Raw genomic sequence first — 71,279 nt, forward strand, 5'->3', positions numbered from 1 at the left:
GTTGCAAACAAAATGCCTCGGCCTCTAATAACCACAATATGAAGTGGACTAAATAAAAACATGTTGTTGGGATAAACACCAACAGTATGTAGAGGCCCACTACAGGTGTTGCCCCCCTCATCAAAACTTTTCAGCAACCGTGAGTCATACCTCGTCCTGAGTGAATCATTAGCTCTGCCCCTGGTTCAAATAAACCCCAAATCCCTGTGCCAACTGTGTATGTGGAAGGAAGGAAATATTGGTGGTGCACAAAAAACCGATACAAAACTACGAGTAAAACTTCGTATGACCGACAACGATAAAGAGTGCGGCAAAACCATAACGTTATTTGTTTACCACCAGCTAGCTACTAAAAGGGAATGAACACTAAGAATACATTTATACCAATAAGAATACCACAAGACAAGCTTTCAAGATATATGATATGTAAGGAATAACGTATAGAACGCCAGTCATTATTGGGAAAATAAGTCCGACAGGGTGAACCGGACCCCGACGCGCAGCGGAGCGTTCTTTACATAATCCCGCTTATTACTTGCTGCTTTCACTTTTGAATGAAGTTCCAGTCCTTGCGTAGTGATATGAAATACTTGAATTAGAAGCACAAACTCCGTTGCCATTGACAGCGGTCATTATTTTTTTCAGTGGTCCTTTCTCAGAAATAATGACCGCTAGAACTTTGAGAAATCCCATTCAAGTCAATGGAGCGTTCTACTTGCCTTGTGAAGAGCCGTGTAACAGCAGACTAACATATTAAAACCTGTTAGGAGACGGGTGGCCTTTTATGACACACTACCCCACTACCAAACATTCTAAATCAATTGTATGCACCATATTGCTATGTAGCATAGTAATATTATACACCATTTGAAAGCTTGGACCCTTGGGAATCCATACATGATAACCTTTTTTCATGTACAATCTGGATAGTGCTTTACATTGTCAGATTAATCATACTATGTCTCAATTAAATTTAGTCAAAAAAGCACCTGACAGACCTTACAATGAGGAACTACCAACCAGTGCAGAGTCTGTATTAATGGACAGCAGTTTCCTAGCCTCACCCCAATCATCAGAAGGAGAGATAACGTAAATAACTGGGTCATGGTCGATTCGGATAAATAAAGGCTGGCGCCCAAATACAAGCCGGTGTACAAGCCAGGGTAATAATTGCCTACCAGTAGGGCTATCAGTCCACAAGCACTATAAGACATTGTTTCGATTTACTTCAATGAAAGAAAATAGCTCTTGGTAGGTTTAATACTCAACTCAAGTAGGCTTGCAACTCAAAGTTGCAAGCCTACTGTTGCCAATGAAAAGTTGTTGTACACCATGGGTCTCCAACATGTCGCTCTCAAACTACCAGTCGCCTGCCGCCCTCTTCTGAGCTTGCCAGTTCCTCAAGCAGTTACTAGGCCTACTACATTTAAACACAATTGTTGCCGTGAGGCATTCCAGCCTACGGCTTTCATAAAAAGTAGGCCTAAATCATACATACATAATTAAAATAACTCAAAATTAGGCTACTTGGCTGCACAATAAGATTTCCATTAAAGCACAGCACACGTTGCGGCTGCCTTGTCTCGCAATAAGCGGGTGGAAATAGTGAACCATCAAATACCCCCCTGATTTCAGTGTCCATCAGTCCCAACATTTAGCAATATCGAACAGTCGAAAAAAAACTAAATTAAAACCAAAACCAAAATCTTCTGCTTTTGATAGCCTGTAGCCGCTCCAAACGAAACGCATGTCTCACAATAAAACACATTAGAAAAAAATATACCCTTAACTTGCTGTTCTCTATGTTGAGTCAGTCAGTGAAATGTTTTGGCTGGGGATGTGGGAGGGGCTTCTTAGATAAGGCCAAAAATGAAATGTAGAATGTATGAAATGTAGACCCTATAGGCCCACAGCTGTCAATCATATTAATACTGTTGTATTACTCTAGTACTAGTGTGCACAATGCTTTCAATGTAATCCCTTACCACAGTATGTTACAGTAAAAACTTCCTCTTATGGTACAAATCTAAAACCATAAAACTCCTGGCTTACATATTGCTTGCATGACAGAGAAACATCCCGAGCAGCTTTTCAGCCATTTCCTTTGATAACTTTTCTTGATGCAGGCACCCTACACTAGTAGACAAATGCAGAAAACATTTCGGCCTAAAAATATACCATGGCTCACTCTCATAGAGCACCTTACCATGCATACAGAATTACAGGTTCAGTCCCTGCCCTGTCACTGTAAGTGCCTCATGCTTGATCATCCTTAAGCACACTATGTGGATATTTGATTTGATTAAGTTTATTTAGTATTTAGTATTTTAGTATTTTTTTTATCTTCTAGTCAGGGGCCGAGCTTGAGGGGGTGCGGGAGGTGCGGCACGCCCCCGGCCCGGGACCCGCAGGGGCCGGGGGGAGGGCCTCCCCCACCTCCGGGTAAGGTGGGGACGGGCCTCTCCCACGCACAAGGCGGAGGAGCTAAGATCATGCAAACGGTTTCTTTTCAATCATTTTCATCAGAGTGGGACGTATTAGGCTTATAGGTTGCCCCAGTCAGGACGAGGTATGACTCACGGTTGCTGAAAAGTTTTGAAATTTACTTTGATGATTTAGTAGGTGTAAAATATTGAATAAAATGTTCTGTTGCATGACTGGCTTTATTTTAACTCTCATATTGAACTTTACGACGTGCAAATTTACAAAATTGGATCAACGATATTGTCTCCTACAGGCGTCAATGAGAGAACACTTACATGATTTTGGTTTCGATTTTCTAATTGGAGTAAGTCTTTGTGACAACACGTCATGATACATTTGATAATGTTTGATCGTTGTTTTGGTATGAAGCATCTTTTACGTAGCCTAATGAATGCGATCTACAGTAGAAAGTGAAAGTAGCCTAACCTAGGCCTATGTGCTCTGTGTCTGAGTCTGTGCACGTCCGCAATTGATTACGTTCCTCAAATGGAGAACACATCAATCCCATGGTATTTTTTGCCCTAAAATGCATGAAACATGCAAGTTCAAAATCCCGCCGGTACGTTACATCTCCGTTTCATGTTTGCCTAGGCTACTAGCCTACAATAGATGAATTGAACGAACTCAACTGACAACAGGTATACTGATTCGGTCATTGAGACTACAGACTACAGAATACAGTACAACAAACGTTCTGTCTTTCTGAAGTTTATTTTTGTATTCCGGGGTACAGTAGCCTAATTGCCTAATGTCTTGACAATAGTTTTTCTTACCGGCTTGCTGTTTAAACTGACTGCGCCGCTCTGAACTTTCCTGTCAGGTTTATGACGTAAACCGCTACATCTCGGCTCTGGCATTGCCTAAACTCATCGTGTGAGAAAACAGATTATCTGTCAATATTGGGCTTTGAAAGTAAGGGATATTTGTTCAGTAATAGTAGGCCTAGGCTACATTTTGTAACATTTATAGAGAAACCGAGGGGAAGTTAAATTAGAAATCGTTGGAAATTGAAAACACATACAAAAAAAGATTCGGAGCTTTTAAAAAGAGATTCGGGGCTTGAGCCCCCAAAGCCACCCCCTCGCTCCGCCAATGCAATCACCCAGCAGTAACTTCTGCATTCAGTGAGATTTGCACCGCCCTAATTTTATTTTTGACTCTTCCTGTCACCGTTGCAACCTCTGAGCGCTCATTCTCCAAGTTAAAGACCATTAAAAACCACTTGAGGAGCACAGTGGGACAGGAGAGACTGAGTGGACTTGCCATGTTGTCCATAGAGAATGAGAGAGCAAAGAAAATGGACATAGGCCTACACAGAGCATCGTGGACGAAGTTCAAGGAGCACAAGGCTCGTCGTATGCCCTTCAAATAGTGCTGCGTATTATTGTTGTTTTATTATTAGGGGTCATGTAGCCTAATGTTTTTGTTGTTCTCTTGGTTACACTTCATGTACGTTCGATGGACTTCAAAATTACATAGTTGCTCTCCGTGGCACTGACACTTGTAAGACCCGCTGTTGCGGGCATGTGTAGCCTATGTAAAATTATCTTATGATGAGTCATGTGCCCCGCCCCCGGCCCGGCTCTGACTTGTTCCGCCACTGCTTCTAGTGTCTATTGTGCAGTGGAGTTTTTTATATTTATATACTTTTTCAGCTGTAAGTGCAGGTGTGTGATGTCTGTATGCTACTGAGACCTTGAACTTCCCCTTGGGGATCAATAAAGTATCTCTATCTATCTATCTATACTATATATTTGCGACCATTTGAAAACTACTGTAGACTACAGTGTCAATATGACCCCCCTGGTTAAATAAAGGAAAAAAAAACATTCATCAAATTTCACTGTTTGAATGTTAGAAAAACAAGGGCTACTTTGGCGTGGGCCTACGCTAAAATATGCATTTAGGCAAATGTTACACACCAACAGGCCAGCCAACTTCTGCACAACAAATTTGTTGTTGTGGGCGACTCAAAGAGCAATAAAGCAACAAAATTATATTCGGTTGTGCCGTCCATCCTTTCATACACAATGCAGAGTGATCGAGGGAGAGATGACCTCTGTTGATATGATCTGACCTCTGTTGATCTGCGGCTCTGTAGGTTGCGGATTCACTCACAGACGCACCCACGCATTGAGCTCTACCAACTATGTAATGTGTCCAAAAGTGGTCCAAAGCAACGAAGAAAGGGATCAGGTCAAATCCAAGGTGCTGCAGAGATCTCCATGTCCTGGAACAGACAGAAAACACACACCTTTATCTCAGGTGCTCAGACTCTCCATTATCGTCAGGGTCATGCAGAATGTGTCTGCGAAATGGGGAAAGAGAGAGGGAGAGGACAGAAAAAAGGGAGGGCATTGTGTATGTGTCGTACTGGGCTTGTTCCTGCATTCTCCGGCCATGCTGCTGCGTCTCCAGGTGCCATGGAACTTTGGAATGAGTCTCAAGGTGCCGGGGAACTTGATGGTGTTCCAGAAGCTGCTGTCGTCACTCAGAGCGTCCGCTGTCATATCACAGATCTCCAGCCACGAGAACTGACGCTTGAACTTATCAAACCACATGAAATGCTTAGAGGAGGAGAGGATAGAAGGCGAGGATAAGAGAGGAGAGGAGGAGAGGGAGAGATTTACATACATTCGCTGGTTTTTGTCTATTATCATAATAGTAATCCCATGTAATCCACCATTTCTTAGTCATACTGTACATATGTTGGTGTGTGCAGGTCAGATTCTCACCAGAACTCTCGCTCAGCAGGGTCGATAGAGTCCCACTCCGAGGAGCTGGCATGAAGGTGGAAACACACACACACACACACACTCACACAACTACTGTGGGACCACCCAACTCTCGCAAAGCGAGATGCATCAAACAAAGTAGTCAACTGCACATAGTAAGACTTGCATAAATGGGTACTAAATATATTTTTTAAGGTAACTAGTGGTTTCTCCACTTCATGGCACACTGTCATAGCCTGGATTCAGCTTTGAGTAGTTCATTCAATTATGAGTAGTTCATTCTCTAAATGTTTCATTATTTCTGTTTCTGTGTAATAAACCCAATAAACCCAAAAACAGTATTCCTGCACACAATACACTTATTATTTCAACTATGCAGCAGCAGGTTTAAACACTTTAGGCTACTATCGTAAGCTGCTCAAATGCTAAGAAGACATTTTAGTTAGGCTACCAAACAGCGAATCCTAACTACTGTACTATTGACTACTATAACGTGGCCGACTGCTTTAAAGCTTCCAGTGTGGATAAACAAATACAAAATCACAATAGATAGGGAAATCACGGTAACCAAAGAACCAAAACCAGAGCGCACAAACGTAATTCGCTTTGAGTTTACATTTTAGATTTACAATTAAAAGGCAAAATGTAGAAATAAAAATATCCCCAAAAGAGAAAATAATAATCCCCAGGAAAACCCCTAAGGAAACCTCCCCGGTAGCCTTTGTAATTTATATATTAAACTTAAAGTCGCACCGCTCATGACTGAACAACAAGAGTGCTTTTAAGAAGCAGAGGAAAACACAGAAGTGGGCCAGCTGCTACAACCTCGCTACTGTCGCGTGTCTCCTGCGAACAATGATAAAACAGTTCTAGTGCAAGGAGATCACGGAGCGAATGGAGTGCACGCCAAAAGACCAAACAACTCGCACCAAACTACTACCACCCACGTTGCGTGTCTCCTGCAAACAATGATAAAATGTCCGCATTGGCTGATTGGAATACAAGACCCGTCAGGGGAGGCGCCCCGGCCGTACCTCGCGGTCGGAAACCACCTCCCCGCCCCAGCAAGTCCACCACCAGGCCGGGGGCATATGGGGCTCCATGGAAAATAACAATACAGGTCTCTTTCGAGGCCCTGTAATTGGAATGAGCGTATCCTAAACCCATGGGCCCCATGGACCCATTGGAGGGCAAGTGTGGTGGGTTTACATTGATTGATTACATTGTGGTGGGTTTACATTGATTTACATGCATTTACATTGAAAAAATTAGAGTGTTCAAAGGCAGTAGCACACCTGAAGACTGCAGGCGCCTGAAGACCAAATAATAGAATAGGACTTCTGTGGGTTTTCGGAACCAGGGCGATGATTAAGAGAGACGGCCAGGGGGAATTCGTATTGCGCCGCTAGAGGTGAAATTCTTGGACCGGCGCAAGACGGACGAAAGCGAAAGCATTTGCCAAGAATGTTTTCATTAATTAAGAACGAAAGTCGGAGGTTCGAAGACGATCACATACCATTGTAGTTCCGACCGTAAACGATGCCAACCCGCAATCCGGCGGCGTAATTCCCATGACCCGCCAGGCAGAGTGCGGGAAACCACGAGTCTTTGGGTTCCGGGGGAGTATGGTTGCAAAGCTGAAACTTAAAGGAATTGACAGAAGGGCACCACCACACTGCAAAAACTGCTTATCTAATAAAATCTAACCAAGATTATTAATCTTATATCAAGATAAAAAAATAAAATAGTTTGTATTGTTTTCAGTATAAAGAGACTTACCTAACGCTTTCTCGTGAAATCATTTGACTTATTTTAAGAAAAGTTTTAATTTAATAGCTTTCATTTAATCTTCATCTAATAGCTTCTCACATCTCAGACGTGACTTGATTTTCCCAAGTACACCGGTTCTGTTATAGGCTGACAGTGACCTTTTGTCTGCCTTTCCATAAAAGATTTAAGTACATTTCATAAGGTTTCAATGGCTGCAGATGCTTAGTTAGGTTTTTACGCTGTGTGCCTCTGAATGGCCGTGCCTTCACAGATATTGGTACATGATTAACATTCCCTGCATATCTCACATTACATTTAAGATCATGTTTTGTTTCCATGGTTATACTAAAGGTAACTGGGTACGATTTATGTGCAGAGTAACCACAAATTTTAAGGAACGGCAAAGCTGAATTTCTTCTACTAGCCTTGCAGAAGTAATGTCGTTTAAACATTAACACACAATAAGGGTTAGACTCCTTTAATTTCCCTGCAAATACATTCAGCCAGTTGTTATTTCGGAAACAAATACCATTATCATTACTTCTATAAACTTTTTCCCACTCATGTCTTTCTAATGTAAATACTGCTTTCTCTTCTAACTTATATGTAAATGGACCTAAAGAGGATTCTTGTTTTAATACAGTATGTAAAGTTGTTTCACTAATTCGACTCGATAGCTTGTCATCTGCATCTACATGTTCCTCTTCTGCCACTTCACTTTCCACCATAAGGTCACACTCATCAGAACTGCCACTGCTACCTACATCAAAATCGTTGGTGCGGTCACAAGTACTGTTATTATCTAAGTTGTCCCCAGCTTTGCCCTTGGCTCCCTCTGAATTACCTGAATCTATACCTATTACATCATCATTTGCAAACTCTTCAATATTACACGGTTGAGACTGCTTTTCATTAGCCAAAGTGTTAATATCACTGTATACCACATTATTGTTATTATCTAAGTTGTCCCCAACTTTGCCATTGTCTAACAAGTTGGCACTCTCTAGACAATCTGGACCTATACCAGTATCAGTTTCAGAACCTACTAAATCATCATGTTTTGCAAACTCTTCAGGATTACATTGTTGAGACTACTTTTGATCAGCTGTGTTAATGTCACTGTACACAAGATTTCTTACATTTTGATGATTCTCTTTTCAGATCACTTGCAGGAGAAGAGGATTTTTTTTAGGTCCAAGGGACAACCATGTGGCCAATTTAGTGACTTGGCAACTAGATCCCAAAACCCTTTCTGGTCTATACTGTTTTCAAAAGCTGTTTAATTGCTGTTTAACACTCTGACACATGTACATAGTCTATTGTCCGTATTTAACGAACACATTTATAACACTTTGATCCACCTTTCAATTTCTGTCTATACACTGGGCTAACTACTGGTATATCAGGCCCACAGCTCAAATTCACATCGCAGCCAAGATCTCTCCCAACACCTCATCCCCTCCAAATGACAACTCCCTGACACGACTCATAAAACCTGTCTGACCAATGTCAATGACATCCATGCCACTGAACACAACACTTCCCCTGCCTTCTTCACTTAGACCACCTCTTCTCCGACGCCGCACACATCTCCCACTACGGACACACTCACTCAAACCTCCACTTGCCCCTTCCCTCACGCCACCACGTCTCCCACTACGGACACCCTCAAACAAACCACCACTTGCCCCTTCCCTCATGCCACCACGTCAGACACGTTTACCACGACACACACACACACACCCACCATCACCAGACACAGCACCTACTGAATCTGGACCTCTGGACCTCAGAAGTGCCTTGGGGAAGCAGAGGACATCAACACCTTCAATGTGGCACCTCACACCTTCACTCAGTCCCTGAAAATTCCACCAGATTACAGTTAGAAACTAGCCTGGCGAGCCAGACCCACATTAAAATGTAGGGTCTGGGCACTCACCGTTCGCAGTGCTCAGTCCGAGGGGCGGGATAATCAGTTGTCTTTCAAATTCCATCTGCACGCAATAGGACAGCGGCAGCACTAATGAGTCCCATGCGTTTCCCACCAGCGGAGCTAGTTGGCTAGTTCAAACGTTTGCCAACATAATAAAAGCTTAACTCGTGTCACACTGTTCGCCAGCAGCAACATCCATCTTATTTGTTTTCAAGTAGCAGGGAATTCAAGCCAAACCGTTGCAATTCTGTCATCAATCATTATGTTAAGCCCACCTAACGACTCTATACAGGATTTCAATGGCCTGATTAAGTTTCGATTTCTGGAGCGTTGCTAGACTAGCCCTGGCAGCAAATGTAATTTTCTGCGTCTAGATTTCTAGGCTAGTTAGAAACTGTACAGCATTTACAAAAAATAATTAAGAACAGCACTTACAAAAGTAAAGCTAATGAAGTTGTTGCACTTACACCACACATCTCCCAGGTCCACAAAGCGTGGCATGCCATTATCATCACTCAGGCGGATGCCATCCCTGCACCAAAGCTGACTGTTGTGAGGATGGAAGTGCTCAGCAATGGAGAGGTAGTCCACCCCAAGGCAAACAGCCACGCGGTGGAACTCCTGCCGCATTAAGGCCTGATAGTCAGGGTCCACACATAGGCGTGGGGGAAAATCGAGCACAAATACCTGCAAAGTAAACAACAAGATAAAAAAACAGACAATTCATAGCAAGACAGCACTAGTTCTGTAACAGATCATAACAATAGTTGTAATAGATCGGTCATAACAATAGATGTAATAGATAGTTAGAGTGTAAAAATAGAGATAAAATTACAGGCATGCAAACTGGTCAGGGGTGAAAAAGGTGTGGCGCGAAGTGGGAAATGGCCGTTTCATAGCGAAACAAGCACGAATGACATTGTTGCCAATAGTGCATACCTTCCATGGAGTATGAAATGGCCCAAAGCCAGAGATTTACAGATTTACAGGATGACGTGAAGAAATATAATATTTTAATTAAATTCAGGCGGGTGGCGGTTGAACCAATCAAATGAAAACATACATTGTTATATACATTGAAATATATACATTGTTTTGTGTTACCTACATCCGAAAAAACGAGCACACTTTGAAATAGTCAAATTTTCATCAGGCAGTAATTTGGCCTAGTTGCTTCTATGCATGCTGCTTTGTTTAGGCCTAGGCTACTATCAGAGATGGCAGCGCAGGCAAAGGTGGTACATGACATATTGAAAAAGGAAGAACTAATAACCAAGGAAAAAAAAGGTCAGAAAAGTGCTGTCTGGAATACATTGCTGCCTGGAATACATCACATGTGTGCTAAACCCCAAACCTCCACGAACACATTGACAAGTTTCGTCCGTCGAGATCCCAACAGAGTACCACAGGATGTCAAATCAAAGTTGACAGATGCATGTGTGGACCTGTGCTCTATTGATATGCGCCCGTTTGTTAGTTTCGGGTAAAGGATTCCACCAAGTGGCCCAGACGCTGATTGACATCGGAGCCAAGTTCGGTTCCGTTGACGCTGGTGCTATCTTACCCCATCGGCAAACTGTGTGCAATCGGGAAAAGAAGCAGGCTTCCATTGATAAGCAGAAACTTTCGGAAGCCATCCAGAAAGCTTTAAGCAGCAACAGTGGTATTGCCATAACCACAGATATGTGGACAGATGAATTTAAAAAGAGGACAGTCCTTATGTGTCAGTACATCAGTCAGTAGAAGCTGGAAAATCATATTTTGGCAACGGTGGAATTTGACCCTACCCTGAAAAAAAACTGCAATAACCTTCATGAGCAGATAACCAGTGGGTTAACGTCCTACGGAATACAGACAGACAAAGTAGTGTTTGTCAGTGACCAGGGCTCGAACATAAAGGCCGCACTCTGGTCCTACCACTGGATTCCGCGCTCCGCACACATCCTTAATACAGTGCTGAGACATACTTTCTGTACAAAGGGTTACTCTGAGTCCGATGGCATTGAAGATGTAGTGGACATGATCAATTACTGCAAAGAGCTCATTGCATACCTGAAGAGAACCGGTGCGATCGCCAGCCTAAAGCACACCGTGAATCAAGAATGTGATGTGCGATGGAACAGTTAAGTTACTATGTTGGAATCGATACAGAAACAATACCAAGACATAAGAGCTGCTAGAGAAGAGACCAAAAACATCGCCTTGATGGCATCCACCAGGATCAACTCACACACTTGACCGACTCAGCCTTTTCACTTGAAGGTGAACATTACCCAACCATTTACCGTGTATTCCGATGTTTCACAGAGCAACCCCTCACGCACACGCGCACACACACACACACACTAAAGGTAACAAAAAGTTTAAATTAAGTAGCCTATCGTAGCATACCAGCATTTTTTCCTCTCCAGTGTGCAATTAGAATGTAGAATATGGCTACAGTGCAAGTTTACCGATGATTCATCTCCCATGTCACGTCTCGTTGCGGCGCCTTGGTAGGCCACTAAGCAAACCTGCAAGCTATGAGCCCAGCTGCCAGTATTGGAGGAGGCCTAAACATCTCGTAGATGAGACTGCCTGGGTTATTTTGTTTCGATATTATATATAAAACAACCAGTCATTGTAGCCTACCATTCAGGGAATAGGCATTTACAGTTTTTTCTGAATGCTTAAACACAACTGTGATTCTTATAGCACAATTTCTAAAACTATTAATACTTATAGCAAAACCACTCACGGAGTTCGCAAAACTAAAAGCTTTCACTGCACAGCACTCTTTTTGCGGAACTGTAAACACAACTCACTGTTTTACACTCAATTTCCAAATGATCAACACACTCCTGGCAAATCATACACATGTATGGCTATTATTTACACTATTTTGCCAACTCTCTGGCACACTTTCTCATGTGAAAACTGTTTTAGATAATTAGTTAACTTTGCAATCAGCCTAAGCTACATAAATAAGCCACAGGTAATGTACAATGGGTACAATGGAGGGAACAGGAAGAGTGAGAAGAGAAAGAAATAGCCCTTTTACAGACAAAAAAAAACAGTCTACATGTGGGGATATTGTCATGTCAGGCCTGGATACGTCATTCCAGAATATATTTTTCCCGGTGCCTTGGACTAGGACATTGCATGTGATGTAGACGGAATTTTGAGAGAGACGACCCGATGTAGACTGATTTGTTTTGTCTCAGTGAAATTGCTATTTTGTGTTTTGACTTGGAAAAACACACTTATGTTTGTTTTGATCTGTGTAAATAAACACCAATACTTGAAGTTTGGATCCCTGTATGTTTACAGAACTATGACAAAAGTATGACCTCAAACTGACATAGTCTACCTCGTGCACAGAGAAAGCAAAAGCCAGATGTGTTTTTTATTCAGACCATCAGTGTGTGGTTGGCACATTGTGTGCTTATTATTGTGATGGCGTGTGTTTACTGTTTGATATGAAAACATAATTTTTACGAAGGTGTGAAGAGTAAGCAAGGTGTGTTAGCTTTTGCAAGAGAACTACAATGTTTTGCTGATTGGGTGTATTTGTGTGTAGAGTTTTGCAAAAAAAGCCATAGTTACAAAAAATGTGCTTAAGCAATCAGAAAAAACTGTAAAAGAGAGAGAGATTATGGAGTGATATGACTCAGAAATAACATCGGGCAATGGCAGTGCGAGATGTTCAGAACATAAGAGCTAAAATTCTACAAGCTAAATAACATCCACAGCAGGAAAAAAAGACGGTAAGAAAAATAGTCAGAAAACTTAGATGTGTAAGGCAAGCAGGCAAGTTTGGGGGTTCTTACTAAAAATGTGAACATGCACGTTGCACTGTTGTGCGGTGGACTTTCGGAATGAAGAGTCTGCGTTTCTTTACAGTTTTTTTTCAAATGCTTACACACTAAATCTTTGCTTGTCACACAATTTTCTAAACATGTCTTCCAAACATCATAACCCCACACCAAATCTGCAAAACCATACACTAATTCTCAGTGTTTGACTCAGTTTTCAATTGACTAAAACACATTTTGCAAAACACCACACACAATTTTCTACTTAACACACAAAAATCGAACAGGAAGTAACTTGATTTCATTTTTCAAACACAACCCATCAAAATGCCACACTAAATCACCAGTGCTTCACTCTCTCTCTTCACTTGAATTTCCCCTGGGGATCAATAAAGTATCTATCTATCTATCTATCTATCTATCTACATGTTTAAACACTCATTACTTTACGGAACACCATCCAGTCATTGCCTTAGTATAGGCCTATGAATAAGATACTCTATATGTAGGTATGGACCCTTTCAATCTGGCACTAGAGGATTTCAGAACCAATGCAGATACTTTGAAAGGAATGTTCTACAAAAAGTCGACTTTATGTACAGTAAAACTTGTCTTTTTTACTATATTTTTGTGTCTTTTGTGTTTTTGTGTCATTTTTCTATAGACCTATGACCCCCCCCACACACACACACACACACACATACAGACAAACACACACACACACATAAACACACACACACTTTTCTTTGGAAAAAGCAAAGTAATTTGATAGTAGTCAGTCATTTCCATAGGCAAAAGCAGCTTTTTCAGAACTCCACATCTGGTGGTCATTGCCTCATCTGGTGGTCTATTTTGCTTTGCTTTGTTCTTGTTGGCTGTAAAATACTGTATTCACAACAGCAAATTATTTGGGAAAAATCCCTATTTTTTGGTTTCAATATTGCTTGCATTTTTACTGTGTATTTCAACTTCTCTCTGTAGATACCGTAACTTCCATTCTTGTATGGAAATACATTTACATTACATTACATTATTACATTACATTACATTTAGCAGACACTTCTTGACCAAAGTGACTTACATATGTCAGCTATATTACAAGGGATTACATTGTCCCCGGAGCAACTTGGGGTTAAGTGCCTTGCTCAAGGGCACAACGGTGGAAGCCGGGAATTGAACCAACAACTTTCAGGCTACTAGCATGCTAGCCCAGCTCCTTAACCACTACACTACCACCGCCCCATACATAAATACATAAATACATAAACCCATAAATACATAAAGCCAGAAGAGCATTAGGTTTTGAGCAAAAGTGTACATGATGTATCCAAAATGTCATATTATGACAAAAGTGTTTGTAATGTGAGGCGAATGTTTGATTTAAAGATGTGTTTATGACATTTTGAATGTTGTGTGTCATTTTGCTGGAGATTTGAGGCATTTTGCATTTTGTGTGAGCAATTGTTGGTTTTGTGTGTGGAGTTTTGAAAAATAGACACAGAGTTTTGAAAACGTGTGTAAACAGTTGTAAAAAACTGTAATATCGAGGCGCCATAGTTTGTTTCGATTCATTATGAAATGAATTGCACTGTCTGCCTGAAAAAGACGCGCTCTCTTCCCATGCAGTCAAAATTAATGGCAGTCTTCAAAACAGCCCTGACATGACAGTGCGTAAACTATAACGTGAATGACTTGTTATTTTATTAAGGCTTTCTTTTTTCTTGAAAAAAATAAAGTACAATAGGCATTAATTAGTAGGCCAGGGGTGGGCAAACTGTGGCCCGTCAAGCACTTTCATCCGGCCCGCCGAGCATTTCATTTGGTTATCAGGCTGCTCACTATTTTTTTCCTGTGATGGAGACGACGTTGGTTAGCTTTACTGCAAACTGCTTTTCACTCTCCTTAGAGAACGTTTACAATGTCAATGTCAAAACATCATGTTAAATAGAGATAACATCATGTTAAACTAAGTTAACTCTTAGTTATCTCCTTTGCAGCAGATCTAACGTGAACATTATGCGATCCATTTAATCGGGAACGCGTCTGCACTCACGAGAGGGAGAGAGAGCCGCAGGTTTCAGCTGGCTTGTCATTGTTGATAATATATATCTCCTTCTTATAAGAAACTTTTAAAAGGAAATCATGAAGGCAACAGTAGTTCCCACTACTGACCATTTAAAAACTGTGAGAGGCCCCAGCCATAGGTACAGCACTAGCCATAGCGGAGCAGGCAGAAGATCATTGAGAAATAAACGTGAATTAAAGCGACTGTCTTAAAGCGACAGTGCACAATTTATACATTTGTTAAACAGCGTAAAATTAGCAGTATTTTTAAGCAAGTAATATTTTAAAAGAAATACTTTTCATACTAAACTATAGGCTATAAAAAATGATTTTTTTTTTTTTTAAGTGTGTGTCGTGGTGGGGAGGGGGGGGAGGTGGTATTTGTTGTGCAGCCCGCCGGCCAATTTTCAAAACCCAGTGTGGCCCTTGAGCCAAAAAGTTTGCCCACCCCTGTAGTAGGCTAAATAGTAGCATGTTGAACTTATGTGCCAAATTGCGTTGTTTATTACGATGATAAAATTGTAGGCTAAAAAACTTTAACAACATACAAAACCGCCAATGCTATGTTGCTACATTAATCTCAACGTCTTTTGCTAACAGAAGTTGAATGTTTCAACTGGCCCACCTGTGACATCTCTAGGCATCTCTCCTCTCCGTGCTCACATCACTATTCCAGATGACATTTCAGACGCCTCTATCTGCGCTCACAAAAGGAGGCTATACCGGGCGCGAGCGTTTTGTTCACGTTGCCTCTGCAGCAACAATTAGCTTCCACTGATGTTTAGTAAACGCATCAGAGCCCGTTTACAGAGAGCCGGATCACTCCCTATTACAGTTTTTTCTGGTTGCTTAAGCACATTTTTTGTAACTATGGCTTTTTTTGCAAAACTCTACACACAAATGGCAAAACCTCTCACCCAATCAGCAAAACATTGTAGTTCTCTTGCAAAAGCTAACACACCTTGCTTAACTCTTCACACCTTCGTAAAAATGGTGTTTTCGTATCTAACAGTAAACACAAGCCATCACAATAGTAAGCACACAATGTGCCAACAACACACTGATGGTATGAATAAAAAACACATCTGGCTTTTGCTTTCTCTGTGCACAAGGTAGACTACAGTGGGCATCGCTTTCAAATGACCACTTCATTCACAAGATTACAGCGGGTGAAGCTGCGCGGAAGCTTTAGTACCACTTTCAGCCACTGTGCGTCGCTCTGCCACTGTACATCGCTCTGCCTGCCGTCCCTTACATAATTGCCGAGAGTAATCCCAGCCTACGAATTCAATAACAAAATAAATCATGCATAATTAAACATTATTTAGGCTACTTGGGTATGGCTTAAGGCTTGACTACACGAAAATCGAAATCGAAATTTGCTGTCTACATTATTGTCAGTGTTGGGGTTAACGCAACTACGCAAATCAAAACAGTGGTGTGATAATTGAGTCAGTAGAGAAATAACTGTTCAGAATTAATCTGTAGCCTTGGGTAGGCTTCTGCAGAAAACAATGTTGTTGCCGATTTAATACTATCTGGCGACGTTTTTTAACAGGCTACTTAATAGAGGCTTATGACCCACGTTTTGGTTTTAAGTAAATTAATTTGCCCTACTTTGACTGCAATGTAGTCAATTGACTGCTTGACATGTCATTTTTATTTTTCTGTACAATAAACAATTACATCTGCTTTATGCCTTGGAATTACATTCATATTTGGCTGACTGCAGGCAGCCACTTCCCTCCCCATATTCCAAGATTAAGATAGTATGAAGTGCTTTTTGTATAGGCTACCATCATAAAAAAATAGTTAAAACGAATAGCTATTTGCAATTTGACAAAACACTGGTCCTCATTTTGCGAATGCGAGGACGATATGAGCCTGTTGCATTTAGTTAGATGTCCGAGTCACGCATAATGTTTGAAAACCACTGGCTCGTAATCACAATAATTTAACACACGACAGTTGGATAACCTACTTCATCATGTCCCCATGCCTACATTTTTGAGAGTAGCATAGAGATCGTTAAAAACAATAAAGTATGGCTCTCCGTTTGGGACATCGAAAACTTATATTTTTAATAGACTACCGTCGAAGATGCTGACTTGCAAAAGCCTCGGGATAACACGTTATCTCCACTATCATCAGTCATGCCCCTTGATCAAAGTGGGGAATGAAATAAAAGTTTGAGAACCACTGGCTTAACAAGTTACCTACAGTCCAGAACACAGAATCTGTTGCAATATTCTGACGATCGGCAATGATATCGGCAAATGTTTGTTTTCCAAAGTAAGAATTTCACTTCACCATGCACCTTCGACAATACCTGGCCTACCTGGTATCATTACAAACATTATTCTGTGTCCTAAAACTGGCATATTTTATGGCATTGTGTCATGTAAGTTCGTTGCAAAATCTAGAGAAATGTGTGAGGTGGTCAGCGGGGGACAATTGAGACACACATTGGATTGTGTTATTACTTGAACATTCCACACTATCCACAGCTGTGGTATGCCTATCAGGGGCAGGAGGATTACTGTCAGCGCAGGCTTTATACAGAATTCTTCAACAGAAGGCCTCGAATGTTGTCTTGTTTGTGGAGTGCTTTGCTTCGCTTCTGTAATTTCGGCTTCATTGAAAATGAGGGCTTCCCTCAATGACCCTCCGAGAATAAATAAAGGTTGAATGAATGAATGAATGCAGGCTTGCCCAAAATAAAGGCGTGTGGTTTGCGCAGCCTACAGTAAATTAAAGGGGCCATATAATGCAAAATGCTTTATTTATTGTACTTTTATTTGGGTCTCTGATGCTTCTACAAACACTCCAGGTTTGAAACAAAACCTTGAGTTAAGTTTTTATGGGTTAGTTGAGAGAGGTTGATGTCAGAAACTATGCGCTTCTGTGAGCTAGTCAGAAATCTCCCTTATTGAGACGTCACAATAAGGGAAATTTGAATGTTATTACTCCCAGAGCCATATAGGGCGCTGACTACCCACCCCCATCTGAAAATTCCCACCCACTATTGGAACGTCCTGTCGAAGATCCTCCATTTTGGTCATAGCCTATTGTTTCCAAAAGTAGGCTAGGCTACACAAAATATCCAAACATCTTTTAGGCACCTGATATCATCCATATTTCAGTGTTTCCCACAGAATTGGATTCAATTTGTGGTGGTAGCTGGGGGGGTGGGGGTGGTGGTACACATTATGAAAATAGGTCAAATGGTTTAGCTGGGTGTAAGGAACTAAAAGTCTCTTCAAGTCCTATGACCGACCAAAGTATGTATACCCTATTAATGACCAAACAAACATTATTTCAATACATTAAAAAGGAAAAAAACAACTTGCACTTCTGAATACTTAAGTATTTTTTTAAAAGCAAGTACTTCTGTTCTGTATTTTAACTTAAGTAAAAATCTGACTTAGCAACTTTCACTTGTATTGGAGTAATATTTGACAAGGTGTATCTATACTTTCTCTTAAGTAAAGGAATTGTGTACTTCGTCCACCTCTGGTGGCACTCACTCAATGCACTCTCAGGCAATGCACACAGGTTGGTACAGAGACAAATACACATACAGTACACTGGCACACACACACACACACACACACAGGAACATACTCACACAGTTATACTATACACCACACACTCAAATTAGGTATTGTAATGGTGCATTCATGATACGTCGGATATTTGGGAATCCCGCCCTCCGACTCAAGAAAAATGGTTTGAACGCAAAGTTGCATCACATTTTATGCTCAGTGACTCGTTTGAAAAACTTGTACCTCGAGCTCCCCGACTTAACGCCAAAATCACACACACACACACACACACACACACACACACACACACACACACACACAAACACACACATAATTGATCTTAGACTTAAGTAGGCTGATCTAGATCTTCAGTGAGGGAACCTTTTAAAAAGTTGTTTCCATAAAACATTGTGGATAGGCAGTTCAGCTGTTTCTGTAGATTAGAAATATGTCTGTCCTCAAGACACACACACACACACACACACTGAGCATACAAAACAATAGATTTCCAATAGCACATTAAGTGGAAGGAATTTTGACATCTGGCAGGTGACTGAAGTACACACCCTTATACTTTTGTCTAAAAAGGAAAATGATGATTTCATGACACTCACACAGATTCAGGTAAAGCGAAAGGACATTTCATTTTAGTTTAATTTCACCTGAAGCTGAGCACTGGCCAACAGTGTTTCCTACAAATAGAAACTTAAACAGTTACAGGAGCTCTCTGTGCCACTGAGAACACTAGACAAAGTTAAACATAAATTGATTTGTTTGATTGATTAAATTGATATTGGGGATACCTTACAAATTGTAGCTGCATTAAATTTTAACCTTTGGCTCCAAATCCGTTTCCCATTCAATCTTTAAACAGAAGTGGAGCACATACTCTCTGCTTGCACGCATAGACAGTAAAGGGGAAAAGTTCTGTGGCCATTCCATGTTCGTCAAATAAGGTTCTTGCATGATTGTTCAAGGAACGAAAACAATTGCTTTAGCTCACAGGCCTTTTGTCCTCCGTAGGCTACTGCTAGCCTGGGTTTTCCCATGCTGCCTTATGCGCACGATTTTATTCACACTGCTAGGCAGCCTGGATTCCATGGAGCAAATTTTCGCCTCAGTTACGGTTCCCACACACAGCTGCGTTCCGTCAACGCATGCCAGTGGGTGTTCCCGACGGTAGCTATGCAAATGACTTGAAGTAAAATCATAATGTGATTGGTTGGTGCCGTCCGTAGATTGGCTTGATTGGCCGGTGCCGTCTGTCGGTGCAGCAACAGCTGAACTCCTCAACGCGAGCGAGGGGAGAAACGCAACGGACCCACAATTCAGTTTGGCAATGGATCACGTGAGCCCAGCTATGTGTGGGAGCCGTTAGGGGACCAATCACAGAACGGAGGGAGGGCAGCAAGACGATGACGACACATCGAAGCCGTTATAAGCTACATACAGACGCATTTGATAGACATTCGTAGCGCCCAATAAACGGCTCTGGGCATTCGTAAACCACGTTTCAAATACGAGAAAATGAATGCCTAGTTCCCAGATCCCATCTCAATGAGATGAGGTCTGACATTAGCCAGGCTAGGCTACTGCCGTATAATAGCACTGAAAATTTTGTGGCCTGAGCAGGACTGTGCATTACCTTTTTTGTCAGATCATGAAGAGATTTCAGGTGTGCAATAACTTTAAAAGGCATCTTCATATGTTAGGGTGGTGTGGGGGCGATTACTATAAAAATGTAAAACCGAATTGTCCACTGAAATCAGAACTTAAACAACCCCTGAATCCATAATGGTGGGTATACATGTAAATTGGGTACAAATTGTAACCCAAATTATTAATTGCACAAAAAGATTGTTTTTCTTTTTGGTCAAAAAAATTAGATTAGATTCCCCATGCAAACTTTGAAATGAGCAAACTGAACAAAAATATTGGTAGTGTTGCATATTGATATTAAAGTATTGAAGAATCAGATGAAAATACAGTTATAAAGACTTATAGGCCTACAAAATATTGATAATTTAAAAGTAAAAATCACATACTGTAAGCCTATTATTTAGGAGGACTACCCTCGCAAAAAAGGGGTGAGGGTCTGTTTGTTTCAAATGAGTAGCCCCATGATTTCGGGTCTTCAGGTAGCCCTCATTCCCAAAAAGGTTGGAGACCCCTGGACTATGCTATTCACATTATAATACTAAAAGATTTGAGGGCTCTGCTGATTAACCATAAAAATTTTTAAAAAATAATACCGTGATAATACTATAGATGCTTTAGCATATGCCATAGCATTGCCGCTGAAATCGTTTAGCTTAGGTGATTGAGTTTTCATTCTTAACATTTTTTCTGACGTTCAAAGTCTCTGTGTTAATTTTTTTTTGACGTGCCAACACCTAAAGCTTTTATTAGTACTGATCAATGACACATCATTTGATGAACTCAAATCTGAGGATGTCACTCAGCAGTCAGCTATGTGGGAGAGCAGGATGAACAACTACAGTATCACACTCAGAAACATTCAAAAAAGGCACAGAAATGAAAATGAAAGCATACAATTTTCACAATGGAAAAATGTAAACCTGCAGCCTATATGTGTTTGGATTTCATCCAAACTGTGCAGAAATTAGGGTTTTTGGCACCTAAAAGTCAAAGATGTCTTAATCCAAAGGTCAACTTAATTACAGCCTCTATAGGTAGAGAAGACTATCCACTGCAGACATTACCACTAAAATAACATTACTTTATAGCTAGTCTCTCTTTAATGACTACAAATAGCTGCTAGAAATAAATATCTCACTGTCGCCTATAGGATAACCATTGGATCAGCACCATCTTATCTGAGCACTATTCAGCTCAATTGCCCATCTCGACTACACTGGTGTGATGAAGAGCATCTGTTGTCTCTACCTTCCCTCAGCATGACGAGATCACAGAATTATCTTTTCCTTCATGATTCCTCAGTGCTGGAATTGCCTACCTAGTGCTGTCTGTTCTTGTGATATCCTTGGTATATTTCAGAAACATTTAACATATCATCTATCAAATCAGTTCGTTTAATTGAGCCTTACTGTAGTAAATTCTTATGTGATTTATGACGATTGATGATGATGATGACGGCGACAATGCTGACTGATGTTAATGATTAGCCAATTTCTAAACTTAAATGTTCTTCTTATAATTGATGTTCTTACAATATCTGTGTATTGTTTTGGCTTACTGGCTTACTACTAACTTATTGTGATGTAAGTCGCTAAATGGATAAACGTGTCTACTAAGTATTAGGCGGGCCTATATATGGGGAAAAAAACACCTAACCTCAACAACTTCCTGACCATGCTGCCAATTCAGTCTACTCAAAGCATAGAGAGTGATGGACATAATTTCATTCTGCTAGTTTTTAACCTATATTTTTTCCCCCACAACTTTTGTCTTGTACTGTCCAGGGAAAACAGATTAAACACCCTAAACTATATATTTTCTAAAAGCATTTAACCTATAGATGACTTATAATACCATTTAAGACATGTATTATCTTCTTCTGAGGTTGAACCCTATGTTGACCCGTCTATATCCATAACCATAGAAAAGAAAAGGAAAAGAAAGCTTCAAAATTCATCCATGCAAATGAATCTACAGTATCAGGGAAACACTTGCCAAGACATTACAAAAGAAATGCTTTGGTGAATGTATTCAAAACATGGAATGTTACATGTCTTGTTGCACAGTTTTGCAAAGAACATGGGTGGGACCTACTTCAATAACATTCACTTTGAAAAGATAATCGACCTTGACTTACGTGTCAGAGTATTCTCTATATAAGCGATGCTGAACTCACCTGCACACAAGTCAGATATCATACAGTGCTGCATAGAGCAAAGAAAGGTAAGTGATTGGGTAGTCACGGCTTACTGATCTGATGTATTAGTGATCTCTTTTTGAAATGACTTGATATACTAATTCTAAAGTACTTAAAAACGAGTAACTGTGATGTTTTCATTCTCTTGAACCTTAATTTAACTGACTGGAAAATATTTCTACTTTTTTCACAGACTGACTTGAATGAAAAAAATGTTTACCAGAGGCAAGTTTACCATTGTTTGCATTTGCACTATCCAGTGATAAATCTGGATGGTCCATTTTCTCTGTTTTTCTCAAAAACAATCTGGGATATGGTCTTTTCTGCTAAATTTCTACTGGTTTGGTTTGGTTGGGGGGGGGAATCTGGGCTGAGCTTGGAGACAAAGTACTCTGGTGGTGTTTCTGTATAGTATTAATATCTCCTTGCATAATTTCAGATTGCATTTATTTACGAATTGGCGAACTGTGTTAAGTTTCCAAAGCAATTAGTTAAATAATTATTCTTATATAATAATTCAAACTTTTCTTGAAATGGGGTTTGCACACCGAATTATACTAGCGATAAACTTTTAGATCTGAGAACAAGACTGAGAGAAGCATAACTGAGAAGATCTTCTGAAAGAGGATTTTCTATTTTGCTAAATAAACTGTTACACATTATGTTTATTATGTTTGATTTGATGCAGAGTTTGATTTTGGATTTTGCCTCTCGAAACTTTAGGCTTTAAATGGCTCCATATCGTCCGCTGTCTTCCCGTCCATACCTGATGCCCCTGGGCGCTCTTCTGGTACTGGCATACCTGAGCCCAGCCCTCTGCACCTGTAGGAAGGGCAGCCCCGATGAGTGCATGGATGCTCCTTTCATTCCAGGCCACGACCTGGTGGGTGAAGGCTTTGACATCGTGAAGATGCAGCGCAAGAGGGCCTACATCATCGACGTGAAGACATACCTGAATGCTGATAACACTTGCCAAGTGTGTGAGAACGACTAGATGGACCATGAACTCCAGAAGCTTCCGTTGTCTGTTGTAGATTGGCACTCAAACTCCAAGTGCAGTCTCTCCCTCAACAGTGCTATGTATGAGTCAGCCACAGAGCTTGTGCACAGCACTGCCTCACAGATCAAAAACGATTGGAAATTGGGGCTCGATTTGGAAAAATTTGGTGTGGGAGCAGGAGTGGAGGTGGGAATGGGAAGGTCCCATGTAGCCAGATTTGCCTTTTCAAAGGCCAAGATGGACCGCTTCACATTCTCCATCCATGACTTCAACTGCACATATTACAGGTGAGTTCTTAACACATCTGCACACAAATTTGTATATACATTACAATAGTGGCTGTATGAAATATGGTGATGGCAAAGTAGCATGGCATACCCTATTATGAAAATGACGTATTTTCCGTCCCATTCCTTCATTGCTCCCACAGCTTCCGAGTCTCTAACACTGCAAGTCTAAGCAGAGAGTTTTCTCAAGATATTAGCCGCCTGCCCAGGGACTACAATAGCAAAAAACAACAGTACAAACAGCTCCTTAACACCTACGGTACTCATTATCTATCACAGGTAGACCTGGGAGGGAGAGTGAGGACAGTAAGTGCTATTCGCACCTGCCTTACCATACTCAATGGCCAAACCACCGGGGAAATAAAAGACTGTTTGTCTGCTCAATTGTCTCTGACCTTTGGTCTGTCCATTATTGACCCTAAAGTAACCCCAAAAGCAGAGGTATGCTCCTCGATGTTGAACAGCAAAGACATGACAGTCACCAGCACCTACAGATACATTAACCAAATCACAGAAATAGTTCCTGGGGATGTGTGGATCGGGAGCCTCAACAATGACACCACAGGGTTTGAATTCTGGTTTGACCAGCTGAAGGAAGATCCAGGTGTGGTGAGCTATTCCCTGAACCCGCTGTCCATGCTGATAACTGATGAGGTCATCAAAGACAATGTGAAGACTGCCATTAAGGAATACCTGAAGGACAATGTCAACCCCCCCAACTCTGACAGCCTTAGCTGCAAGTCAGGCAACTGCTGCCCGAAAGAGACCTATAGAGCCAAAAAACTGCAGATTAACCTGAGAGCCACAGGTCTGAGAGGTGACTGGTATGGTGTCACTGAGGCATTTGCCACTGTTCAGTATGGATCAGGCATAAGGACAACCAATCAAGTCAACTCTGATGATCCTGACTGGGACGAGCTGGATTTTGGAAATGTGCAAACATTCAGTCCGTCTCTGATAATTAATGTGTATGATAAAGACTGGTGGGGAAATGAAAGGCTAGGATACTTCAACTTCAATCTTAAAAAAGGATCAAACACAGAAATACGCTACTTTGGGTCCAGCACTGTCATACTCTCCTACACTCTAACTTGTGATGATCATCTGACTGGAGACCAGTGTGACCAGTACACACCTGATATCACACTATAGCATGGTCACCCTCAACCAACAGGTGACTAAACCAATCTGAAGAGTGTGCTCTGAATCAGTAAAAGGGCTTTTGATTTGATTTTTTTGATCATATTCTCCTCTTCCCCTGGAAACGTACAATTAGTGGTGACGGTTCTAGGAGACTTTCAGGAATCGCATTCATATACATACATGCATACAACCCTAACTTGGCATACTGTAATACAAAGGCTATTTGAACTATATTTCTTTCTTGTCCTGTTTTCCTGATTCCTTTACTCTAGATTAAAATGATAATCACATACTTATATTGTAGCCACTAATAAAGACAATTGGTGTTTATGCAACTTTAAAACTGCTGGTTGTTATTATTCAATATGCACTACTTTATTAAGAGCAGTAAGGGGAATAAGATTAACGTATACAGAGGTACAGATGCTGCTAAGAATTCATAATTAAATTAATCAGAAAATGACAGAAATGTTCACTACTCCTTACTGAGAACTTGAGAGGATAAATTATGAAAACGTTCAGGCCTACCTCATAGGTGGGTTCATTCATTTACGTAAGTCATCTCACTAACTCAAATCCTGTCTGTGTATGTATATTATATCAATTGTTATTTAAATAGAAGCAAACAAGGCAATTCCTTCAAAATGGCTATTGTAGTGACAGTTCATTATCTTTACTGGCATACCTACTTCAACACTATTTTCAACAAAGACATGTTTAAATGATTCAGGTCTTTCTGAGTAACAATAGTATGATTATCTTTTTTGGAAATGGCAATGTACTTTTTATTTATTCTATGTATTTACTTTAATTCCTCAAGGTAAATACAGACTAATGCATCATGATGTCTAACATGTCAAAGCAAACATTAACTAGATGTACCGCATAGCGGTACAAAATATGACCGCCGCTCAGTCCTGGACATCCGTTCCGCGAAAATAAATCACACTTCAATTTGTCTCCATATTTTACTCCATCCCCCACTCTTGAAACTTTTGTGTATGCTTGTTTGGCATGCCTGAGTGTGTGTGTGCGGCTGCACAGAAAGTAGCCTACTGGTGCTGAAAAGGTGAATAGATTGTAGAATAGCCAAAGAAGATGTAGCATTGTTATAAAACCTTTAAAATCTCTAAACAATCACAAGTAGGGCAGTTCATCACAGTTCATCCATTGCAACTGGATTGATGAAAGGTCACTTACACCTGTAGGCTACATTGTATTTGGGAAAAGCAAAAGGTATCAGCATAATGTTATTTATTTATTTTGTTTTTTTTATGTATTTATAAACAAAAAACATCTCTGTCAGTTCCATGCCGCTTTCAACAGCTATCAAAAACAAAGGTCATTTTGGATGGATGGATTTTTTGGAATGTTTCTTCTTCTACATAAGATTTTAGTCATCTTTAGTTCATGTAATAATTTTTTGTCAATGCACAAATTAAGTAACAGTAGTCTGAAACGTTATTGTTAATGCACAAATTAAGTAACAGTAGTCTGAAACGAAATGCTGTTTTACATCTAACCAGTGGTGCAAATAACTGACATGTCCAAATGGGCCTTGATGAAATCGTGCCGCTAGACTGTTCATACACATTTTAACGGGCCAAAGTTGAAGAGCTATTGTCCGTTATTGTTAAGTTAAATATAGGCTGATTCATGTTCCCTTGCATTGTGTAACTGAGGTCCATGGCTAGTCTGGCTTTCATCAGACCAAGCTCAATCTTTTAAGAAATCAAAAAAAAAATAAATCACCCAGCCTAGTCCATAGGCACCCGATATTGTTTAATTTTCGATTGAGATATACACGCTCTGGCTATTCTAAATGCAAAAATGCATCAGGGAGTTATGACAAAAACGGTAACTAACAAACTAGATCCTAATAGAAAGCTGTTAGCTTCCCTAAGCTACAGGTAGGATTATAAGGTAGGGCTATTTACAACATAAATTGTCAATAGGCTATGCTGGCTTTAATAAATAAAATCTGTTTGAAAACCAATGGCTTACGCCCTTACAGTATCAAGCCGGACTTAAACTGTCATATCGTGGGCAAAGTTGTAATAACATTCACGCAGCTCCATGAGTCAAGGAAAGTTGAATGAAGTAGCCACTTCTAAATGGGACCCACTACACAGTAGCTTAAGGTGTGTTGCTAAAGCAGCCATAATGAAGGTGTAATTGTTTGAATACTTCACACACACGTTTTTTAATTTCACAGACTACAACTACCAAGCTGGAATCAAAGCACATCGATTCCCCTCTCACACCCTGCACGCACTTAAAACAAAATAAACAGGCGTCTCAGTCTCACGCATGTATAGGCAAACTGTATCAGACCGGTGTAACGTTGGTAAATCTTCCATTACACAGAATGATTTTTGTAGCACGTGCAATAAATGACAGTTGAAAGATACAAACAGTGCTGCTATCAATTTGCTTGGTATAACGCATTTATAGTTTTCTACAAATGCAATCAATCAAATGGGCCTCCATCACTCAACCAACGCTAACGGTAACATTACCTAGGTCCTTATTGATATTACAAGATTAACGTACCTGCAGTAAAAACCAAGCATGTCCGATAAACATCCTCAGATTTATTTCGCTTCAAGAAGAAATGGGAATTACTGTACACTTCATGTGAACATCGCCCTATCCTTATTAGATGTTCGCCAAGCGTAAATTACAGTCCTTGTAGGAAGCGTCCATTGTTTTTCCAACCCACTTTTAACTTCCAACAAAATTACGTCTCACTGCAACGATGCGCCATCTAGTGGACAAACGACTACTTATCGCCAATACTGAAAATGCAGCCATGATGATAATGATGAATATTTATTTTGGCTTTCTTTTTAATCCTACTGAATTTGTAATTATGGGGACGCCGTTCTAATACCGATAGTATGTGGGTGCCTGTGTGTGTGCATGTGTATATGTGTGCACCGCCATTTACAGGCCAATGAGTGTACAGTCACTAAATGTACACATAACCCCAGGGACGAAATGAAATTTTTCCGTAAAAGTCTAGTGGGGCTACATACCCACCAAATTTCATGTACCCCGGTGGTTCGGTGTCCCGGGTATCAATGACCAAAAATTCAGGAAGTAGATGACGGGAAAAATTCTTGAATTGTGTGCATGTGTGCGTGTACAAGTTTATGTTTATGTGTGTGGGTGTGTGTGTGTGTGTGTATGTGCGTGCTTGTGTGTTTGCCTGCGTATGTGTGTTTGTGCATGTGCATGCATGCTTACATATGTCTACTGTGTGAGTATGTGTCATACGTATGATTACTGTAAATGTATGTGTGTGTATCTGTTAATGCACATGTGTGCACATGGAATGGGTTAACATGACCCCTGGAGGCAAACATACGTAAAAAATTGGTCATCCTAGCCCCTACAGTTCTCAAGATATTCACAGAGAACTGTGTTCGCCCTACCCTCCTTCGGGGGTCCAGTCCAGCGGGGGCTACAGATCAAAACGAAAAAATGACGGTTCCATGCTATCCATGTGGGGGTACATGCCCACCAAGTTTTGTGTACCCGGTCTTTCAGTGTCCCTGGAATCCTTGTTGATGTATCGTCACTAAATGTACACATAAATTATTTTATTGTAAGGCCCCCATGAACGAAAAGTACACAAAACTTGGCATGCATTCGGAGGGTGTCATAATGATCCTACACTTTTAATTTCGTGCAGTTTTGACCTTGTCAGCCAGAGATATTGTGATGAAAACACCTAATTTTTGCTTTTTAATTTTTAACTAGGTGGCGCTATACATGAAATAAGTGGTAATGGGATGGGTTAACATGCCCCCTTAAGACCAACATACATAAAAAGGTGGACCTCCTAGGCCCTACGGTTCTCGAGAGATATTCACAGAAAACTGTCTCCGGCCACCTACAGGCCAGTTGGTGTATAGTAACATAAATGAATTTATTGTGTGGTCCCCCCATGAACGGAATTCCACAAAACTTGGCGTGCATACAGAGGGTGTCATAATGATCCTACACTTCCAATTCCGTGCAGTTTTGACTATGTTAGGTCACAAATACCTTCAATTACAACACCTCATTTTACTTTTTTGTGTTTAACTAGGTGGGCTATACATGAAATGAGTGGTTATGGAATGGGTTGACATGGCCCCTTGAGATCAACATACAAAAAAAAAGATGGTCCTCCTAAACCCTACGGTTTTCGAGATATTCACAGAAAAACTGTGTTCTGCCCTACCCTCCTTTCGGGGGTCCAGTCCAGCGGGGGGGGGCTACAGATCAAAACGAAAAATGATGGTTCCATGCTATCCATGTGGTTTTACATGCCCACCAATTTTTGTGTACCCCGGTCTTTCAGTGTCCCGAATCATTGACGGAAATTTGGGCATCGAAAAAAAAGAAAAAGAAAAAGAAAAAAAAAAGAAAAAAAAATCTGACTAAACCTATATGACCGCCGCTTCGCTGCGCGGCGGTCATAATAACAGACCCGCCAGAATGTGCGTTATGATGCTTTTTTACGAGCAAGATGTTTTTGGTACCCTACGCACACTGCATGTTCTTAAATAACAATGATCATCAGTAATATTCGACCATTAATTTGGGTAAATGGGCAAGTGTGACCACCTTGATTGGCTGATTGGCTGATGATTGTAACGCGGGCATTATTCCAAATACCTCCCTTACGATGATGAGTGACAGGTCTCAGAATGCGTGCGCTACACAAGGACGGAAGATGATGAATAACTGGGGCCGTAGGCTATTCACAAAGGCTTTTATCTTACTACTAGGAGTAGGCTACTCCTAAATCACACTTAAAGATTTTAGATTGGAGTTTTCTCTTAAAAGTTATTCACAAAGCCTTTCAGACAACTCCTAAACTAGGAGTGAGTCTTAGTGGCTATGGATGACGCCATTACTCATGCACGAGCTTGAATGAAGTGACCACCTTGATTGGCTGACGATTGTAACACGGGAATTCCAAACACCTCTCTTCCGATGATGACTGACAGGTGACAGGTCGGAGAATACGTGCGCTACACAAGTAGTGCGAAGGACGGAAGATGATTAATAATTGAATAAAAAGGCCTAGCCTAAATGAATAAAGAGTAAGGCAAAACAAATAGCTTAGTAGCCTAATGAAACATAGGCCTATGGATTGATGCAGTAGCCTACCTTTGAAACATTATTAAACTAATCTGTCACCATATCCCTAGGCTACGTTTGCAAAGAGGAAAACATTTTAATTTGATTCACAATGAAACGTTACATTTCATTTACATGTTAACAATGAGTAGTTTTGGTTGTTGTTGGTGGCGTTATTGCATCCCTTTTATGAATGCAAAATTGTTCCCTCACGATTGGAAGCTCCTGTTGGCATAGACTTCGCATTTCAAAACATCATAGAATTAAAATGCCACAAAAAGCTGTTTATGAATAGGTCTTAGTGAGTTAGGAGTCCTCTCGACTTAAGCTGTTCCAGACTTAGGTGCTACTTTTAGGTCTAAAATGCTTCGTGAATTACTTTTTTGTGAAAAAATTAGGAGTCCCTAAAGTTAGGGTGACACGCCTATTATTTTAGGAGTTGCTCCTAAATTTGCCAGTTAGAGCTACTTTTAGCCTTAAAAAATCTTTGTGAATACGGCCCCTGAATAAAAAAAGGCCTAGCCTAAATGAATCAAGGCAAAACAAATAGCCTAGTAGCACAATGAAACATAACGGATTGATGTAGTATCTTTGTAACATTATTAAATTATTCTGTTACTATGCCTACGTTAAAAAAAGAGAACATTTTAATTTGATTCACAATAATGTTACATTTAATTTACATGTTGACAATGATTAGCCTAGTTTTGGTTGTTGTAGGCGGCGTTATTGCATGTTAGTTATGCCTACAATGCAAAAAATTGCTTCCTCAGCGATTGGAAGCTCCTGTAGCTGCATAGGATTTCAAAACCGCAGGTTTGTGAATAGGTCTGTGAGTAAGGAGTCCTCTTGACTTCTTTTAAGCTGTCAGAGGTGGGAAGGTGTGATTTTTTTGGGGGAAGGGCCGGATTAACTGGGCACAATTGTCTGATGGCCCCCCTTCCCCCCAGCCAACGTGAATCGGGTGGTTAGTTAATAGGCCTATCGCGGAAGATTTTTCCTGCCATCTAAGGCACGAGCGCATCTGTGAGGCCAAGCCTCACCAAGTAGCTCGTTTGTTTACAACTAACATTCCATTTAATTAAACTGCTTTATAGGCTATGCCGAAATAGTTTTCAACATTTTGAATATTAGTGTCGGGTGAATTGAAATGTTCTCAAAGTAGCCTTATGGCTGAAATGCTTGGGACCCCGTCAAGCAATATAACCATACAAAGCGGCGCTTCCTGCACTCATTGTTTCAAAAGGAGTAATTTTGGCTTTGTCAGAACTGAAGAGCTGTGGACGGCACGCACGGTATGCCCAATGAAAATAAATTAACGCAACGCAACACAACACAACCCACAGACCCCGCGTCAGTCACTGACATGAACGAGACACAGAACCCGCTTCTCTCACGGCAGTCACTGACAGTAACCTAGAATAAATGCATGGGGAAAAACACTTCCCCATGACAAAGACATCGTAAAACACTGAAAGTTAATATTTTGTATTTTTTGAAAGTTAATATCTGTCCTTTGTCAAATGTATTATGTTCCAAGTACCCTATGCGTAATTCTGCTTCATAAAGTTGAACAAATACATTTGCTTATTTCACAGAAAAATATAAATAGCCAGTCTACAGTGCAGAGTTGGTAAGTTATGGTAGGCCAACTTGCAGTGAACATACAAACAGGGGAAATTATTTCTCTTGCAGCTGAGTAGCCTCAGGTGCGCATCGTAAGACATAAGGCCGAACATGCAAGCGCCAATGAATCGTGCTCTCACGACAATCGCACCGTTAAACTTAAATAGGTTAACATCACTCTAAGTTCGCCTTCAAGCAAGGAAAACGATGATTTGAAGACATCCGTTTCGTTGGAAGGGCAAGGGGTAGCAACAGGGCAACACAGAGACAGGCCCGATGGCAGGGCTGTTATGAGAGTATTAAAATATGGGATATTCCCACGGAAAACATTAAAACGGCAAGACAGCGGGGAAAGTTAAAATACGTGATAAACACAGAAAAAGTTGGCATGCATTGTTTCGGTCCCCGTGCACAGGGATTATTTGTCATACTATTAATCACATATGATTATTTGTGAAATTGTGCAAACAGGCGCAACACATTTGAAAAGGAAGGACTGGTAGCATGCAAGCTCACGGGAAAGATTGATTTAAGAACGTTATCACAAAGTGTGTGGCTGTGGCGGGCGGAAGACAATTGGCAGGAGGGTCATGTCTTTTTAGCAATTCTGTCGGAGGGTCATTGAACAATTTCTAGCAGGCAAGAGAGGGTCATGCAACTTCCAACTGAAGCACTCAAAATTCCTCCGGTGGCCCCTTCAATAAATAACGATCAGTCCCTAGATTGCTGCTGGGCTATATGTCTTGGTTCTGTTAACAACTCATTGTCAAACGCATAGCCTATCTCGCGGTTGCATCCATTACAAACAAACATGCAATGTGAACGTCTGGGATTGGGGAGAGCACTAAATGCTCTACTGAATAAGCACGAAGTCAAACCTTTAAATGAAAAACACTCTTTAATAATCCAAAAAAATAAACCGCTAATGAAGTAAACTTGTGACCATCAAAAATCGTTTATCGCTTGTAACTCCGTGATACCAGGACGTAACAGGAAGGCATTTGGCTGAGCAACGGAGGTTAATATGCTCCATGTTTTGTCCAAATGATGACTGTCTATCATCGTTGCACTCGGAGAAAACCGGAATGTTTCATTCGTCCCCGTTTCAATCGTCCCGGTTACCTAGCCTACTCAAAACGCAGATAGAACCTTATTATTCTAAGGTAGCGAAATAGCGTTCAGCATGATTCATGCCCAATTAATTCCCCCTGTTAAAGTGTTCGCCTTTGTAGTTTGGTTTCGTGATAGCCTATGATAAACGGCTTATGGCCAAATATGTGAAAACGATAAAATACAGTAGGGGATAAACCCGGAAAAAGTTGACAGTGATTTTTTCATAATCACTTTGGAGGGTCATAGAAAAATGTATTGCTGGCGAGGGAGGGTCACGTCTTTTTGGACTAATGCTCCCAAAACTCCTCCGGTAGCCCCTTAAATAAATAAAAAACGAACAGTCCCTAATGAAGTAAACTTGTGACCATCAAAAATCGTTTATCGCCTGTAACTCCGTGATAACAGGACGTTACAGGAAGGCATTTGGCTGAGCAATGGAGGTTAATACTCCAAATTGTCCAAATGATGTCTGTCTATCATCGTTGCACTCGGAGAAAACCAGAATGTTTAATTTGTCCTGCGTCTCTACGGCTGCAAACAGGATTCACTCGCAGTTAACCAAATATTTCTTTATTAGGGCAGGGCAGGCATATTTCTGGCTATTACATTATTTCTAAACCAGTCTGCTAAAGTCTGTAGTGAAGTCTGTGTAGGGTTTTCCAGGCTCCATTTCTTTTTATGAGACACCCTGCTCACTTGAGCCATCTACCGGTTGTTTGGGTTGTTGCAGCGCCTCACTGGAAAAAATACAAATTAAAGTTGCGTGATACACAGGATCCCACGCTACAAGGACCGCATGAAAGTGAAGCTGGCCAAGTCGAAGCACTGCCCACTGTATGTCAGTTTGAGGTCATACTTTTGTCATAGTTCTGTAAACATACAGGGATCCCAACTTCAAGTATTAGTGTTTATTTACACACATCAAAACAAACACAAGTGTGTTTTTCCAAGTCAAAACACAAAATAGCATTTCACTAAGACAAAACAAATCAGTCTACATCGGGTCGTCTCTCTCAAAATTCTGTCTACATCACATGCAATGTCCTAGTCCAAGGCACGGGAAAAATATATTCTGGAATGGCGTATCCAGGCCTGACATGACAATATCCCCACATGTAGACTGTTTTTGTCTGTTTTTTCTCTTCTCACTCTTCCTGCTCACTCCATCGTACCCATTGTACATTACCTGTGGCTTATTTATAGTGCTTAGGCTGATTGCAAAGTGAACTAATTATCTAAAACAGTTTTCACATGAGAAAGTGTGCCAGAGAGTTGGCAAAATAGTGTAATTGTGCCTACAGTTGTGCAAAGTGTGTGTTACAAAATTGCAAACTGAGTGCAAAGCAGTGTTTGTGCTTTTAGTTTTGCGAACTCAGTAAGTGGTTTTGCCATTTGTGTGTAGAGTTTTGCAAAAAAAGCCATAGTTACAAAAAATGTGTTTAAGCATTCAGAAAAAAGTGTAACTCCATTGTACCTGCAATCTGTTGCAGTTCCGCTAGGGACGATCACGAATAAGTGCAAAAACAAAGGGGGTCTATGGAGCTAGACGGCTAAATTTGTCTCACCTGATTGCCGTTGAGAAATCGAAGATTTGATTATGGTTTCTGCAAGCTCAATATGGATTATAGGTCAAAAGTTGAATGAACGAGTAGTCACGTCCTTTCGATTTCTTACAGGTTGGGTCGTTGTTGCCCACAACACACTAGCTTTCTGCTAATGAATGACCTCATTGACACATTTGAAAGGCTTTTTAGAACAAAAAAGTGACTCAAAAAATATATACTCAGCGATTTGTATTTTCTCTAAGTTTTTAATGGCGCTCTGACAACACCAATATGTGTTTGCGTCTGCGCATAATTTGTACAAGAGTAAACTCAGCTCAAGATGACCTCATGACAAACTCACCCACCCTCTGAAATATATCCAACATATTATATATTTATTTTAAATTAAAGACTCTAGGTAAATATTGAAATGGTTTTTCTCAAGGGTCAGCCTTGCAATTCACAATTTGTATCCAGTTACTTTTGGTAACTGTCTGCAAGGCAGCTGACAAGCTCAGGCCATGCTCAATGGCTCGAGGTGCGCCGAAAATGTGTGCATGCTAAAAATAGGACTGAGGAAGTGCAGAGTCAAGCACATTTCTGGTGTGCAAAGAGAAATACATAATGTAAATATAACATCTACATAGGTTCATAATTTGGATTATCTCACCTTCATCCCAGGAGATGGCTGGGGAAAATGGCATGGTGCATGCACCCTGTGAATTTGAGACCTCGACCAGCTTGTGATGCTCTCATTTTCTGTCATGAGAAGTTGCATATTTAATGTAGTGCATCAACATATTTTTTAGAGTTTGCAGAGTTTGCCTTTGCAGATAAATTATGTGTTACTGTGCCATTTTCCTGCTGTTGGTATAATAACGTGTCTGCCAAATAATGTTAGCTCAATAGGCTAGTGCAGCAGCACACGTGTTGCCTTCTGACAGCCTACCGAAACTTGGATCAAATGCATGGACAAAATAATATGTTGGCTACTTGTGCATTTTGTCTTAGAAAGCAGTAAAAAAAACATCACAAACTACAACTTGATCTGTGCATTTTTGCATAATTTAGTGTATTACATCAGCAACCACGTCAATTTAGCTAGCCTGCCATGCAGTTGTATCCTCACTAGCAACAGTTACACAGTTGAAACAACATAATGCATCGCATATAATAGGACTGTATCACGTAAAACTAGAATAAGGAAATGCAAAACAAACCTTTTTTTGCTCAGAATGTCGAACGCTGACAGTTTTCTGATTGGTAGTAGAACGCCTATGTCAAGAAGCAATGATGCAGAGCAGGACTGATTAATGCCATGCATGGGTTTAGATATCGAAACGAGATGTCCTGTGATTGGTCAATTCATGTACAGTTTCCCAGGCTCACGTGCACATTTATTACTAGGCTACTACAATTTAATTTATTTTTCATTAATATTGTGCTGTCTCTTGAGCACAGTAAATGTCGTTACTGATAAATAATTTAATGAGTAGTATGACAATAAACTTGAACTTGTGCTTCAGTGAACTACAAATTTCAGTGACATCATTGTATGTACGATTGAAATGAACGGTACACGTCATGGGAAATGTAGTCAAATCACATAATAGTGTTACAGTATCCTCCAGAATTATTAGCACCTTGGGAAATTTTGACTAAAAACAGGTATAAAAAATAATCTTTTGATGATTCATTGTACTCTCACAATGAAAACAATGAGAAAAAATCCGCCCTTGAAGGGAAGAAATTTTATTCTGAGAAAAAGAAAAATCTCATAAAGAAATAAATATTTTTAACGAAAACCAGTTGCTCACAATTATTGGCACCCCTAGAATCTAGAAATCTTACAGTTGAGTATATACAAAATCTAACAAGTATTTTCCTATCTAATTTCAACTTATTTAAGTTAATCAGAGTGTCTGTGAACGTTCAGAAGTAGTTGACTTTCTTTTTCACTAATAAAGTGACAACAAGAAGCTAAATCCTATAGTCATTTTTCAACATCAGAAAGACAAAAATACACTAAATTTTTAAATAAAAAGAAAGTGTGTTGACATTTGTAGGTCAGGGAATGTATGTAGGTACTTTGTTGAAAATGCCTATTTACAGTTAAACAATGATTAAATGGTTCTAATCAACTGGAAATGTGACAAACATGCTTGGACAAAGACCCAAGGCTATCTTGCCCCCACATACAGTATGGAGGATGGTAAGATAGGCAAAAAATACCAGAAGAACCACTATTGGAGAATTATAGACAAAGGTGTTATCTCGGGGTCACCAAGTCCAAAAGTGCCTCTTTGCTAATAGCTTATTTAGAGGGCATAGGTAACAGCCTGTCCAGTCATTTAATTACCAATGTAAACGTCAGGAGTTACAGTGACTTGGTCTGGAAGTGTGGTCTATTGTCAAATGCTAGAAACACGTTAGGTGTGATTGGCATTAGAATGACTACTGAAAAGAATCCCATGCCTAATGAGAATTATGGTGGAGGCGCTGTGCTATTGTGGGGCTGTTGGGAATCTAATTAAGATCAAAAGAAATATGGTTTACTGAACACAAAATCAAGCTTCGGCCGTTGCCATCTCAGCTCAGCCCCTGATCTAAACTCCATAGAAAAATAGTGGGATAGTCAAAGAGGAGAATGTACAAGTGTGGACCTAGGAATCTGGACGATCTGGGGAAGATGAACCGTCTTAAAACTCTTTGTATTCTCCAACTTTATGTGAATATTACAAGATGTTTTATTGGCAAAGGGAAGCTTAGGAAGGTAAGCAGGGGCCAATAATTGTGAGCAACATGTTTTTGTTGAAAAATATTTATTTCTTTATGAGATTTTCCTTTTTCTCAAAATAAATTTGCTTCCCTTCAAGGTTGGATTTTTCCTATTTTTTTTTTTTTTTCATTGTGAGATTACAATAAATCAACGGGTATTTTTTTACCAGTTTTTAATCAACTTTAGCAGAGGTGTCAATAATTCTGGAGGGTACTGTATATATCATAAAGGAACCATATGTAAGAAATGTATTTCAATTAATCATAAAATGGCCCTGATATGTCACTAGACATTAAGAAATACAAGGATACAAGGATACAAGGAAGTTTATTGTCACATGCATATAGTTACTGAAAGTAAGAAATGCAGTGAAATTATGTCTGGTGTCAGCCTATTTGTGCATTTATGGGGGGGGGGGGAATTGGGATTGGGCAGGGGGGCACCAACAAGGAGAAATCATGTTCATGTTGAAAAATGTTTTAGTTTTCTCAGCCTAACAACACTGCATGTGTTGACAGCGTAATTCCATTGCGCTAAAACAGGTCAATAGGTCATTCGCTTTATCGCTTGGCGGTGCCACCCAGACGACAATTCTCCATTTTTCATTTTGGAATGTCACCCCCGGTGAACAGATTTGACCCCCATATTGAAGGTACACAGTTTTTAGTTTTCTCAGCCTACCAACTTTTCTGTCGACAGTGTCATTCAATTGGACCTATAGAGGTCAGTTCGGTTTATTGCTTGGCGATGCCACTCAGACGACAATTCCCCAAATCCCCAACAAGAAAAGAAGACAACAACCAACATGGATTTACATTTTCTACATTTTACTGCTATGAAATATGCAAATTATATGCTCTGAGCAGTAATACGAGCATACAATAAAATGATACTGTGCACTACAAGGACAGAGAAACAGAAGATATAAAACACATCAGCCATTATTGAAGGAAATGAGTGGAATGAAAAGCAACAGATATAAACACAGCTACATAGTTCTGCGGAGTGTCCAGGACTGTGCATAACCCGATGACCTGAGAGAGGCAGCCAAAGCAACTTTCTGGGGAAGAATACTGTACCTCGAAATGACTTCATAGTGTCAGTAACAGCAACTTCAACAAGGTCTGAACTAGCAACAGCAACACAATCATCCAGATGCTTTTGCATGAGTAATGGGTGAGAGAGGAGTCTCTTATGAGTCCTTCATGACTGTGACATGGCACACAGTATACTCCATGTTCTTCTTAAAGGTTTAAAGGTGCTGTAGGATGGGCAGCACGAGGCAGTTGGCATCGGGCTGACGCTGGGGGAAGGCGTAGGACGGGTCGGCAGAAAGGAGATGGTGGGGGGCAGCATGAAGCACATGGCGGGCACAGTGTCCTAGGAGGTTTGCCCTCTGTGACCAATCACACACACTCACACACACACACACACACACACACACACACACACACACACACACACACACACACACACACACACACACACACACACACACACACACATACACACACACACACACACACACACACACACACACACACACACACACACACACACACACATGCACACACACACAGGTAATGAGTAAAACATTGATTTTCATTCCTCAATGATAGGCTACAATGTTGCCTGGGGGCAAAAACTGAGTTTAAAATGAGATTTTTGTTAAGTGCGAGACTTAATGCATTGAAAACCAGATAAATATTTGTGTGTTAGTGTTAAGTTATAAGGATAGGTGTAAAATTAATAAGTTAGCTTATTAATTAAAATAATAAAAATTAAAAACATTATAAAAATTATTATTATTATTGTTCTCATCATTATCATTATCACCGTCATCAAATCATCATCTTTAACCAAAATGAAAGAAATGTCTTAAGTTTACAGCATAAAACGCATTCATTCATTTTTGAGTCTCTATGAGTCCTGCATGACTGTGACCTGGCACACACCATAGCCTACTCCATGCGATTTATTTCTAAGCTTCCGCAAGTATGTATCATGTATCAATGTCAAGAGATTCTTGGGTCATGTTGTTCAATTGTGTCAACGTGAGTAGCGATTCTCGGGCTTTTATTTTGATTTTTTACCGTATCCCATCCAGAAATCGAAACAGGAAGTGTGCTTCTTAGCAAACCCTTATTTAGGCTGCCGTCTCCCTAGCTCATCTCATCGTGCTGTTAGACACGCTGGTCTTCAAGGGCAAAAGAGTCCCGCCTTTCTTCCAAAGGATTGGTAAATACTTTATTTGATAACGTGCAATTGGATGGAAGTAGTATAGTGCCCGCCCCCTTAACAGGAAGAACATCGCACTGAAGAAACATACACATGCGATGACGCTTCAACGTTATGGTCCTACCAACTATTGAAATTACTCGTTCGATACGCTGATTTGGAGTTAACTATTGTGTACGTATGACATCCGAACTTTTCACTGTGAACGGTGCATTTTACATCTGTTTTTAAAGTAAAGCTTGTGTATGTATATCATGTAAGTCAACGTGTTGAACAGCCTTACGAGGTACACCTCTTTCCTTCCCATGGAACTTACAAATTGCATTGTAGGCCTACATGCTATGAATGGTGCCATCAAGACAGTGTAATTTTGAAATATTGTTAGTTGTCTTGAACATCTTTTTCGGCCTCGTGTGCTTTAGCCTACTCCACGCATGTGAAAGACTTACTCACTATTACAAGAATAGTACCGTGTTAGCAATAATTGTTTATGAGGGCAGCATACCACATTTCTACTTGCTGTTCTAGATAGACTGGTGTACAGAAGAAGTATTTATTTTATTTTATGGCTTGGGTGAAAGGTACCCCATTTTTGTTGGAAATGTAGTTGATGTAAATAACCACTAGGTGGCGAAAGCACTCCATGTTTTTACTGCAAAGGGTTTATGGAAAATATGACCTGCAGTAGTACATGTGTTGACAATTTGATTGCATTTTAGTTTCTAGATGGCAGCATCTGGCAAATTAGCTGCTCTGCGGCTGCCCCCGCTACCCACCATAGGGGAGATCATAAAGCTGTACAACCTGCGAGCTGAGAAGCAGTTGTCTCAAAACTTCCTCTTGGATATGAGGCTTACAGGTGTGTAAACCAAAGCTTAAAAGAAATAAAGTCTGACCATGATCAAAAGGCTGTCCAGTGTCCACCATCTACACTAAAATTACAGGATATGCATAATGTAAGCTGTGTTGTGTTAACAGTACCACCATCATCAGACCAATGAACACTGGCATGTTTTTGTTTTGCCTTGAGATATGACAGCCATGCACACTATTATTAGGCAGAGCATTTCATTTTAGACAAGACGTGACGTGACGTGACATGACATGACGTGACATAAATTGCCTATTACAGATAAGATTGTGCGTCAGGCGGGCAGCTTGAAGGATGCCCATGTGTGTGAAGTGGGGCCGGGGCCGGGGGGAATGACCCGATCAATCCTGAATGCCGGCGCCGCTGATGTGCTGGTGGTGGAGAAAGACAGTCGTTTCATCCCCAGCTTAAAGGTAGGGCTCACTGCCACATGCTCCTCTCCCGCATGCTTCCTGCCCTCATAGCAGATCAAGCCTGCAGCCTTTTTAAGCGCTTGTAAGGCACATACATTTCAACACTAAGTCAATACTATGAGACCAGAAATGATTTAGATGAGTGTTTGTTGTTGATGGCAGATGGATTACAAGCTTTTAACAAGCTCTTTTTCCTCATGAGCTGTTTATGGGTTGATAAGTGGTCCTCCAATAGCATTTGTAGTGTGGGTGTTTAGCATGGGTGAGCATCAGGGCCGTTCAATGGCAATTACTGTACAATATGACTGAATGCAATCAGGTTTGTGCAAAAATACATGATAATGCAGCATTTATTTTTGTTTGTTTTTTAGAGGGCAATGCTGAATGGCCTTGATGCTCAATGTTTCTTCAGTTGAAACATTTTAAATAGGTCTCACAGTGCCTCTATCTGTACTGCCTAGAGTTAAATTAATATCACATTATCAATTGGAGCTCAGCCTAAGAGTGATGATCTAAATGAAACAAGAGTGTCTAAACACTGCTAAGGGTAAAGTAGGCTAATGTGCTATGCTCTCCACAAAGGGCCATGAACGAGAGACACTCATAATTCATGTGCGCCATCTGTGTGTTTAGCCTATCCCCTGAACGTACATGGTGTTAACAGTCCTTTTCCCCATACGGAGGTGCTTGTCTTGATTCACTGAGAGGTGTTCACGGCGCCATGTGTCTTTTCCGATAGCTTCTGGCCGAGGCGGCCCCTGGCAGGGTCAGGATAGTTCACGGTGATATCCTCACCTATAGGATGGACCGGGGATTCAAGCCTGACATAGCCAAGAAGTGGGAGGATGGTGAGTGATGAGCCCAGCACACAAGACTGCACTGTTTGTTTGCCTCAGAGATTTCTGCACAGTGCTCCTCTACATTCAAACCTAAATATGTCAGGGCTAAATAGCATAATCACTCCCATTATGTATCTCTTTATGTAGTATATACTATACAGGCATATAATGGCTAAATTAATGACTGGCAAATCATGAAAACGTGCACGATGAATATATATAAACCTCAGCTTTATGTCACACCATATGGTTGTAAGTCAACATTAATATAATGTCATCATTTATTAGAAATAAGAGTATGAACTGTGCAAGACTGCAGTACCAGAAGTGCTAGAGTGAAGTGGTGTTGTAGAGTGCTTGCGTATCTGTCTGCAGAGCCACCCAACTTACACGTAATAGGGAACCTCCCCTTCAACGTGTCCACCCCGCTCATCATCAAGTGGCTGGAGTCCATCTCCACGCGCAGCGGGCCCTTCGCGTTTGGCCGCACACGTCTCACGCTCACTTTCCAGAAGGAAGTGGCCGAGGTGAGCTCCTTTTGGTTCCTACCCCTCTCCATCATGTGTCTCCCTCAAACTGGCAGAAGTGAAATGCAGCATGACACGTAATTAGTGGCTAATTAACTCGATATCAGATTGAATCCCTTAGGAGGATCATTTTTGTAGCACCATAATTCATAGCAACAGTAACAGTAAGCTCTGATGTGGCCTCAGATGACAGAAGTGATTTCCTCAGTCCAGAAATATGTTAAAGAGTTTTCTGGTCACAAAGGCTCATTAATTAATGTAAGTTTTCAAATACACTCTACTAAACAAAAACAAGCTAAACTTTAAAAGTAGAAATGCTTTCAGCCAGCATCTCCTTGACAACACTATGATTCTTTGGATAATGAACAGAAAGTTAACATTACCCATCATTAAATTACTCATCATTAATGTTGTATTAAATGCTTTTTTGAAATATCATGAATTGTTAAGTTAAATGTATCTTAATGGAAATAACCTTTTTAAATAGAAGGTTTAAGTGAAACAAGATGAATGTAAAATTAAGGCGTTTGTGAGTTCTGTGGGCATTCTGAAGCAGTGAGTCCTTCCTAATGATTCCCGATCCCTCAGAGGCTGACAGCGAGCACGGGGAGCAGACAGAGGAGTCGCCTGTCTGTCATGGCGCAGACCTACTGCACCGTCAAGAACTGCTTCACCATCCCGGGGAAGGCCTTTGTTCCCAAACCTGAGGTAGGACTCTGTTCCTCAGTTCCCCCCGCCCCATCTCCATACACACACTCTCTCTCTCTCTCTCTCTCTCTCTCTCTCTCTCTCTCTCTCTCTCTCTCTCTCTCTCTCTCTCTCTCTCTCTCTCTCTCTCTCTCTCCGTCTCTTCCTCTCTCTCTGTGTTTTTCTCATCCAGCGCCCTCAGTAGTTACAGATAAAAGGTCCTGTGTAGAGCCTCATTAGTGACATGCAGAAAGCGCCATGGCCTCAGATGTGGTGACAGAGCCGTGGCATGCTGCGTGTAATGAAGCCTGTTGGGCATTCTGGGCCTCTGCACCACGTGCTGCTCACACCTCAGCCTGGCGATGGTGCATTCTGGGCCTCTGCACCACGTGCTGCTCACACCTCAGCCTGGCGATGGTGCATTCTGGGCCTCTGCACCACGTGCTGCTCGCACCTCACGCCTGGCGATAGTGCACAGCAGTCTCACGCAGAGGCCCCCATCTCAATCAGGGTGTTTGTTTCATTGACTGGGGACGAGAGACCTGAAAACGCGTGGCTTCAGTAACTGGTGACTGTTGTGAGTGTCTGTGTCTGTGTGTGTCTGTGTCTGTGTATGTGCGCGTGTGCGTGTGTGTGTGTGTGAGTGTGTGTCTGTGTGTGCGAGTGTGTGTGTGTGTGTGTGTGTGTGTGTGTGTGTGTGTGTGTGTGTGTGTGTGTGTGTGTGCGTGTGTGAGTGTGTGTGTGCATGGCCAGGGATTGCCAGGGATTATGTACTGCAGGAGTGGTGGAGTCCCCCCAGGAGCAGCATCCCTCTTGGTCAAAGACCCCCGCGTGTGTAAATATTTCATCTAGACAGAGTATGGGGAGAGATGCCGTGGTGAAGCGAGCGAGAAACTGGGGCTGATTGTTCATTCTCTCAGAAGAAATGGCTCCCAATGATTATTTCATCATACGCCAGGGCTTTTTGCGCGGGTGTGAGTGAGCGCGTCAGTGGCAGCGCCGGCATCAGAGGGGCCTTCACACACGAGTGCCTGGGAAAAGGAGCATTTTCGAAAGTTAATGTCATAAAAAGTGATAGTACATTTTTCATAGAGATGACTTAACTCCTATGCTAAATCTTATGGCACTTCTGTTTGTAAAAAATGCAAGCAGAGAGTACTTGCCACCAAGTTCATGAAAATATTATCTGTGTAATGGTTTTTATGGCAGAAGTGTCATTGTTTAATGTGCTACTCTACTTTAAATGAATGGGAAAAGTTAGTGGTTTCGCATAAATCCTTGCACATTCATTCATGCATTGTGTGAAATCAGACACCATTGTCTACATTGGATCAAGTCATCAGACACAGATACATTGTTTCCTTTTTATTTTCAGAAATAGACTTGTACCTATATTTTATTTATAGTCCAATTTCATATCACATACACTTAACGTTAAAACGTTTCTATCGTGCCGCATGATTAAACAGTGCCAAAATATAACCTGCGTAGCGGATTGGACTGAAAAGCCTGCCTGTCTCGAGTTAGCCCAGTGCTCATTGGGAATGGGAAATGTAAAATGGAGTGAGTGTTGTGGACGGGCACATTTTGATGGGTATGTGTGGGTGTTCTCTCACCACCCACAGGCCTGCCCCATGCCATAATGACACAGGCTCCACTGCCTACTGGGCTGAGTGCTTTGTGAAACATCTACTGAACAATTTCCATGGCTACATACCGGATGAGGGGATAAGCTGGGAGAAAGGCCAAAATCTCTTGTTTGTGTGTGTGTGTGTGTGTGTGTGTGTGTGGTTGCGCATGTGTGAAGGGCTGTGGGTGCATTGCTTTTATAATATGGCAGTGTTCTGTCCTGAAGCACGTTTTGGGTTTTCCTTTCGAAGACTGCACAAATCCAACAAATCCGCTCTGTGTCCTAATTGTTGGCATTATCTTGTTCTAAGTGGCTTTGGATCGCTAATTATTTTTTGATGCTCTGGGATTTGCTGAAATTGACTGATTTCTGAGCATTCATTCCCTCTTCTCCCCAATCCGTCCCGGTAATCCAAGGGCACTCCTGAGATTAGGAATGCCTTCGATGGATGTAAAACATGTCAGGGAAAAGGAAGCACGAATCGAATGCTTCCACACCCTATTTCCATGGGCACTGTCTGCAACGTTTCGATATTCCTGAATCCTGCCAGTGTGTTTCTGACGGAACACTGCGGAAAGGAGCGGCTCTTTGTCAGCTGAGGCAAGAACATTGGACATGTAATTACAGTTGTCAACAGTTCTGAGAAAACCCCTTGCAGGAGCGTCCTCACACGTCACACACACACACACACACACACACACACACACACACACACACACACTTATCTTCTGGCTTCCCTCCTCCATGCTCGTCAGCACGTATGCAAGAGAAGGAGAGACAGGCAGAGCTGAGCACGTGGCAATTAGCTTTAGCGCTGCCTTAATGATGGCCCCGGCATTAAATTTCATAAAATATCTTCTCTGGCTCCTTGAGAACGGAAATAAAACCGAGGAAACAGCAGGCTTAATCTTTCCATTGAACCTGTTTTGGAAAGGTCAGTGGGAATTTATGGGGGATGGCGGAGAGCTGGGCAGAACTGGCTCATTTCGTAATCACAGGCATTAGCATGTATTGACGTACCCCTCCGAGATGCTCGCTTCTGCTTTAGTGTGTGTGTGTGTGTGTGTGTGTGTGTGTGTATGTGTGTGTTTTTATTTTAATCTCCAGCACTCCTCACACCCCTGCGAGGCAGCTTGTACTGTCACATTGAGTGACTCTGACTGTCCTTGAAGGCTTCTGTCGGCTGTGATTGGCTCCTCGTCGCGTGGCCCCGGGGCTGCCGTGCACTGGGTCTACCCTGCCACCTATAAGACAAACGTCCCCCCACCTGGGTCTGTCACATGAGCGCCACATCCAACCTCACAAGAACCCAATGCTAATTACGGAGCGCTGTCGACATGGCGACATCCGCAGCCAATTACACGACAGCAGGATTCTAAGCCTGTCGCTGGTCCTCTCCTCCCCCTCCCACCGGTGGGGTACAAGGCAGGGAAGGGGGCTCAAGGATCCTGGATGACCTCAGTCGCTCGGACCAATTTGATATACTGCGCCATGACATGCTAATCTGCACAGCAAACATCTCAAGGGAGCTGGCCGAACACGGTCAGTGTATTAGCTGGCTGTAGAGGAGTGTGTGTGTGTGTGTGTGTGGGGTATTGGTGAGAGGCTCACTCCTCTGCACCTCCCAGGCTGGTTTAGCCGCTTGTGATTATCTCGGCCATCGACTGCTCCGAGAGCGGCTCAATAGCCTCTCCATCACGACCTGAGCGACTCCAGCGGCTTGTCCCCCACACACACACACACACACACACAAAACACACATGCACAGCAGAGACATACAGACTGAAAAACATACCCACCGCACAGAGAGAGAGAGAAAGAGAGAGAGAGAGAGGAGAGAGAGAAGAAATGATCACAAAAGGAATAAAAAGACACGGATTGAAATGAGGGAAGTGGGGGAGGATGGCAGCGCCTCCAGACTGATTCATGACAGAGATCGATCTGAAGGGAGAGTGAAGCGTACCTGAAGCAGATGGCTGTCTGGGCGTCCTGAGTTATGGCCGCTTCATCCCCGCCCCCACTGGACTCTGAGGGGGAGCCTCGTACAGATGTTTGTCCTGTCCCTGGCCCCTTCAGTGGAGTCCGCAGGCCAGACGAGCTGCGCAGCTACAGTATATATGCTGAAATTGCTGTCTACCGTTTAGTAACACAGACAACAGTTTGTGGTTTAGTTTTACTAAATACTTTCTTTGTGTGTGTGTGTGTGTGTGTGTGTGTGTGTGTGTGTGTATGCAGTGTTAAGGAGAGAGAGAGGGGAAAAAGAAATCCTTGCTGTTGAAATTAGTTGCTGTGGACCTATTTCATGTGAAGTATTCTTTTTAATCAACACAAACATGTGAATATACCGTACATTAAATGTTTTGGTGGCCCATAAATGATGGATTCCATTCTGGTAAATGGGGTCAACTTAGGTATCAAGAGTAAGGCAAAGTTATTCCAATGACATGCGTGCCTGAAGGCAAACTCTGAGTCCAGGACGGTCCCAAGGTAAAACTCTAAAAATACAGATACCTACTTTGAACTGAAATGGTTTGGCTGGCAGCAACGGTTTATCAAGAATTTAAGAGATCTCTCCACTATGACATGGCATTAGATCATTTCATATTTATACAGTAATGCATTGTGTTTTTTTCTTTCTGGAAAAATATCTTTGATCCATGTCTGGAATAATGTAGATGTTTCTGCTCTAATACCCTATGGTGTGGTTTCCGACTAATTAGGTTAACTAAAAATACTCCTCATTAATTGCATGTTAAGACAGGTCTTATTAGGTGAAAGTTGATATACAGCCTGCCAGAGAGAGAGACCCATCAGTAAACTAGCATTACCATTATTTGTGCTTGGATATCAAAAACAACACACCCTTGAGGATAAAATCTGCGCCAATCTCAGGAGAGGTCAAAAGGTTGCTCATTTCCCCACAAAGAAGAGAGAGGAACAGCTGCTTGCTCTTTGGACGATCTGCTGAGTGTAAATATCCCTCTCTTTTTTGCTGAATTGGTATATTCAGTGCTCATCCTGAAACAAAGAGCGATGCTCAGGGGAGTCCAGCAGAGAGGAGCAGCGGAGTAGAGTCGAGTACAGTGCAGCAGACTTACTCAAGATGCCGTGGAGCTGTGCACGCCCACTAATAATTCATGTACAAACTAGAGATCCCACTTATCTAGTTTGCATGTGTGGATGACCGCCTATCGCTGCTTTGCTGTTTTATAGATGTTTTAGATATCATTTCTTCCCTTGCGGCAGATCGCCGTTCACTGCAGTGAAAGAATTCTCGACAGTCTTGTGACATCAAGAGGTTAATGTATTGTGAATTAAGACTGTATTAGAGTAAATCCTACATGCCCTCTCTATTCTGAAGCCATCAGAAAACCTTATCTTTATATACACTTGTGTATTTGTCTATAATGACTCCAAACCTATTGTTACCCAGTCATTCAAGGACACTATCACGTTTCCTTCGAACGGGGAGAAGAGGTCTCTGTGAACTGACCTCAATTTAATTCTTGGATCAAGATCTGCAAATTGTCACAGTATTATTTTTCTCAAAAAGCCCATTTGTCATTTGGGAGACTCTATTGCCTATCTCAGCAGTTTACGGAGGTGCACTGAGGGCAGCATCATTATTCCAGCAGGGTCTGATCCATGCTAGGACACCGTGGAGCGTTGAACAGGCCAAGGTCATCCCCTGCCCCCAGCTGACAAGCGTATTATATCTCCCGTACCTGAACCCTTATGAAGATGGCGATTGCCCCGACGAAAATGCCTCCCATTAAACAAGGTGAGATATTGGAGTCCACTGACTGATCGTCCCTTTTGCCGCATATTACAGCGTCGCGCTTGTGGCGGACAGAGCTAACAGTGACTGATGGCTTTCAGTATGGGCGTCTCATATCAGTCACACCCACCGTGTAACCTGCCAGAAAGGACTCGTGCAGGGCCTTAGCGTACATGCCTCGTAATGGACCTGTAACGACCAGTCTCCATACATCAAATGCATTTCTGCCCTTTCCCTCATGGTGGCAGGCAACAGAGGGGGACGTGAACATGAGACTGAGAGGAGAGTGTGTGTCTGTTCATGTTTTCCAGAATTGTGTGTGTTTTGTGTGTGTGTTTTTGTTTCTGTGTGTGTGGGGATCAGTGGTGGGTTACTGTTATGAGTCGAGATAGGAGTGTGGGGGTAGACTGAGCAGGATTTGAAGCTCTCATCCCGCCTCTTAGCCCTGCATCTGTGATGTGTCATGGCGGCTACACTGGGCCAAACTCTTTGAAGCCAAATGTAGGTTAAACACACAAGAGGAGAGGATCTTATTAGTGCTTACCCACAAGGAAATGTTTTTTTTTTTCCCTCATATCTTGACTCTGCTTGGTTGCATAACTGACTCGAGCCTGTGATGAATCCAGAGGTGGGGAGGTGCGTCTTCGAGGGAAAAAAAGGCAAAAAGAAAAAAGGCATGTTTTCGATATGTCAACAGACTTTGAGTAATTGCCTGTAATGCCAGCCAAATATTGTGAGCAATAAAAATGGTGAGAAATGCATCTGTGAACCATCCTCAGATGTTCTCATTTCGCAGTAAGGGGTAGTTTATATTCCCAGGGAGCTCAGATGGCAGCTAGGGCGCCTATAGGCAAATGTGGATTAAATTTAGCTGAATGCAGGGCAGGCGAGCTGTGAACACTCAGACTGGATGCCACATCTGTGTGACTAGACATCCCCCTGAATCAACCGAGCCAATTTCATCTTTCTGTGTACCCCAGCGTAGAGGATGCAGATTTTGCCTCTCCTCGTCGCAACCTGCTCTGCTCAACCAGCTGTTGCTTTCCACGCCAGAGAATCTTAATTGGGTAGAATCATCCGAACGTTGTCCGTGCTCATGCATGTAGCGCAGAAGCGCCTCTCCCCGTTATCTCCGAGCTTCTCTGTTGTGTGCTTTCCAGCTGGGTAGACTGCCTTTGCTTTTGCTTCTCCTTTGAAGGAGCTTCATTGTGATACCATGCAATCACATTGAGTTTCTTTTGGAAAATTTTGTTGTGCACAGTTTCATGTCATTCCTTCAGATGTGTTTTTTTTTGTTTTGTTTAGTAGTTCATGTGTGTCCCCCAATAAGGCACAAATAGAAACCCAGTCATGTGAAGTCTATTCTCTGGTTACATATATAGGCACAATCCATGAACACTCTAAGCAAGCAGCCCACTCGTAGCACAGCATGCACAGTCCAAAAATCTGTGTTTCTGGCAAGCGAAATGTACCACCCTTCAGCAGCCAACCAAATGGATATTTTAAGGACTTAGGAGAACAAGATGAGAAGAAATGATGATAATATGAAGACATGTTGCTTCCACAAAATAGTTTTATTAGTAAAAAATATAACTACTTGCACAAGCACACTGAGACAACAGTACTGGAACGCTTTGAACTGTAACCCTTTGCAAAATTATGAAGTGCTTTAAGCATCCACAAAAATAAGCTGCATTTAACCAAATGCTAATTATTATTATTGTTTATATTTAGTAATGATATTCAACTGTTGGAGAGCTGTAACACCCAGGCCATTTGAAGCTCATGAATTAGTGCTGATAAACAAGCTGCAATATCACATAAATGACTCCGGCCTAGTTTTGCCTGCTAAATTTTACCAGACAAAAGGGGGAAGGGTTTGTTCACACTGCTAGCATAACTATGTACAAAGAAATGTGTTTCCCCTCTGTGAGCATCTGCAATATTGAGCCACAAACCAGCTGCTGTCAATCTAAGTCACACGTCAAGGTGTAAAATGTGTTGCTTCTTATAAAGAAGATTTGGTATGAACATGCTTGGATGCTTAAATGAGGGTTCAACTGCATGTTCCCTCGGTAAAAGGAAAAGTTCATAGAGTAATGGCTAATTGAAAATGCTTCTTCAAGCTCAGATGCAGTGGAGAACAAATCCCAAATGCACAACTGATGTGCCTTTCCTTAAATAAAAAACAGCTCCTCAGATTCTGCCTAAACCAGGTTTCTCTACTGAGATAATTGTGCTCTGGAATTGCAGAAGAGATTCAATACATTAAAATGAATCAGAAATGTTCACTGCGTCTATGAAAACTGTAAACAAGATTGCATTTCAGTGGATGTTCAGTCTGCGTGGACAGGTCTTTTGTGTTCTTGGATACACTCGTATTCTACCAAATTCCTCTATCTTAGTTGAATTGGCAAGCTCTGAACTATTGGACCATACATAAATGGCAAAACTCATTGTGAGAAGTAGATTTGGCACATTCTTGCACCCCAACACATCCTGCAAGCTTTTGTTTCGGGGGGAGCACATTCAGCATAGTTATTGCAATTTCGTAACAGTGCCTGGGCAGCCACCATTGTCCAGGTGTCCATCGTGGCAGCTATGGTTGTGGCGTAATCCACCCCAGAAGGGCAGCCAGGTCCCTGGCGTTGCCCTCTCCGCGCGCCAAGCACCGCCTGCAGGTGGCGGGCTGGTCTGCGCCATCTGTTTGCCCGGCGGGACTCCAGATCACACCGCGCCATACATCACTAGCAAGCGCCTGTCACCAGAGTCACTCTTCCCAGGCTGGAGACGCTATCTTCCATCACCCATCAAAACGCTCAATCTCACGCACACTGACACACACACACACACACACACACTTGACATGCGGTCAACAGGAAAGAGGGGCGATTGTGTGCTGGTTGTGTGTGCGCATGTGTGTGTGTGTGTATGTGCTGCTTGTGAGGAGGTGGGTTGTTTGTTTATGTGTGTGGTTGACTGGGTTTTGCTGGCAAGCCTGTACTCAACATGCAACTGTTCCTGCTGTCACAGGCATGTTCCATATGCGCCCAGCGAGAGCAAGAAGGTGCTCACTGACAGGATGGTCAAGTGTGGGGAAGATGTAGGCATGCACACACGCCACACACACACACACACATATATATATATATATATATATATATATATATATATATATATATATATATACACACACACACACACACACACACACACACACACACACACACATATTCAGCATTGCGTATTAATACTGGTGCAAACAGAGGCGACGATAAATTATAAGTGGATTTGCTCTTGAAATCCACCCTCGACGTGATCTTGATGAGATGAACACTTGTAACAAGCATGAAGGCCACTCTTAAAAAAATCATGCATATTTTCATAACATATGAAGGGAGGAAGGAAAGGGATTTCCATTTCCCCCCCATACAGCCATGTACACTACTGCCCGAGCCTGACGCCTGTGACCTCCGCTGGGGAAGAGAGGGGAGGGTAAACAGATCCATGCCTGGGAGGAGGTGCCGCAGAGGGCTTTGTCTCCAGACATTGATCTCGGCAAGCGCAAGGGTGAATCACGACAGGGAGCGTGAAGGTAGCAGAAAGGAGCAGGAACGAGAGATTGAAAGCAAAGCAAGCAGTAAGCTACGACCCTCTGCACAGCTACAGATCCACAAACCCCCCCCCCCCCCGGACAATAAAGATATTTGGGTGCTGGATTCTGTTTCCATGGTAGTGAGGGACGGCGAGAGTGAGAAGCGTGCATGCAGCTCAGTGCGCTCGTGTGTGTGTGTACTTGGGTGCCTTTTATGTGAGTGTGTGTGTGTGTGTGTGTGTGTGTGTGTGTGTTTTTGCTTGTGTGCCTTTAAGTGAATGTGTGTGTGTGCGTACGTGTGATGAATGAGCAGGGTGCACCCTGGCGACGGCGGCTCCTTGTTGTTATTTGGGGCTTACTGGGGAAGCGGCAGCCCTCTCCTGACTGTCCACTCTGCTGGCGCGACGGACTTATCTTACTCATCTGCAGCGGTGACAATGGGACTCCTGTCAGTCATATCTGATGCAAGCTCAATTCAGCACAGTCCAGCCAACATGTCCACCCCCCACCCCCTCCTTCTACTGACCAAACCCTCTCTGTCTGGCCGTCAGCCTCACGTCAACAGTTTAAGCGGCATAAACAAACTACAGCTTTTGAGGCACAGGCATTCTGGCTGCGTCTCGACGTCTATCCAGGCAAACGGCTGCATTCAACACAGGCTCCAGACAGCATGCTTCGGCAGAATATCGATCATTCTATCAGCTACCAAAAATAAGACGATATACCTCATTAGTTCAGCTATTACCCTAGTGGACAGTCCAAAATGACTAAAATGCTTGCAAAACACAAGGGACTCCACGTAACTATTGCCTCTTTGAAACATATTGCCAACTTGCTTTTTTAGTCCGATTGTTAGCAGCTAAATGATTGCTTTTCCCACGTCCTTTTTGAGAATTGTTCAATTCAATCCAATCCTTTGAGCAAGCAAGAGAAAAAAAGGACCAGGTATCCATTATAGGTTTTCTACTCCCAAAGGAACTCTAGATCACCATCTACGTCATGCTGATGTGTTCAGCATCTTCTTCTCCTGGCTGTGACTCGCTGTCTCTGCTCCACTCACTGCAGTGCTCTCCCCTGCACACCTCAATATTCACCGGCCGTCTGTTCCAAGGCACAGCACAGGAAATACCTCCACTGCTTGTGCTTGCACGGGGGAAAACGGGGGGAGGGAGGGAGGGAGGGGGTGAAAAGACGTTAGTTCTCCCATCTTTCGTCTCATCACTTTAAACTCCCCCTTTTATCTCACAGAAAGCATATTCCCAGACAGACTGCGGCAGCACATATGGACATTTAAGTGAGTGCGTGTGTGTGTGTGTGTGTGTGTGTGTGTGTGTGTGTGTGTGTGTGTGTGTGTGTGTGTGTGTGTGTGTGTGAGTGAGAGTCAGTCATTCCAGCGTGATCTGTTTTCCCCCCTCATTCCAGTCTCGCACGCTCACACGTAGTCCTGCAGGCTGTAGCCGGTCTTGTTGTCCATGGGCGAGAGGGAGCAGTACTGGTGCTGCAGCTGGTCGTGCTGCTGCTGCTGGAGAAGCTGCTGTTGCTGCTGCAGGAGCAGCTTGTCGGGGGGCAGCAGGATGAGGTCGCGGGGCCCCTGTCTCTTGCCCGGGCACGTGGCGCAGAAGATGGAGCCGCCCGCCAGCAGGAAGCCGGCCGACACGAAGGCCACGTAGAGCGCGCCGCCCGGCTCAAACTTGTTGTTGGGCGGCACGTTGGAGTCCAGGAAGCTCTTGATGACCTCGTCGGTGAACCAGCAGGCGGGGACCAGGCAGAGGGTGCCCGACAGCAGGAAGCAGCCGCCGCTGGCCATGGCGGCGTGCTGCTTGGACCGCCGGGCGCCTCCCCAGCGCGTGCACTTGAGGCCCAGCGAGGCCAGGCAGAGGCCCAGAGCGGCCAGCACGCACGACAGCACCATGGTGGTGCGCGCCGTCTGCAGGTAGGCGGGCAGCGCCAGCACCGAGTACTTGAGCGTGCAGCTGAACACGCCGGTGCTGTACCAGGTGCAGTCCATCCATAGGCCCTGCATCTGCGTGATGGCCGAGATGATGTTGGAGGCCACGTCGGCGCTCACCTTCCAGTTGGGCAGCAGCGTGGCCAGCGTGGCCCCCATGATGCCCAGCAGCGCCAGCACGAAGCCGAAGATCTGCATGCCGGGCGAGGCCATCCTCAGGCCGTCCCCAGAGGGCAGCATCCACGGCCAAGACTCGGGTACCGCCAGTGGCACCGCCGCCTGCGCCTCCTCCTCCTCTCCGCGAGGCTGCCAGCCACCACTACCTCCACCCCCCACCTCGTGCTCCTGCTGCTCCGTCTGCAGGACCTGGCAGTGGCCGCTCAGCCACTCAGATCTGCGGCTGTGGCGGCTGCAGTTCCTGGGCGAAAAAAAAGGAATGAGAAATAGAATTGAGCGTGGCGTCTCCTCCTTCCCTCCTCCTCCTCCAGCAGCAGGACCAGCAGCCACACACACACACACACACACACACACACACACACACACTCACGCTCTCTCACTCCGACAGGGAACAAAGGGAGCCAGGCGGATGCAGGCAGACTACCGCTGCTGCTGCTGATCAGAACTGAAGACCCTGGGTTTTGTGTGCCTTAGCATTTTTTTTCACCCTCTCTCCCTTCCCCTCTCTCTCTCCCTTCCTCTCTCTCTCTCTTCTTCTGGTCACTTTGTGTCTTGCTCCATGTTCAGCTCCCTCTGGAACTGTTACTGGAAAGGAGAGTTAAGTTTCTTGTATTTAGCTAATTTTATTAGCTAAAAGCTGCTGCATCCTCAAGGAGAATGTAAGAGATTGTTTTCTGCAACATAATGACTAGACATCCACACACAAGGTAAATAATTAATTTTACACTTAACTATTACATACTATTTAGCTCCGTAGCCATCATGTTATAAGTTTTGTATCATCAATACAATTCATGTATTTTCCATTTCTCTATTTTAAACAGTGATTGCATCATATAAACGTCTGGTACATTAGAATGACAGTCTTTCTGGCATTAGTTCGAGGACATGGTTAAATTTGTTTAGAATGCAAGAGAGCGGAATGTTGAGATGCTTACCTCGACTGGTGCAGCGGGTGCTATAACGCGTCAGGTTGATTGCTGTAGTCGCTGAATGCACACATACAGAAAAGGAGAGAGAGAAAAAAAACACGGGAGGTGAGGGGGCGAGGATACAGCCGTACACATCCATTCATCTCATCAATTTCCTTAGCAACAGTATATTAGAGGACATCCCAGTCACGGACCACACATGCTTGCTCGGAGCATTTGAAAAGCGATCGTGTTTCCTCCTCAGCTCTACAGAAAAGCGCTCCTACGTCACATCAGTAGATGCTGAGATCGAGACGGCACGAATGATTTACTGTTTTGCTTCAAGTTCGGATCAAGTCTTACAAATCGTGTTTTTATTTATTTTTCATTTATTTCTTGCTTTTTAAAAATATAATAATTTGTCTTATTTTTTCTATGATCGCCTTTATTCATTTTCTGTATAGTTATAAATAGTTGAAACACATACCAACACATTAGATCTGACAAAAACGGTCGTCCGATTACGTATAATTAACAGATGAATGTTATTACTGGATTACATACAAGTTATCAGATTCTTGTTCTTCTATGTATTAACTAACACGGTGCTTTTCTTCCAAACGAGTTAGTAGTCTTGGTCTGGGTGCGCATCTGAAAGTATCCCAAGTAGTCACCTACGCTAGCCATGGTTTGCTTCAGTGTAGGCTACTGTGGTTGGACTAACCACCCTCTGCGTCAGCTCATTTCAGTTGCCATGCGGTAGACACAACCCGCAATAACACCAGTTCATGATAAGAGTTGTCACTGTCATTTCCCTCTCATTTAGCATTCCTAGCTTTCATGATTATCAATTGATCATCTGAACCTTGGTCTGGACACAATAAGAAGTTATACAGATTATTCACCTGCACAGAGTTACTCTTAAGATTTTCAGAAAACAATATTTCACTAAAAGCCACACTGTGAAATAATTTCTGTGAAAAACAAAAATATATAGACATTGCCTCAGTTTTAACCAACCCCGAATGTATAACCTAAAAACACTTGACACAAACCTTAAAACTTGGTATATAAGTTATGACATTTTGTCTGTTTTATCATTACCACTTTTGCGGTTGAGAATACCCCTCCTGTCTGTCTGTCTTTGTGTAGTCCAAAAGGTGATCCATCAAACATAGCTCATAGCCATGGACAGCCCACCATATATGACCCTCCCCTGAGCAAGAGCATCAGCAGTCTCTCTCTAGGAGGCTAAACTCCCAGCTGCTCCCCTCCACTCCACTCCCCCTCCACAAGGGCGAGGAACAGGGGGAGGGAGTGGCAAGACGGCCTTGATTCATGAATGACAAAGAGGGCAAAACGGGAGGAAAATGGAGACTGGGCTGAGATAATATAGACATGATGTCCCAGGGAAAAAAATGTGGTCTCCATTATCATAGTATGACTTTAACTGTGACTGACAAGTCTGTGAGATCTCATCAGAATCACAACAAGGATGGTTTCATCTAAGACAGGGATCTGTTTTTTTTTTTTTTTAACCCCCTCTGTTTATGACTTGGCTGACCAATCAATTTATATAGCTTTTTTTTTCTTGATCCGCCTGTGAATCAATATAGTAAAACCTGGAGCAAACAGAACTGAAAACATACACCAACATGTATGACACAAACACACCAGAGGTATAGTAGAGGCTCTGCCTTGCAGGATGTTGACCTTCAGATGTCATGTTTTGGGCCCAGGTGGTTAACTGCCTTAATGAATGTCCTCTACCTTAGTGCCTGTGTTGTTTGTGTGTGTGTGTGTGTGAGAGAGTGAGAGAGAGAGGGAGAGTGTGTTTCTCCTCGCCATGAAGATCATGGAGAATCTGAGATCCTATTGGTGAAGCAGATAAATAAATAAGTGACTGGGAGATTGAAGAGGGAGGCTGTTAACATGTACCCAGGGAGTATGGACGTGTGAGTTGCTGATGTGTGAAGCCATGGGAAGCTATTATAAGCACGGTGCCTTAGTTTATCACCTCACCATGCCATTTGTAAAGGCATGACTGGACACAGAGATTGTCCTTTTCTCAGATGATGAATTTGAAATCTCATTAGCATATTATATGCCTGTAATTACTGCACTGCATTGCACAAATGGTTAGGCTCTTGGGAAAACCCAGTTGTTGACAGGGGAGTACAAGTAGACAAAGAGGTGTGTTAAACTGTATGCCCAAACAGTTAAATAATAATAAAACACATATTAGAATATATTAAAAACATGATTTTCAATCAGAAATGGCTATTTTGGACAGACATTCTTGAGTTACCATTACTTAGCTGGGTTTTACATATTCGGGCTGTTAGTTTAGTTGGTAAATTAAGGGTTCAGGCCAGGTCAGACCTCAATCTGGCACTGGCACAATCAGCTTGGTTATGTTGATAAGAAATGGGAGATCACTGCGATAGACTGGTTCTAACCAGTTGAGGTCAGATGAGCACCATTCCTTGCCTACAACACATTAGTAATGCCTTTGAATGCCAACATGATGAGAATTCGGGTTATTAATAAGATTTGCTTGCTAGCTGTTGAGTAGGCTACTGGTTGAGTATAAATAACTAAGTTAACAACAAGATGTGGTGCTGGTGCAGAACAAGCCCGGAGCTTAAACCAGCTCGCCTTTCTTTAGAATAGCACCTAGGGCAGTTAAGCTAGCAGACTTGAGACACTCTAACATTAACATTACACGTTCATATCCCATAACAATATGACCTTTATGTTATGAAGCTGAAACACTAATCTTTCGTTGCTAGCATTGGTAGCTAACATTACCTTTCTTCTAAGGTTACATTTTACTTTACACTGGACATATCACACAGCTTTACATGGAACCATTAGCAAAAACTTCAGCTAACTGTTAACATTGCTAGTCAGCTAAATAGCTATAACTTTATGCATAGTAAATATGTTGATATTACAGATACAAACCTCGTAATGTTAGCCGGGGGTTCATTCTTGATATAACTATATGTGTCATTCTCATTTTCATTTATGCCCAATTTAACCGATTCATTTAATCATTCTGAAAACGGATAGCTTCAGAGAGAGTTGAAATCACATGACCATAAACCTTTTAACTGATTGGGTGGTCAGGTGCATTGCATAGCCTACTTTCTTTTAAAGGGCATTAAATTAGTGCTGTCTGTCACTTGTCATTGATTCAGCTGAGGCACTTTTAAGAACAGCTTTCGTTTTGGTCACTGGTGGTTATAGGCCTACCTACTGTTGTTGTTGTTGTTATTTTTTATTTTATTTTTTTAAACAATACTACAATCCCAACAGAGAGGAACACTGCTCTTTGTCCATCCTTGGCTGTTCCATGTGAAGCTCTAAGCACAAAGCAAGACTTCTTTCTGCATGTTCAGCTTATCTTTAGCCTGCATGTCTGTGTTCCTTCTCCACAACATAGTTCACACTTTGATGGTGTATTTATGGTTAATATGCTCTCCCCCTCCCCCTCCCCTCCCATTGTTTACTGGAGCTCTTATGTAAAGGAAACTGACAGGTTCTCAGGTGTTGGATCCCTGAAGGCCCGCAACCATAACCTGGTTTATTCCTCACTAGAAATGACAAAATGCCTTGTGCTCTCTCTTGGTTTGGGAGTAGGTGTAAATGGGAGAGGGGACTGGGAGCGCTATAGGAGCAAGGCAGGGCAAGTGTGCACTGTAATAGAGTTCCCCTTGTTGGCGGTGAAGGTTATATCTAGCAGATCTTCCATGCAGTGCGTTTGAATTGGATTTAAGAAAAAATGGATTAAGTCTGCGTGTTTATTCATTTACGGGCTGTAGACATTCCAAGGACATAGTTAAAGATGGAGAGCAATTCTTGCAACTGAAGGAAGTATGCTGTTTACACGACTGGAAAGATGGCAAAGACTTCGCTAATGAACACGGAGCTGCACAAACTGGCTAAAATCTGTGTAAATGTTTTAAGTCATTTTTTTGCTAAAGAAAAAATACTCTAATAAATTGGCTGTGGTATGAAAACAGTTAGTTTGCATATAGATTCTTACATAACAATCCAATTTGGAGTGTGGGATTTTTTTAGAGAAATCATTAGGGGATACGTTTCTTTGCTCATTTTCCTCCCTTCTAAAAGGCCAGCCAAGTCCATTAGAGGATGGAAACTCATTCACTTGTCCATTTCACAAGACCTTTTCTCCCACTGAGGAGGGAATGAAAAGGGGAGCAGCCACCACATGATATATAGTCAGGCCGAGGGCCACGGCTTTGCGGCCCCCTGGATGTGACGTATGACCATATGAGTGTTTCTGAGGCTGTGGTGGTGGTGGTGGTGGGGGTTGGGTGGTGCAGGCCGCCCCATGTCGTGATTTAAGATGAAAGTTTCTTGTGTGCCAGGGTTATCTGGCGAAGATGAATGGTTTGCACGGCATACATTACAGCGGAGAGGCAAGTGAAGCCATGTAGAGGCCGCCCATAAATCACCTACCAAAGTGACTGGGACAAGCCAACTGCTGATATTCTGCTGCCCGTACAGTCAGAGTATCGACGTTTCCCCTGGTGCCTTCCTAAATCATGAAGTGCAGAATACAAATGGTCTAATTACTCCAGGAGAGCAGAATTAAAAGCATTCTTTTCTCCAAGCTCCTTCCTAGCATTCTTGTGTCTGCGTCATCTTACTGTGTTTGGATATGTTCACGGGGCGGGAGGGGTACAATCTACAAAGCAGTGCTCTTGCGTGTGCAACTGACAGGTGACAAAAACGATTTCCGTAAAAACGTTGGAGGCTAGTGTTCCACACGTGCAGATGAAGCAATGTTTTTTTTGATGGCTCTTGGCACAGACACCCTTCCCAGCCAACTCTTTGCTGTCACGCGCCGAGTCCTCGTTGCCGAGCCTGAACAATCGAGCCTTGCAATTCTGCGCGGAAGGATTGTGAAGTGACCTACGGGTTCACCAGAGTTGAAGGCGTCCACACTCAAGCCGGGGCTTTTGTCAGTAGAGAGCTGGGAGTATCATTGAAAAGTTTTGCTTCGGGAAGGAATCACTGCGATATTGCTCAGATCACAGAGCCTTTATGCAAATGTAGTTATTAAGCAATACCATGCAAATAAACTGCAACTTTTCTCTCCTTAGATTAATTTAGCACCCTTCGCCCACATTATTCCGCCCATCCCCAAGACCCAGATAACAACAGAGGCGGGGAGGAGGGAAAGGCAATTAAAAGCCTAATACAATTACAGGCATGGCGAAGTCAGCTCAGCACAAGTGTGGAACTCTGCTCACGTACCTGTGCGCCACTGAGCTCAGTGGATAGCGGGGGGGACTCTGTCGCCAGCGCATTCCCCTTCTACCCTCCCCTGCTGCGTCCGCTGCAAGACGCCTTGGCTGGAGCAATAGCTCTCCCGAAGTCCATTTCGCCTGCTCAAGCGTACTCCATCAGGAAGGGCTGAGAGGGTTAGAGCAGGGATAGAGGGGGGAGCGAAAGAGAGGGAGAAAACGAGAGATGAAAGGACCAGGCTCGTCGCCTCTCTCTCTCTCTCTCTCTATGTGGCCTCTAGGCGCTTCTGCTCTGTCCGGGTCTCCCTGCCGCTCCGGTCGGCTTCGCTGTAGGTCTGCTTGCAGTGCTGAACGCTCGCGGAGACCTCCTGCGAAGCAGCGCGCGAAAAGACACGACTGCCGCTCCTCCGCGGGGTAGCAGATCAAGGGAGAAAGTGCCGAGGCTGGAGTGTGGCTTGCACAAGCGGTGGCGCGCGCTGCTCTTTGTGTGTACAGTCCCTTTCATTACCCACAATGAAAAGGAGAGCTGTCCCCAGGCAGAGGAGAGAGGGAGGCAGGGATGGAGGAGAGGGATGAGAGAGAGAGAGAGAGAGAGAGAGAGAGAGAGAGAGAGAGAGAGAGAGAGAGAGAGAGAGAGAGAGAGAGAGAGAGAGAGAGAGAGAGAGAGAGAGAGAGAGAGAGAGAGAGAGAGAGAGAGAGAGAGAGAGAGAGAGAGAGAGAGAGAGAGATCTGAGGAGGAACCGGGCTCTGCCGGGTCTGGCACGATTACTTCAACAGTTTGTCATATCAGCTTAGCACTGATAGGGAAGGGATCGGGGAGACAGCCGCTAGAGAGCCAGCGCCAAGCTCTGCTCTGCTCTGCTTTGCTTGCCCCCCCTTCAGCCGCAGGAGGAGCGCAGCCCGGCCAACATTCCCCCATCCATCCCGCTCCACGCTAATCCCAGCACTCAGACACACTCGCTCGCTCTGTGCCCAGCTGATGCTACAGCATGGCCACAGCAGACCTGAGAGAGAGAGAGAGGGAGGGTGACGAGAGAAGCTGTGTATATTTGCGACTGTTTTGACTGAAGCTCATTAGGCAGACTGTGGTTGTGTGTGAATATGTGTGTGACTGTGTCTGGTGAACTCATTTGGCAGTGCGACGGGCCTTGCTTAGCATGTTGATGTGAAGAGGCTGGATTTTTAAGGTCCTTCATACAGGTGTTACTGTGGCAACTGGAACCTGCTTGTCATCACATGCTGCGTCACTTTTTTTTCCGCCCCTCCTCCTCTTCCTTTCCTGGTCTCCCCTGTTTCCGCTCTCTGCCTCTCCCCTCCCCGCTCTCCCATCCTCCATCTCAGGCATCAATGTAGAGAGCCAGCCGATCTTTAGTGCACTCTGAGATTAGGCTGTTACACTTGACTGCCTTTGTGTGTGTTGGTGTGTGTATTTGTGTGTGAGAGAAAGAGAGTGTGTGTGTGTGTGTGTGTGTGTGTGTGTGTGTGTGTATGTATGTGTATGTGTGCTTTATCCTTCACCATATCTGTCTGTCTGTGTCTCCTGTGGTGTGCGTAGGTGGATGTGGGGGTGGTGCACTTCACTCCTCTGGCCCAGCCCCAGATCCAGCAGCCCTTCAATCTGGTGGAGAAGCTAGTCAAGAATGCCTTCCAGTTCCGGAGAAAACACTGCTTCCGAGGGCTTGCGTAAGCATCATCTCCTTTCACCTCTCCCCCAGCTATACTGTAGCCTACAACTTTCTTATTTTTATTTCTTCCTCCCCTCTTCTTCTCCTCCTCCTCCTTCTCCTCCTCCCATCTTTTGTCTTTGCCCTCTCCATTCTTCTATCTGATAGCTGCCTCTGGTCTGTGGATAAAATGCTCTTCCCTGGTGAAATAGTTTTTCTCTCGCTCCTCTCCATCATCATCGTGCTATGAGTCAATATAGGCCAAGATAACAAAAGAGAGAGAGGGGGAGAGCGGCAATTATGAGTCATGGGGGTGTCATTTCTAGACGAGGGTAAAGGGCTTATGTAACCATAGCAGCTGCTTTAACAGAGTGCGTTGGTGCTCACATTTCTGCTACACCAGAAGTGTCTGTACCATGTAATCAGACTGGTGGTGCACTACCCACAACATCCTCTTTTTACCGAGCGTTAGCGAGCGTAGTCGATCCGTGGTGCTGGCGCTCTGTTTTGCCTGCCTGGTCGTTCGCTCCCACTCACTCATTCTTTCGGTCTCTCTTTTTGGTGCGGCTCTCTCAGGATGTTGTTCCCGGAGGCGGAGCGCCCGGAGCTGACCCAAGAGCTGCTGCGGCGGGCCTGCGTGGAGCCCACGCTGCGGCCCACCGAGCTCACCATCCCACACTTCCGCGCCCTGGCGGACGCCTACGGCCAGCTGTGCGCCCGGCAACAGGGCCTCGCGTCTTACGAGTTCCGCGAGGAGCAGCGGCTGAAGCGGCTGCACCGCAAACGCGACGACGCCGGCGCCGCCACCACCGTCGGCCCGCCCCACAAAGAGTCCCGACCGGCGCCACGGGACGAGGCAGAAGAATGAAGCACCTGCACCCTAAACAAGGCGCCCGCACCCTCCAGCTGTACTGGAGGAGGACGAGGAAGAGGTGGAGGAAGAATAACATTAAGCTGGCTCGGGCGCAGTGAGGGACGAAACGAAGGATGACAAGGGAAGAGAAAGAGAGACAACAGACTGCTCTTAGTGCCGACATACCCACCAGGCACGGGCATGAATTTTTCAACGCGGGTTCCCTGTCTCCAGAAGGCGACGAGGAGGTGGTGGGCCAGGCGCTGGCGATGCTTTAGTGATGAAGCTGGATGGGTAGAGGACCCACACACACACACACACACACGCACGCACGCACACACACACCCTTCTTCTGCCACCATGACCTGGCTGACAGACTCACTGAGATGCATAGGCACTGCTCTGGGACAAGCAAAGCCCAGTGATGAAATGGAAAGTGAAAGGGGGTAAAGGGAAGTCGTTAAAACTGTGGGAAGGGGTGTGTGTGTGTGTGTGTGTGTGTGTGTGTGTGTGTGTGTGTGTGTGTGTGTGTGTGTGTGTGTGCTGAGGTAGTGGTGGTGGTGGTGGGGTGGTGGGATGTGCTTGTCACACACACACACACTCCACCTCAAACCTGCGTGCTCACACTAGGGCCCATTGGTGTGTGAGATATCACACCGACAAGGGTTTTGTGGACAACATAAAAAATGAGAACAAGTTGCAGCTATTGAGGCCATTTTATCCGCGCTCTGCATCAGCCACTAGGGAATATGTAAAAGAAAAGGAGAGAAACACTGAGAGGAAGAGAGAGAGAGAGAGAGAGAAGGTAGCTGCCCTGAAACTTTGTCAGGAGCCTACAGCAGCTATAGGAGAGCTTTAATCACATCCCAGTAAGGCGCCTCTTCATTATCTCAGACATTTCAGAGGCAGAGAATGGGAGTCATCAGATTTTCTTTTGTTCCAGGATGACAGCACATTGTAAAAATAGATACTATTACTTTGCATTTAGTGAAAGACATCACAGAGAACACCTGTGATAACTGCAAGTGTGCTTCTGTAATTGTATTCTGTATCTTTCTGATTTGTTCAATAAATGTGTATAATATTTACTTGGAATCTCATCAATAATGACTAAATTGTAAATAGCATGAAGATGAACATTGTGAAATTGGTCTTTTTGAATTAACATGACAATAATTAAATGAAAAGTGTAGTAAAGGAGACCAAAAAAAAAAACAATTGAAAGTGATTCCTCGTGGTGGGCCTAATCTCAAAGTAGTTTTTATTTAGAAATAATGAAAAGAGAGAGAGAGCTATTTTTCAGTCATTTGGTTTGCCAGCATCAAAGGAAAGGTTTGTTGGTGAACATGTCCAGCTGCATTATACTCATCAGAATGCACTGTACCTCCGTAGCCATTTAGAAAGGAAAATATCACCACACTACCGTCATGTCAGACACTGTTTATTACAAGTTACACTGTCTTCATTTGCAAAGAACTGTGAATATAAAATTCAAATTAAGTTACAGTACAGAGAAAATAGTATTATGTTCATATCTGGACATTAAAAAAGGAACAATCTTAGAAGGAGCGCCTTTTGACGACTTGAGCCTTTTCACCCCTCCGGCAACTTGCCAAGTCAACACATTAATTCAATTAAATCTTGCTGATACCATTGGACACTTACCACCCTGTACACTGGTAGCTACAAACGCATGGGGAGCATGAACACCATGCTAATTGGGTGAGATAACATTAGAATGCAAGACTCATGATTGCTCCATCTCCCTTTAGCATTTGGATCTTAGGAATTCAAGCCATAGCCCAAAGTTTGCTTTCCTATATAAAAAATAAAATAAAAAAAAAACTATCAATAAATTAAAAAAAGAGAGAAAAAGTGTTCTTTTTTTCAATAAAAATCCAACAATTCCAAGAATGTACAAATAAAAAATAAAAAGCAATGCTTCAAATGTAGGCAAATTGTGTATGCAGTGCACAAAAAATACAGCAAGGCAGATAGTCTGGACTAAAAAAGAAAAAAATAAATCTTTTAGTTGTTGTTTCAGCGCGACTCTGGGTCCCGCTGGGGCCGAGGTCAAGAGCAGCTCACTCAGAGGTGTGCACTCCTGCGTGTGCCTGTGTGTGTGTGTGTGTGTGTGTCTGGCTTTTGGCTGTGCATCAGTGCTCAGACCGTTGCCGAGGCCAAGATTAGACAGCGAAAGTCACCTGATGTGGCTCTCAGGCGAGGGGGGCTGTTGCCATGACGAGGGCGGCGATCTACTTCATCAGATGGCAAAACAAGGGGAGCGATCCCTGTCACAACTGGACGACACGCTGAGTTCAAGGGGGGATGCGTGGGGGGGCTGAGGCACGGAAACAGACCACCAGAGACCCTCCGATCAGAGGAAGTGAAGCTCCCCTGCTGGGGTCAGACTACACCCGCCTCACGGCTGTGGTGGACTCAAGTCTGTCTCTCCCACCTTCAATTTGATACTGACTAGAGGCAGCAAAAGGCCAGCGGAGCTCCTCCAGGCCTTCTGAGAATATGGAGGAGATCCATTCCTTCCTTCATGTCACCATTGCATTGTTCAATTTCACAGTCTCTCCTCTGAATGGCAGTGGAAATGTTTGTTCTAGGTCAGTCACTATGCGTGTTCTTTGGTCTGGGCTTGTCGTGCGTGGTGGTGGTGGGGGTGGGGGGGTGGGGGGTTTGTGCTGCGGGTGCTAGGAGCTGGCTGTAGCCGCGCTGCTGTCTCCAGACTCGGCCACCTCGTAGAAGCAATCCTCGTTGACGACAGAGGTGAGACTCTGCACGCTGAACTCCCGCTCGAGCAGGCTATTCAGGTCGGCCGCCGCCACTGCAACCGTGTCCGCCTGGCTGTCCAGCGAGCGGCTGTGCTCGCACATGCTCAGGAGCGCCCCCTGGCTGCGGCGCAGGCTGCCACCGCTCTTCCTCTTGATGGGGCAGAAGTGGGCGCGCTGGAGCCCAGGTCCCGGCTCGCGGGGAGACGCGGGCGGACGCCTCTCCGGGGTGTCCACCTCGCCGCCCTCGGGCTGGACGCACGGGGCCGGCGCCCGCGCCACCGCTTGCTCCTCGGACAGACGCAGCTGGCGGAACTGGGCCTCGATGGCGCTGGGCGGCGAGTCGCTGCGGCCCGACGACAGGCGCTCGGCGAACTCCTCGTCCTCGTCGCTCAGGATGTCCGACTCCTTGAGCGGCTCCGACGCGCTGCCGCAGGGCGACAGGGACGAGGCGGCCGAGGACGGGGACGGGGGCGAGAGACGCTCGGCGGGCTTCGGGGGCCGCCCGTCACTGGGGGCGCCACTGCTCAGACTGGCTTCGTCGGAGTCGGCCGGCCGCCGGCTTGGCACATCTGTGTGGGGAGCAGCGGGGGAAGGAGGGTCCAGTCTGCACAGCCAGGAGGCCCTGGAGGAACCTGCAGCAACCACACACACACACACACACACACACACACACACACACACACACACACACACAAAACACACACACACACACAAAGACAAGTCTGTCAGTTTCCCGGCGTTCAGTGAGGGCACCATCTGGTTGATATGCTACCATCACAGCCGATTATCCCCACTGAGATGATTGCGTACACAAGCAGCAGGCTTGCAGCGGTTCATCAGAGAGCAGAGAGGTCACATGCCCCGGAGACAGAGCTTCTTTCATTCCCCCGCACCGCAGCATCATCACAAACAACAATACTCTTCCAATCTACCCCGTGCTCCTGGTGTCTATTCCCCGCTGGCCGCTCCCCTTGTGTTAATTGTTGTTTTTTTGCGAGGGGAACTGACCTAGCCTTGCGGAGGAGGGCAGGGTGCTGCGAAGTGGGGTCAGACGTTCCCTGCAGGCCCGGTCCGATGGCATGTTCCGCCTCACGTTCTCCCTCAGAACCGACCGGATCACTTTGATGATGTTGACTTTGTTTTCTGGAATGCTGTTTGGAGAGAGATTGAGTAATTGTTACCGTAATTTCCAGTGTATTAGCCACGCCGTGTATAAACTGCAGGACAGTGTTTTATACAAATTGAAAAAAAAAAAAAAAAACATGTATTAACCACAGTGTCCAAATCAGAATCAGATTGTGTTTTAATCATAAAGTAGAATAAAGAAAAGAAATGTGTTCCCATGTATTGCCTGCCCCAGTGTATTAACCTCATCCCAACCCCAACCTAATCAATGTGTAAACCTCAGTTAAAGGGACACCAGGCAACGTTTTCGTGTTAATTAATCATCTTCGTAAGTCGGTATATGGTTAAATGACTCATTACGGGGCGAATGAAGGCTCTCCCGCCCGTCCCTACTGCCTGAAGGAAGAATATCCCGCTTGCAAGTTCGGTGTATCCTACCCGCCGACCGAAGCAGGATCAGTTTACAGAGGCAGGCTAACGAAACGCTAGAGATTGTTGCAAACGTGTGTATAATGGCAGAGCCGGTGAAGAAGCAGCGAAAACCCTTGACGGAAGATGCAAAGAAAAGGAAAAGAGCTTCAGACCGAGCGAGGGGGAGTTTCGTAGAGAAAAAGCATCAGGCTTGCCTGGTGTCCTTTTAATAGTCAGGAAATGACTGTGGCATGGCCTCCACTTCTGAAGGATTCTCTTTCTCACCCCAACTGTGTCCACTCACCTGCTGCAGAGCTGGAACACTGTCTCTGGCCTCCCCTCGATCTCCGACTTGGTGTGGATTAGCTCCCAGATACAGCTGGTTTCTGAGCCTGAGGTCACAAAAGGGGATCCTAATATTACTCTGATGTTCTCCACAATATCCATGACAACACTGTATCTAAACAGCCATGCTAATACAGGAACCTGAATTGAATTGATTTGGATTCAAATTAATATGAGGAAGAGCTCCACTAAAGAGGATCAGCTTTCACACACACACATACACATGTCCACGCACACACAAACACACATACTGACATATTGAAATCCAACCTCAATGCACAAAACATCTTCCTTTTTCTCAGGCCCTTCCCTTCTTTTGGACTCAGCTGCCCAGAGGTGTGTGTGTGCGCTGTGGCTGAGTGTTGTATGTGGACAAAGCCACAGCTGTGGTAAACAGATGAGAGGACACTCACCTGCTGAGTTCCCCAGCCGCACCTGCAGGGAGGACCGCGGGATGAGCCAGCGGAACTTAAACGGGTCCGTGTCTCCATGGGACGAGCGTGGGCCACTCTGCACACACACACACACACACACACACACACACACACACACACCCACGCACACACACAGAGAAAACAATGAGGTGAGTTAGTGAGGATTTCAGCATGTTTAGACACGAGAACAGTAATTAGGTACATGAGGAGATTTTCCTCTGAGAGGGAAGTCTCATCACCTTCTTCTTCAGCTTGTTGTTGTCCCGGTAGACGAGGATGACAGCTTTCTTGAACACTGATGAGAGAAAAGAAGAGTTGCTGTGAATCTGGACCAGGCGCCACAGCGCTCATATGGGGCTCCATCCCGATTTTAGATGGGATTCCCTCAGATCTCTGACAAGACTCTTGCCAATGCTTTCCCCCATATCATCTCATTTTCTTCTTGTTTAAAATTGAATCAAAGCACCCAAAGAAAACCCATTATGGAATTTCTTAAAAACTCTGTGGCAATGTGTGTTTGATCTTAACTCTCATTTCCAGAAAGGCGTTCAGTAACAATGTGAGTGATTTTTGGAATGGCGATTTTGATCTATTTTACTCTCATCTGATGGATCTTCAGTGTGTTTCCTTGTGGCATGTGGTACCCAGGGACACTAGCAATGCTGATGGAACTGGTGAAGCATGCTGGGAGTGGATGTGGCACAGAATTTCTATTTCCCATGACGTCCGAGCGCCTCACTCACCAAACACGGTCAGCTCGGGGTCCTTTCTCATGCGGCCTAGCGAGGGGAGCGGGTTGAGCCAGATGACCGAGGAATGCATCAGGAACTCTCCCATGGAAATCTCTGTGACCTACGATAGAAAGAAGGGAAGAGAGAGAGGGAAGGAGGGAGGGAGGGAGGAGAGAGGAAGGGAGGGTAGAAGACATCCCCAGGGTCAGTCCAGTCCCATTTTACTGTGCACGGCTGCTTGGGATGCCAAGAAAACTGGACACACATTTCACAAAACAGTCATCACGGTCCCAAATGTCCCCAAAACAATGTTTGACATTTTGGCTAACCCATACTGATCTTAATTTTCATTTTCTACCTATATTGTGTTTTATAATGACCGACATGATCCCAGTTTTTAAAGCAGACAGTGTCATCTGCTCATTCAGGGCTGCTTTAAATGATCATTTTACTAAAGACAGCTGGCTCTTCGCAATGACAGCGATCACAAAAAAAAAACATTAATGCAGAAAAGTGTTAATGTGGGCGTTCGCTAAGCAGAAATGAGAATTTGAACACAAGGTTGCATTAACTAGGAAGCTCTGTAAGAAAAAGAGGGGCACCCGCACTTTGCTAATTGTTAGCTTGTTGCCGTGTGCATGGCACACACTGGATAATAGAGGCGCCTATGTGGTCTCCATGTCTGGCAGAGGTTAGCGAGAAAAGCCAGCATTGTTAGCAACCTCCCTAATTAGCGTGCTCATTTACTTAGCTAATTCTGGTCTGCATGTGATTGATTTGTTGTGTCAGGTGTGCTCCTGCTTGGCTGTGAAGAAGCCCTTCTGTCACAGTTGCCCTTCGAGGATAAGACTGCCCATCCAAGCTTTAAAGAGACATAACAGGTCTGTTGGCATCAGTGTGTGTGTGTGTGTGTGTGTGTGTGTGACTTAAGGGGGAATAGGGGGGGTGGGGTGGGGTGGGGGGGGTCACCTCTTTTTCTGCACTGCTCTGCTCCGCCACCAGCTGGTCAAACACAGTGCCGTAGTCCTCATAGATCTTCTGCATCTCATTGATGTGACTGGCCACCTTCTCCATGGCCTTCAAGGCCTCTGGGGATACAGGCAATAGGAGCACGTGAGACCATTTCACTCTGAATGTGTCTTGTAGTTGAGTTCAAAGCCATAACCATACTGGGTTTTACAGGCTGAGGACACCTGATAGGTAGAGCTGAGCTTGGACACATATCTAGAAAGAGGACATTTTTGACCTTCCGTGGCAACACAAGTGTTCCACATTTTGAAATGCATCAATTCGATTACACTTCATTGGTTTGTAGCATAAATGATCTTGAACATTTTCATATTAACATTCATAGTTGCTCACTTAAATATATGATTATATGATTAAATGCCAATGAGGTCATTTGTAGCTGCTATATAAATAAATAAGTAAAGTGTGTGTGTGTGTGTGTGTGTGTGTGTGTGTGTGTGCGTGTGTGTCTGTTCACCTGTCAGATGGTAGTGCTCCTCGCTGTCTGCGTCGGTCAGAGACACCAGCTCTCGGAGCAGCAGTGGGTACTTGAGCACCCTCTGCACCGGCTTGATCAGGTAGGACTCCAGCGTGGACGAGTGCTGCTTGGTCGGGTTCCTGGCGTCCAGAAACTCTTTGAAGGCCTGGTCAGTTTTCGCTGAGGATGAAAACAGACAACACAACAGTCAGTTCACACTGTGCACACAGATGTCCAGTCTCAGTGGACACTGCAGGGGACTGCAGGTCGGGGGGGGGGGGGGGGGTTGTCAGGTTCAAAGGACCTGCCCTGACCCATGTCCACAAGGGGGCAGTAGAGGCCACGCAGCATTCTTTTTTTTTTTTACAACCACTGCAGCAAAATGGTAACCACTGCATAACACACTAGACTGAGCAGCTGCTGGAAAGTGGTGACCAAGAGGTGGCCATTTGCAGACGTGTCTGCTGGACATAGAGACAATTAAGTGACGTCTAGGACAAAGAGATTACGCCATTCAGCTCCTTCCATGTCTGAGATGTTCTTTAGAATCTCATGGAAATCAAGAGGTGCCATTAGGGGCAATAATTGAGGCACTCAAAGCCCTCAAATCGTCAACACGCATTGACACTTCATGCAATCCTGCCAAGTAATTGGCAGGCAATTAGCAAGTAAACACATTCACTCCTATAAAAACCCTTCCACCGCAGGGAGACTTTAGCGCCACAAAGCGGCGTGAGAGCGTGTAATTACGGGGGCTGCTGGCACACACACACACACACACGGCATGGCTCCCAACCCCCCCCCCCAGACATCTTCTGTCCCAGCATAAACTCTCTTTCTCTCACTCTCACACACACACACACACACACACACACACACACACACACGGCATGGCTCCCAACCCCCGCCCCCCAGACATCTTCTGTCCCAGCATAAACTCTCTCTTTCTCTCACTCTCACACACACACACATGGATGTCCTTCTCGAAAATGACTGGAGGCGCTGGCCAGGTCTTTTTTCTTCCCTGTCGGCCATTAAAATGTAATTCTGGTACCTGCCACTAGAAATGCGTCTCGGCCCTTGTAATGGGAGGAATTAAAGAGACGCTGGGGTACAATTTTCCCCTTACGTCGCAATTGAGGCCACCCCATCGCTCCCATTCATTCTAGACCGGGCAGCCTGCCCAAGACGGAAAAGCAGGCCAATGCTGGAGGCATAAATTAAGTTCAACATTTATATTCCGTCATATACTGAGAGTCTCATAATGATTAGCCCACACTGTAAGCTTTTAACAACCCTCTCCTCGCCCTCTCCTCACCAGGCAAACAGTGCTGCTTCGGGACCACAGTCAGGCGGGCCAGCTCACCAATCCGATCAGAATTAGATACCAGGGCTGCGGGAGAAACTGGACTACCAACGACTTCCAAATCCCCCACAGTTAAAGCAAATTAGCATTTCGTCACCTCTTTTGTACTAACGCACGTTTTTCTCCTGCCTACGGGCCCAGACAAAGTTAGTGACGATAAGTGGACCATGTTATTCATTCATAACCGTGGGGCATGTGGGGGGGGGGTTGCAAACAATAATCTCATTAGCTTAAAAGCACAAGTGATGCAAGGAGGCTGCAATGAGATTTAAGAAGGGAGAGAGAGAGAAAGAGAGAGAGCAGAGATGAAAATGGAGAGATGTGTGTGCTTTTTGCAGTGGCTACCTCGTTCCAGGACCTTCTGGACCTTGATGTGATT

The 71,279-nt window shown here is 43.6% G+C and overlaps 4 protein-coding genes and 1 long non-coding RNA gene across 17 annotated transcripts in view; 1 reads left to right on the top strand and 4 right to left on the bottom strand.

Annotated features, from left to right (window-relative positions):
* Positions 1–4,024: 4,024 nt before the first annotated feature.
* LOC125284461 (calpain-1 catalytic subunit-like) lies at positions 4,025–5,298 on the bottom strand. Of its 2 annotated transcripts, XR_007191866.1 has the most exons (3): positions 5,220–5,298; positions 4,859–5,051; positions 4,025–4,714 (listed from the first exon to the last, which is right to left on the bottom strand). XR_007191866.1 is itself a non-coding variant. In XM_048228415.1 (2 exons), the coding sequence occupies exons 1-2, from the start codon at positions 5,142–5,144 to the stop codon at positions 4,677–4,679; spliced, it is 324 nt and encodes a 107-aa protein (XP_048084372.1). In that variant the 5' UTR covers positions 5,145–5,288; the 3' UTR covers positions 4,025–4,676. The 2 variants fall into 2 exon arrangements, 1 of the variants encoding a protein (XP_048084372.1); XM_048228415.1 differs by having other exon boundaries at positions 4,859–5,288.
* Positions 5,299–7,094: 1,796 nt separating this feature from the next.
* On the bottom strand, positions 7,095–35,382 carry LOC125284447. Its single transcript, XR_007191864.1, has 4 exons — positions 35,251–35,382; positions 34,701–34,789; positions 9,390–9,609; positions 7,095–8,848 (listed from the first exon to the last, which is right to left on the bottom strand). It is a non-coding gene; the product is annotated as an uncharacterized LOC125284447 (long non-coding RNA).
* Positions 35,383–39,022: 3,640 nt separating this feature from the next.
* tfb1m (transcription factor B1, mitochondrial) overlaps positions 39,023–71,279 on the top strand; it is a 43,788-nt gene continuing 11,531 nt past the window's right edge. Inside the window, exons 1-8 of one of the 3 annotated variants that reach the window (XR_007191831.1) lie at positions 39,025–39,221; positions 39,767–39,906; positions 40,180–40,331; positions 41,071–41,179; positions 41,546–41,697; positions 42,286–42,405; positions 61,258–61,385; positions 68,838–68,929. Coding sequence is in view for 2 of the 3 variants with exons in the window: in XM_048227887.1 (XP_048083844.1) it covers positions 39,774–39,906; positions 40,180–40,331; positions 41,071–41,179; positions 41,546–41,697; positions 42,286–42,405; positions 61,258–61,385; positions 61,943–62,234 (1,086 nt within the window). In the remaining variant the exon portion in view is untranslated. Of the gene's footprint in view, positions 39,222–39,766; positions 39,907–40,179; positions 40,332–41,070; positions 41,180–41,545; positions 41,698–42,285; positions 42,406–61,257; positions 61,386–61,942; positions 63,308–68,837; positions 68,930–71,279 lie in introns of those variants that run through there. The other 2 variants (XM_048227887.1, XM_048227888.1) reach the window with 2 other exon arrangements.
* Positions 51,477–59,795, bottom strand: LOC125284119 (claudin-20). 7 transcript variants are annotated; one of them, XM_048227890.1, is made up of 3 exons: positions 59,713–59,795; positions 54,451–54,501; positions 51,477–53,753 (listed from the first exon to the last, which is right to left on the bottom strand). In XM_048227890.1, the coding sequence occupies exon 3, from the start codon at positions 53,573–53,575 to the stop codon at positions 52,820–52,822; it is 756 nt and encodes a 251-aa protein (XP_048083847.1). In that variant the 5' UTR covers positions 53,576–53,753; positions 54,451–54,501; positions 59,713–59,795; the 3' UTR covers positions 51,477–52,819. The 7 variants fall into 7 exon arrangements, with proteins under 7 accessions (XP_048083847.1, XP_048083852.1, XP_048083853.1 ...); XM_048227895.1 differs by having other exon boundaries at positions 54,451–54,492; positions 59,713–59,780; XM_048227896.1 differs by lacking the exon at positions 59,713–59,795 and adding an exon at positions 57,391–57,898 and having other exon boundaries at positions 54,451–54,492.
* The window catches only part of tiam2a (TIAM Rac1 associated GEF 2a), a 76,480-nt gene continuing 70,093 nt past the window's right edge, over positions 64,893–71,279 (bottom strand). For all 4 annotated transcript variants that reach the window (XM_048227882.1, XM_048227883.1, XM_048227885.1 and 1 more), the window contains exons 19-27: positions 71,246–71,279; positions 69,535–69,714; positions 69,018–69,136; positions 68,061–68,169; positions 67,557–67,612; positions 67,297–67,393; positions 66,843–66,930; positions 66,011–66,153; positions 64,893–65,634 (exon numbers count right to left, since the gene is read on the bottom strand). The exon at positions 71,246–71,279 is cut by the window's right edge and continues 75 nt beyond it. In XM_048227882.1, the coding sequence (XP_048083839.1) occupies positions 64,922–65,634; positions 66,011–66,153; positions 66,843–66,930; positions 67,297–67,393; positions 67,557–67,612; positions 68,061–68,169; positions 69,018–69,136; positions 69,535–69,714; positions 71,246–71,279 (1,539 nt within the window). In that variant the 3' untranslated portion in view covers positions 64,893–64,921. The remainder of the gene's footprint in view (positions 65,635–66,010; positions 66,154–66,842; positions 66,931–67,296; positions 67,394–67,556; positions 67,613–68,060; positions 68,170–69,017; positions 69,137–69,534; positions 69,715–71,245) is intronic.

This window comes from Alosa alosa, chromosome 19, assembly GCF_017589495.1.
Source record: "Alosa alosa isolate M-15738 ecotype Scorff River chromosome 19, AALO_Geno_1.1, whole genome shotgun sequence".
In the NCBI taxonomy this organism is placed as follows: Eukaryota; Metazoa; Chordata; class Actinopteri; order Clupeiformes; family Clupeidae; genus Alosa; species Alosa alosa.

What these genes read in the sequence shown, in the direction of transcription:
- LOC125284461 (XM_048228415.1), bottom strand. Translation starts at nt 5,144, where the DNA reads ATGATAATAGACAAAAACCAGCGAATGTATGTAAATCTCTCCCTCTCC. An exon ending in AGAATGCAGGAACAAGCCCA is followed by an intron (nt 4,715 to 4,858) that starts GTACGACACATA and finishes TGTCTGTTCCAG; the next exon opens with GACATGGAGATCTCTGCAGC.
- LOC125284119 (XM_048227890.1), bottom strand. Translation starts at nt 53,575, where the DNA reads ATGCTGCCCTCTGGGGACGGCCTGAGGATGGCCTCGCCCGGCATGCAG.